At 44.4% G+C, this 72,089-nt stretch overlaps 4 protein-coding genes across 4 annotated transcripts; all 4 read right to left on the bottom strand.

The window, feature by feature from the left end:
- Positions 1 to 4,733: 4,733 nt before the first annotated feature.
- On the bottom strand, positions 4,734 to 6,732 carry LOC127334726 (3-ketoacyl-CoA synthase 1). The gene has a single exon (XM_051361256.2). The coding sequence runs from the start codon at positions 6,596 to 6,598 to the stop codon at positions 4,958 to 4,960; it is 1,641 nt and encodes a 546-aa protein (XP_051217216.1). The 5' UTR covers positions 6,599 to 6,732; the 3' UTR covers positions 4,734 to 4,957.
- Positions 6,733 to 33,415: 26,683 nt separating this feature from the next.
- On the bottom strand, positions 33,416 to 37,797 carry LOC127334725 (cell division protein FtsZ homolog 2-1, chloroplastic). Its single transcript, XM_051361255.2, has 8 exons — positions 37,583 to 37,797; positions 36,716 to 37,502; positions 36,290 to 36,589; positions 36,076 to 36,166; positions 35,293 to 35,417; positions 34,074 to 34,166; positions 33,839 to 33,904; positions 33,416 to 33,761 (listed from the first exon to the last, which is right to left on the bottom strand). The coding sequence occupies exons 2-8, from the start codon at positions 37,316 to 37,318 to the stop codon at positions 33,645 to 33,647; spliced, it is 1,395 nt and encodes a 464-aa protein (XP_051217215.1). The 5' UTR covers positions 37,319 to 37,502; positions 37,583 to 37,797; the 3' UTR covers positions 33,416 to 33,644.
- Positions 37,798 to 45,247: 7,450 nt separating this feature from the next.
- On the bottom strand, positions 45,248 to 49,703 carry LOC127334723 (uncharacterized). The gene is made up of 5 exons (XM_051361253.2): positions 49,415 to 49,703; positions 48,345 to 48,598; positions 47,886 to 48,097; positions 45,944 to 46,205; positions 45,248 to 45,860 (listed from the first exon to the last, which is right to left on the bottom strand). The coding sequence occupies exons 1-5, from the start codon at positions 49,677 to 49,679 to the stop codon at positions 45,564 to 45,566; spliced, it is 1,290 nt and encodes a 429-aa protein (XP_051217213.1). The 5' UTR covers positions 49,680 to 49,703; the 3' UTR covers positions 45,248 to 45,563.
- A 12,273-nt stretch (positions 49,704 to 61,976) lies between these two features.
- On the bottom strand, positions 61,977 to 65,888 carry LOC127334724 (uncharacterized). Its single transcript, XM_051361254.2, has 5 exons — positions 65,665 to 65,888; positions 63,292 to 63,545; positions 62,981 to 63,192; positions 62,628 to 62,889; positions 61,977 to 62,492 (listed from the first exon to the last, which is right to left on the bottom strand). Exons 1-5 carry the CDS (start codon positions 65,714 to 65,716, stop codon positions 62,196 to 62,198), a joined length of 1,077 nt encoding a protein of 358 aa, XP_051217214.1. The 5' UTR covers positions 65,717 to 65,888; the 3' UTR covers positions 61,977 to 62,195.
- Between the last annotated feature and the right edge of the window lie 6,201 nt (positions 65,889 to 72,089).

Raw genomic sequence — 72,089 nt, 5'->3', positions numbered from 1 at the left:
CCGTATAGGTCTCTGAAAGTGAAAAATACGCGAAACAGGGTTTTCCTGTTCGGGAGGGTTATAAACCAAATAAAGGGGATCATTGGTAAATCCCCATAAATCCATGTAAAACATGGTATTATCATCATATATGTTGCAAATATGTGGGAATTAAATATGATAAAGGAAAAAAGTTCATGTATGCATTTTACATGCATCAGCGTGTGACCATCCAGGTTTATGACCACTTAATAAGAGAAAACTATAGTTACTCCTTCAAGTATCCCGTCATGGATCTGAATCTCATTGCTTCCATGAATACTTGGTCTCAATTCGATAAGTGGTAGCTGCTCCTAGCAAAACGTGCCAGCTCCCAAGTGACGTAAATTCATAGTGAATAAAATTTCAATGTGACTTATGTATAAGTACCTTCTTTCCACGATATACCTTGTCAAGTTATAGACGAGTTATCATCATTCCTTTAATAGCTCAACTCTCTTCTCGATCCATGATATGTGATTCACCCGACTAACTCTTAGTCAATCACCTCGGTTAGCACTTAACCGAGTTGCACATGGCCATGCATTTCGAATCATATCATCCGAGAGGTCCCAGAGAATATCTCTCCAAGTGGAGGGTCAAAATATCATCTTGGTTATCCACGTCACACAGTTTGTTTCTCAGTCGACCCGAACTCTGCCTTTATAATGGCCTTCTTATAGAAGAACGTTTGACAGAACCTAAGTCGGTTGATCCATAACTCGGATCATGCAATAACTTCAGGTCTAAGGATTACATTGATTGAGACATGCAAATGATTACTTGCTCGTTGCATCTCATTGTGGGTCATTCTGAATCGCTGAACAATTTAGCTGAGTATGTGTAAGTGGGATTAGCATCACCATGCTCATGACAAGTGGAACCGAGTCATCAGCCGACTTGCACGTTAGTATAAGTCGTGTGTCCAACACAACCTCAATGACTAAGGATAATTTAGTATGAAAAACATAAATATGCAGTTCCACAGCCAAATCATGTATTTGATGATACATAGAAGATTTCATACATCGACAACTTTACTTCATTAATACATTAGAAAATGTATCATCCATGATTGCCTCTAGGGCATATTTCCAACAAACTTCCATTGAGATTATTTCGTAATCCACCTAAACCCAAAGTCCGGAAAGGTCAACTCAAGAAGTAGGTCTTACCATTAGAGGAGGTCTTACCATGGGGTGCCTTTATAGGCCTAGAGCCTTTGCATAAAGGGCCATCGATAACATTGATGGGGAGGAAAATGTGAGGGCAAAAAGTTCTACTCTATAAAAGCCCAAAATAGTCCTAAGGGAAAAAAGAGAGCAAGGGTAGTCTTATCTAATTTTATCCATTGGCATTGTGAGCTTCGTATGCTTCTTCTCATTTTCTCCTTTTGACCTTTTATTTTATGATTTCATCTTCTCATTATCTTCTTTACCCTTTGTGTTCCGCGTCAAGTACTGCTGAAGGGAGGCTCTAGCACGAAGAGACGACTCCCTTGCAACAAGTGTACAAATTTAGGTTTGGTAAAAAAATGAGGCCAAAATTTTAATTTGCATTTTTACTTATATTCTTTAGAAGAGACTAACCCAATTTATATTGAACTAAACTTTGTAGTTGTTGATTAGGGTGCACAACTTTGGTCAATTGTCAATTTATTGTGAATCCAAATTTGATATCCCTTTTTCACTTCAAAAAAATTATATGAACTACTCTCGAATTGTACCATATCACCATAGTGGATAGTCATAGTACCGAAAACCACATGTTAAAACCCCCAAGTAATAATAAAAATAAAAATATGTATAGAAATCCTACAAAGATTTATGCATTGCTAAAAAGAAAGACCAAATAGTTATATTTGGCATTTTATTATTTCTACTCTGTGTAGGTTTGGATTCATAATAAGTTGGTTAATTATGAGCATCTTATACACAAATGATGGTAAAAGATCTACACAATACTAAAAATTACGAAAAAACACTCATTTACACAAAACTATATAATTTGTGTTGGTAATAATTTGGAAGCATATTATTAGTTCCATTAAGTAAGAATTTTTTCTTTTAAATTGCCGAGGATGTCTGTTTTGAATTTATTAGACCATCCCATTCCTACGCATACGATGTCACAAAAGAAATAACACTACTCCGTTTCAGTGTACACTTGCACATATTGAATATACATGGATGTGAATCAAATCAAAATGTTCTATTGTTTTTTTCCTTTCAGGTCTCGTTTAATATTATCTCAAGGAAGAGAAGACTAGGATATGAACCCCGGGATTTAAGTTCTCTCTGGATTGAAAAAATTAGAAACATTGGAATGCGAAAAACGCACGACTAAGGTGCTAAATATTGTGAATACTTATACGCTTTAGAACACAAATTTTTGTAAGAGCTGCATTTAGGTGGTTCATAGAAAAATAACAAAAATTTAGAGAACGGAGAGAATGCCTAGAGAGATAGAGTGCAAATACGCTGAACTTGCCAAAAAAAAAAAATTTCAAAATGGGATATAACATGACGTTGAGATTCATGTGGAATGGATGCATCAATCACTACGGGAGAAAAGTACCACAAACTGTTTGTGATAATATACAAAAGTCTAGAAGTTTAAATCCTTTCATTTTTACACACAAGGCAAACCCCATTGACCCCAACCCATCTGGGGCAGAACGTTGCGTGAGCCTGCGATGGTTTTGCTTCGTGGGCGAACTCTGGGCGGCGTGTCGTGTGCAACATGATCGAGCTGAGCTGGGTATGTATATGCACCAGATTGCTAGCGCTCCCTTGATAGGCCGGTGCCGGGGCGATCGATGATCCATGGTGGGCGAGCTAACGAATACTAAGACGAGTAGGGTTGGTTATTCGGTTGGCAGCGGCCGGCTCACACTTCTTCACGGCCACCATGCATACGCGTCTTCTTGGACGCTCAACGACCTTGGAACCTAAAGCGGGCTACCAACGTAATCGCTGCCTACAACGCGGAACACAATCTTCTGTGTATCACGTTTTCATGTGGACGTGCGTATTACTCTAGAAAGTGCTGGCCTGGTCTACACGTGCTTAATTAAACCAGCAATTTAGGGCACCTTAAATGTCTCCCGTGATCATTCATCTAGGTGCACAAGTTTGCAAGAGCCGCTTCGACCCTCGCCTCGTCCTCTAAGGCTGGTCATAGTGGGGAGTAACTTAGACTAGTAACATATGTCATGTTACTAGTCTAGATTACTACCTTCATAGTGGGTAGTAACTTATATGTGGTGTCATGCATTATGTTATTTATTATGTTGTAGAGTCATTTTGCCTTGGGGTGTGTGATGTTATGGTAACATAGCTAGTTACCACCTCACTCTTTTTCTTCATTTATTGGCATGCCATGTCACCAAACTGCCTTGAGATGTGTGATGTTACTAGCTATGTTACTCCCACTATGAGCAGTCTAAGATTTCCGTGCTGCAACCCCTCACCAACCTTCCCCCTCCCCCTTACCGAAGCCCAAGGTGACCACCACATTTCCTCGCATATGATCGATGGTGAAGGTGGTGGCGACATCCGGCAAGGATCTTATCGTTGTGGCTCACTCCAAGGACTCTAGACAACGGGGCGGCGACCTTGGACGGAGAGGCAGAGTCGACCTGTGGCATGTGACACCCGAGGGTAATGGCCATGAGTCATGGACACAAACAGCGAGAGGCACCCCTGCTGGATGTAGTTGTTAGTTTTAAATTAGTACATTTCTAGCGTATGAACATCTACAGTACCAAATCAATATCTATAGATCCTCTATAATATATATTTTATAATATAGTTAATATTATAAATATTGATATAATCATGTACATTTGTCCCATCCTATTAAAATTTGACTTTTGACAAAATTTATGTCTATTTTTTTTGTAACGGAGATGAGGTAGTGCTCTTGGTTGGTTTTTTCTCGGAGAACAACATAAGGGTGTTCAAAGTTGATACTTTATATGCGCCGGAAAAGACTGTTGTGAACTTATTGGTTACTTTAAAGTTGGCAGGAGCATCATCTAACAATCCTTACACTTGATGAGTCGAGTGAGGAGGCTAGGAACTCAAGCCTACTTAGCGCCAACCACAAACCAATTGTTGTTTTCCCTAAAACCCAACAATCATTTGTGGATAAGTAACCAATTAACATGGAAAGAAGAACTATTAGAAGTTCAATCGGTATAAAATTATATATGGGGAATCATACAGATTTGACATCCAATATACACTCGAGGTAAGCATATGGGCGTACCTAGATTCAGCCAAGAGGGGTAGTGTGACTACAATATAGAGTGGACGTTTATTTTTTTCGAACCTTGGCAATGCCTTTGATTGATAAAGTTGAAATGATTTTGGACAGTTTCTAATAAAAAAAACAGCCGAAAACCATTCAACACAATGCACCACATGGCCCGAGGCCGCGCCCCCACACGAGTAAATGACCAAGTCACCCTAACGACCAAAGCCGACACAAAAAAAACACCTTAACGCAACACGGCGGAGGCCAACATCTGGATGGGGCATTAAGCACATTGAGCAGACGTTTAGTGGAGCGAAAGAATCCGGGAGTTGCTCATTAGCTCAATGTGCTAAAATCTGAAATTCTCTCAATATAAATTTCACTCTTTATGTACACGGGTTCATTTTTGCATTAAGTCCACCATAGGAGATAAGCAAATCATATACACATGTACATGTACCAACGTTCACAGCTTAATATTTTATTTTTAAATAACGCGGTTCCATTTACATCACGCCTGACTAATGTTACAAGTAGAAGTATTTACAAAGGCTAGAAAAAAAAACTTATCAAATGAAGAAGCGAGAAAAAGACAAGTAATATGTATTTTTTGTAATGTACAGTACAATCATACAATTCTCGTGCACGAAGCTGAACAACTTATCCGGTACCACAAAGATCATGAAATGTATGCCTTGGGAGGGTAGCTGTTCAGGCTATCCACCCAGGGGTTGCAGCCACGCCGGTCACCACGGGCGCCGGCGGCGAGGGACACGGCTGGCACGTCGCGGAGCGCGCGCCAGACGGCGCTGTTGCACTTGAAGCCGGAGCCGAATCCGATCTGCCACACGCGGTGGCCGCGGCGGACGCGGCCTTTGGCCTCCGCGTAGGCCAGCTCGTACCACAGCGAGCTGCTGCTGGTGTTGCCGAACCGGTGCAGCGTGCACTTGCTGGGCTCCATGTCGACGTCGTCTAGGCCGAGGCTCCGCTGCACCTCCTCCAACACGGCGCGGCCGCCGGCGTGCACGCAGAAGTGCTCGAACGCGCGGCGGAAGTCAGGCATGTAGGGCCGCACGCCGCGTGCGCGCAGGACGCGGTGGAGCACGAGGGACCGGAGGAACTTGAGCTGCTCGGCGAGCGGGAGGACGAGCGGGCCAAGGGTGGTGATGTTCGTCTTGAGCGCGTCCCCGGCGACGGCCATGAGCTCGCGCGCCAGCGACACGCCGACATTCCCGCCGGCGTCCTCGCGCTGGTACACGCAGTTGAAGCGCTCGTCCGCGGCGCCCTTGTGCGTTCGCACCGTGTGGAGGAGCCGGTACTTGGCTCGCCGGACGTCCGCGCGGCGGTTGGACAGCAGCGCCGCCGCGCCGCCCATGCGGAAGATGCAGTTGGACAGGAGCATGGAGCGGTCGTTCCCGAAGTACCAGTTGAGGGTGATGTTCTCGGTGCTGATGACGACCGCGTAGGAGTCCGGGTTCGCCTGGAGGAGGTCCCGCGCGAGGTCGACGGCGATCAGCCCGGCGCTGCAGCCCATGCCGCCGAGGTTGAAGGACTTGATGTCCTCGCGCATCTTGTAGTGATTGACGACCATGGACGCAAGCGACGGCGTCGGGTTGAAGAGGCTGCAGTTGACGATGAGGACCCGCACGTCCCGGCGCGGGTCGATCCCCGTGGCGGCGAACAGCTCGTCCAGGCAGCCGAACATGACGGCCTGGGCCTCGGCCCGCGCCTGCGCCATGGACAGCTGCGGGGGGCGCGACTTAATCCCCGACGGCAGGTAAGTCCGGTCGCCCAGGCCGGAACGCTTGGTGATCTTTCTCTGGAAGTCGAGCGCGTCGGCATTGAACAAGCCGGTGCTCTCGGTCATGTCCAAGAAACCGTCCTTGGAGATCTCGTGCTCGTCGCCGGGCTTGTAGCAGGCGAACTCCACGAGGTACACTGGCCGGGGACGCTTGAGGAAGCAGACGGCGAGCAGGAGGAGCATGGCCGTGCCAAGCCAAGCGACGGAATCAAAGGAGCGGAGCACACCCACGTCGAGATCGAGACGGCGGAGCGAGCACGCTGCCGCGGCGACGAGCGGAGGCGCAAGCGCGAGCAGGGTCCAGGACGCTGGCACTGGGAAGATCCCGGAGCAGATGCCGAGCTTCACGTACTTGAGGTTGACCGACCGTGCGAAGTCTGGGAGCCGCCGCCGGATTTTGATCACGATGCTACGCGCCCGAGGCTTATCGTCCGCCACCTCGTCGCCATCGATCGGTGGCGTGAAGGCCATCTCGGCCGTCAACCGCTCGCGTTCCATGACCGCCGCCGTGGACGCCATGGTGCTCGATCGTGTCGGTGGCTTGGGGCTAGACTTCTTTGTGTGTTGGGTTGGAATTGGGCAATGGGAAGGACGTAGGGAAGAAGTCAATTTATAAGCACAGAAATGGAGTGGAGTGGGACACAGCCATTGATGGGAAAGTAAGTAACGGCTTGCGGATAGACCTGACAATTATAAGGGCGGCTTTGGTAGGCTAGAGGCCTTTCGGCCCTTCTCGCACGGACCGGTTTTTAAACCACCCGGCGAGGTACGGCTGAATCGACCATTTCAGATCGGTTTTTAAACCACCCGCAGGACTGCCTCGCGAGGTACGGCGGTACGGCTGAATCGACCATTTCAAGCATGATTTGTTGTGGTGGAAAAATGCATGGCCTCATCTGGAGAAGTGCGGAAGATGCCTCATTTACTCATGTGCATTGGCTTGACTTTTATCACCGCCCTTGCACTCTCTCCCCTTGTCTGACACCGACTCTCACATTCCATCAACTGCCACCTCCATGGCTTTCTCGTCGCCTTTTACGTCGACGGATTCGGGTGCCAAGCTCACTCCCCGGCGGTCGGACATGCGTGCGCTCATGATCTGCGGGTACGAAGCTAGTGGAATCCGTGATGCGGCGCAGATTGACCCATCAGTTATGCTGGTGTTCAATCGGTTGTCCCCCTTTGCATCGACACCGAGGGCGATCACGAGGGAGGACGCGTTGGCCTTGGCCGCGGCCGGGAATCAACCAGCCACACCTACGATGGGGCATTTAACCCCCAACTAGGGTACATGATGGGCTAAGCGACGGCCATGCCGGTGGGTGTAGCCGGATCCAGTCGGGAAATGGAGGTGCCACCAGGATTCATCCATCATCTGTGGCACGCTCTGCCACGAACGGGGGACCGGCCCACTTTTCCCCATCCTCTAGCACCCATGGTGCCGCCGCCCGTGGCTCCTCAAGCGTCACCGCCTCATGCATGTGGGGGAGGAGCTTCAGACCGACGTGTAGCAAAGGCAAGATCGGTGAGGCCTCCACCACCTTCATCGGGGTCGCTCTGAATCCACCCAATGGTGAGTTCTATTCAATCCTCCTTTCGGTTTCGACAAGGGCTTTTCGATCCGGTCATAGTTCATATGATTTGGGTTAGGGTCATTTGATTTTGGTTAGAATCGTGATATAGTAGTAATTTTGGGTGTTCCATTACATCTTGGGCTCGTCGGCCGTGATCAACAGTACGGTGCCATGTTAACAGGGTCGTGACCACGCTATGGAGTGGTGATCACCTCGCCAGCAACGACATACATGTCCATGACAATGACACTTACCATTGACATGCTAGTCACTGCCTCTATAATATCGACCCACACTCACATTGGCAATGTAGAACTGGAAGTACATTAGGAACTTTCCGGAGGGGCCGATGCAGGGCCTCGAAGATACACGCCTAGGATGCAGCTCATGCCTGATAATGCTGCACTCATGCCCACTGATACGTCTCCGACGTATCGATAATTTCTTGTGTTCCATGCCACATTATTGATGATATCTACATGTTTTATGCACACTTTATGTCATATTCGTGCATTTTCTGGAACTAACCTATTAACAAGATGCCGAAGTGCCAGTTGCTGTTTTCTGCTGTTTTTGGTTTCAGAAATCCTAGTAAAGAAATATTCTCGGAATTGGACGAAATCAACGCCCAGGGTCCTATTTTGCCACGAAGCTTCCAGAAGACCGAAGAGGAGACGAAGTGGGGCCACGAGGTGGCCAAACCATAGGGCGGCGCGGCCCAGGCCTTGGTCGCGCCGACCTATAGTGTGGGCCCCTCGTGTGGCCCCCTGACCTGCCCTTCCGCCTACAAATAGCCTCCGTCGCGAAACCCCCAGTACCGAGAGCCACGATACGGAAAACCTTACTGAGACGCCGCCGCCGCCAATCCCATCTCGGGGGATTCTGGAGATCTCCTCCGGCACCCTGCCGGAGAGGGGATTCATCTCCCGGAGGACTCTTCACCGCCATGGTCGCCTCCGGAGTGATGAGTGAGTAGTTCACCCCTGGACTATGGGTCCATAGCAGTAGCTAGATGGTTGTCTTCTCCTCATTGTGCTTCATTGTTGGATCTTGTGAGCTGCCTAACATGATCAAGATCATCTATCTGTAATACTATATGTTGTGTTTGTCGGGATCCGATGGATAGAGAATACTATGTTATGTTAATTATCAAGTTATTACCTATGTGTTGTTTATGATCTTGCATGCTCTCCGTTATTAGTAGAGGCTCTGGCCAAGTTTTTGCTCTTAACTCGAAGAGGGAGTATTTATGCTCGATAGTGGGTTCATGCCTCCATTGAATCTGGGACAGTGACAGAAAGTTCTAAGGTTGTGGATGTGCTGTTGCTACTAGGGATAAAACATTGATGCTATGTCCAAGGATGTAGTTATTGATTACATTACGCACCATACTTAATGCAATTGTCCGTTGTTTTGCAACTTAATACTGGAAGGGGTTCAGATGATAACCTGAAGGTGGACTTTTTAGGCATAGATGCATGCTTTGGATAGCGGTCTATGTACTTTGTCGTAATGCCCAATTAAATCTCACTATATTTATCATGACATGTATGTGCATTGTTATGCCCTCTCTATTTGTCAATTGCCCGACTGTAATTTGTTCACCCAACATGCTTTTATCTTATGGGAGAGACACCTCTAGTGAACTGTGGACCCCGGTCCTATTCTTTACATCGCATACAATCTACTGCAATACTTGTTTTTCTGTTTTCTGCAAACAATCATCTTCCACACAATACGGTTAATCCTTTGTTACAGCAAGCCGGTGAGATTGACAACCTCACTGTTTCGTTGGGGCAAAGTACTTTGGTTGTGTTGTGCAGGTTCCACGTTGGCGCCGGAATCTCTGGTGTTGCGCCGCACTACATCCCGCCGCCATCAACCTTCAACGTGCTTCTTGACTCCTACTGGTTCGATTAAACCTTGGTTTCTTACTGAGGGAAACTTGCCGCTGTGCGCATCACACCTTCCTCTTGGGGTTCCCAACGGACGTGTCAACTACACGCATCAAGCAAATTTCTGGCGCCGTTGCCGGGGAGATCAAGACACGCTGCAAGGGGAGTCTCCACATCCCAATCTCTTTACTTTGTTTTTGTCTTGCTTTGTTTTATTTACTACTTTGTTTGCTGCACTAAATCAAAACACAAAAAAATTAATTGCTAGTTTTATTTACTGTCTTGTTTGCAATCTCCATATTAAAAACACAAAAAAATTAGTTACTTGTTTTACTTTACTTAATATCATGCATGTTTTTATTTCACTAGTTAAGCATAATGGAAAACAACAAAAATATGAGAGATCTTTATGAACTTTATCTTGAATTAGGACATGATGTGTTTGAAGAGAGAATTAAAAAACCCATGGAACTTTATATGCATGCTAATGGGAATGTTATTACTATGAATGCTTTGAACACCATTGTTGCTAATGCTATGGAAAATTCTAAGCTTGGGGAAGCTGGCTTTGATGAGCCTGATCTTTTTAGTCCCCCAAGCATTGAGGAGAAAATTTTCTTTTATGATTACAATATGCCTCCTATATATGATGATAGCCACTTTGTTGAATTTGCTCCCACTACAACTAATAAAATTGATTATGCTTATGTGGAGAGTAATAATTTTATGCATGAGACTCATGATAAGAATGCTTTATGTGATAGTTATATTGTTGAGTTTGCTCATGATACTACTGAAAGTTATTATGAGAGAGGAAAATATGGTTGTAGAAATTTTCATGTTACTAAAATGCCTCTCTATATGCTGAAATTTTTGAAGCTACACTTGTTTTATCTTCCTATGCTTGTTACTTTGCTCTTCATGAACTTGTTTATTTACAAGATTCCTTTTCATAGGAAGCATGTTAGGCTTAAATGTGTTTTGGATTTGCCTCTTGATGCTCTCTTTTGCTTCAAATACTATTTCTTGCGAGTGCATCATTAAAACTGCTGAGCCCATCTTAATGGCTATAAAGAAAGAACTTCTTGGGAGATAACCCATGTTTTTACTACAGTATTTTATTTTTATTTTGAGTCTTGGAAGTTGTTTACTACTGTAGCAACCTCTCCTTATCTTAGTTTAGTGTTTTATTGTGCCAAGTAAAGTCGTTGATAGTAAAGTTCATACTAGATTTGGATTACTGCGCAGAAACAGATTTCTTTGCTATCACGAATCTGGGCTGTTTTCTCTGTAGGTAACTCAGAAAATTATGCCAATTTACGTGAGTGATCCTCAGATATGTACGCAACTTTCATTCAATTTGGGCATTTTCATTTGAGCAAGTCTGGTGCCATTTTAAAATTCATCTTTACGGACTGTTCTGTTTTGACAGATTCTGCCTTTTATTTCGCATTGCCTCTTTTGCTATGTTGGATGAATTTCTTTGATCCATTAATGTCCAGTAGCTTTATGCAATGTCCAGAAGTGTTAAGAATGATTGTGTCACCTCTGAACATGTTAATTTTTATTGTCCACTAACCCTCTAATGAGTTGTTTCGAGTTTGGTGTGGAGGAAGTTTTCAAGGATCAAGAGAGGAGTATGATGCAATATGATCAAGGAGAGTGAAAGCTCTAAGCTTGGGGATGCCCCGGTGGTTCACCCCTGCATATTCTAAGAAGACTCAAGCGTCTAAGCTTGGGGATGCCCAAGGCATCCCCTTCTTCATCGACAACATTATCAGGTTCCTCCCCTGAAACTATATTTTTATTCCGTCACATCTTATGTGCTTTGCTTGGAGCGTCGGTTTGTTTTTGTTTTTTGTTTTGTTTGAATAAATGGATCCTAGCATTCACTGTATGGGAGAGAGACACGCTCCGCTGTTGCATATGGACAAGTATGTCCTTAGGCTTTACTCATAGTATTCATGGCGAAGTTTCTTCTTCGTTAAATTGTTATATGGTTGGAATTGGAAAATGATACATGTAGTAATTGCTATAAATGTCTTGGGTAATGTGATACTTGGCAATTGTTGTGCTCATGTTTAGGCTCTTGCATCATATACTTTGCACCCATTAATGAAGAAACACCTAGAGCTTGCTAATTTGGTTTGCATATTTGGTTTCTCTAAAGTCTAGATAATTTCTAGTATTGAGTTTTGAACAACAAGGAAGACGTTGTAGATTCTTATAATGTTTACAATATGTCTTTTATGTGAGTTTTGCTGCACCGCTTCATCCTTGTGTTTGTTTCAAATAACCTTGCTAGCCTAAACCTTGTATCGAGAGGGAATACTTCTCATGCATCCAAAATCCTTGAGCCAACCACTATGCCATTTGTGTCCACCATATCTACCTACTACATGGTATTTCTCCGCCATTCCAAAGTAAATTGCTTGAGTGCTACCTTTAAGATTCCATCATTCACCTTTGCAATATATAGCTCATGGGACAAATAGCTTAAAAACTATTGTGGTATTGAATATGTACTTATGCACTTTATCTCTTATTAAGTTGCTTGTTGTGCGATAACCATGTTTTTGGGGACGCCATCAACTATTCTTTGTTGAATATCATGTGAGTTGCTATGCATGTCCGTCTTGTCTGAAGTAAGAGAGATCTACCACCTTAATGGTTGGAGCATACATATTGTTAGAGAAGAACATTGGGCCGCTAACTAAAGCCATGATTCATGGTGGAAGTTTCAGTTTTAGACATATATCCTCAATCTCATATGAGAATAATAATTGTTGCCACATGCTTATGCATTAAAGAGGAGTCCATTATCTGTTGTCCATGTTGTCCCGGTATGGATGTCTAAGTTGAGAATAATCAAAAGCGAGAAATCCAAAATGCGAGCTTTCTCCTTAGACCTTTGTACAAAGTGCATGGAGGTACCCCATTGTGACACTTGGTTAAAACATGTGTATTGCGATGATCCGGTAGTCCAAGCTAATTAGGACAAGGTGCGGGCACTATTAGTATACTATGCATGAGGCTTGCAACTTGTAAGATATAATTTACATAACTCATATGTTTTATTACTACTGTTGACAAAATTGTTTCATGTTTTCAAAATAAAAGCTCTAGCACAAATATAGCAATCGATGCTTTCCTCTTTGAAGGACCATTCTTTTTACTTTTATGTTGAGTCAGTTCACCTATCTCTCTCTACCTCAAGAAGCAAACACTTGTGTGAACTGTGCATTGATTCCTACATACTTGCATATTGCACTTATTATATTACTCTATGTTGACAATTATCCATGAGATATACATGTTACAAGTTGAAAGCAACCGCTGAAACTTAATCTTCCTTTGTGTTGCTTCAACGCCTTTACTTTGAATTATTGCTTTATGAGTTAACTCTTATGCAAGACTTATTGATGCTTGTCTTGAAGTACTATTCATGAAAAGTCTTTGCTTTATGATTCACTTGTTTACTCATGTCATTACCATTGTTTTGATCGCTGCATTCATTACATATGTTTACAAATAGTATGATCAAGGTTATGATGGCATGTCACTCCAGAAATTATCTTTGTTATCGTTTTACCTGCTCGGGACGAGCAGAACTAAGCTTGGGGATGCTGATACGTCTCCGACGTATCGATAATTTCTTGTGTTCCATGCCACATTATTGATGATATCTACATGTTTTATGCACACTTTATGTCATATTCGTGCATTTTCTGGAACTAACCTATTAACAAGATCTTTGAAGTGCCGCTTCGTTTTCTGCTGTTTTTGGTTTCAGAAATCCTAGTAAAGAAATATTCTCGAATTGGACGAAATCAACGCCCAGGGTCCTATTTTGCCACGAAGCTTCCAGAAGACCGAAGAGGAGACGAAGTGGGGCCACGAGGTGGCCAAACCATAGGGCGGCGCGGCCCAGGCCTTGGTCGCGCCGACCTATAGTGTGGGCCCCTCGTGTGGCCCCCTGACCTGCCCTTCCGCCTACAAATAGCCTCCGTCGCGAAACCCCCAGTACCGAGAGCCACGATACGGAAAACCTTACTGAGATGCCGCCGCCGCCAATCCCATCTCGGGGGAGTCTGGAGATCTCCTCCGGCACCCTGCCGGAGAGGGGATTCATCTCCTGAGGACTCTTCACCGCCATGGTCGCCTCCGGAGTGATGAGTGAGTAGTTCACCCCTGGACTATGGGTCCATAGCAGTAGCTAGATGGTTGTCTTCTCCTCATTGTGCTTCATTGTTGGATCTTGTGAGCTGCCTAACATGATCAAGATCATCTATCTGTAATACTATATGTTGTGTTTGTCGGGATCCGATGGATAGAGAATACTATGTTATGTTAATTATCAAGTTATTACCTATGTGTTGTTTATGATCTTGCATGCTCTCCGTTATTAGTAGAGGCTCTGGCCAAGTTTTTGCTCTTAACTCGAAGAGGGAGTATTTATGCTCGATAGTGGGTTCATGCCTCCATTGAATCTGGGACAGTGACAGAAAGTTCTAAGGTTGTGGATGTGCTGTTGCTACTAGGGATAAAACATTGATGCTATGTCTAAGGATGTAGTTATTGATTACATTACGCACCATACTTAATGCAATTGTCTGTTGTTTTGCAACTTAATACTGGAAGGGGTTCGGATGATAACCTGAAGGTGGACTTTTTAGGCATAGATGCATGCTGGATAGCGGTCTATGTACTTTGTCGTAATGCCCAATTAAATCTCACTATATTTATCATGACATGTATGTGCATTGTTATGCCCTCTCTATTTGTCAATTGCCCGACTGTAATTTGTTCACCCAACATGCTTTTATCTTATGGGAGAGACACCTCTAGTGAACTGTGGACCCCGGTCCTATTCTTTACATCGCATACAATCTACTGCAATACTTGTTTTTCTGTTTTCTGCAAACAATCATCTTCCACACAATACGGTTAATCCTTTGTTACAGCAAGCCGGTGAGATTGACAACCTCACTGTTTCGTTGGGGCAAAGTACTTTGGTTGTGTTGTGCAGGTTCCACGTTGGCGCCGGAATCTCTGGTGTTGCGCCGCACTACATCCCGCCGCCATCAACCTTCAACGTGCTTCTTGACTCCTACTGGTTCGATTAAACCTTGGTTTCTTACTGAGGGAAACTTGCCGCTGTGCGCATCACACCTTCCTCTTGGGGTTCCCAACGGACGTGTCAACTACACGCATCACCCACCGTCAACGAGCTGCACTCGCCCAAGGTGCATCAAGAGCGCACTTTCACAGTGTCGAGCCGAAGGTTCCGGCCTTCTTCGTGCACCTCACGGTCACAGACCTTAGGGCCTTGAGCGTGCTGCCGGCCATGGAGCAGGTGCTGGTAGATAGTTTCAAGGTGGAGGAGGGAGGGCAACCGATGAAGACGCCAATCTACTTGGGAAAGTGGTGCCAGAACACATCCATTTTCCGTGGAAGGGCGAAAGGCCCACCTTCTTCAAAGGCTGGAGCGAGTTCACCATCAAGTCTCCATGACTCGACGACACACTTGTGTTCACCTACAAGATCGCCGACTTCAATCTCCAGATGTATAGGCAAGTTACCTCCATTGTTGTAACATGGGCATGCAAGAAGCATCACCGAGGCCCGTACGGAAGACCTGAACATGATGATAGCCATTAGAGACCATGTTGAAGCTTGCCTGACTTGATTTTGATGTTCTGCTTGCAATATTGGCATCACGAGCTAGGCTATTGAAGATTTCTTTTGTTGACGATGTGTGCTAGGGATGTATGCCCCTAGTGTGAGTATGGTACTAATTAGGGGTGAAGCTACGTTGGGGCTAAACTGGGCTGTAGCCTACCCAGAATTTTGGTATTTCTTCGTTTCTTTTGCTGGGCCCACCAAGGCTCCCTATTCTGGAAAAAATCTTGCGCTTCTGCATCTTGGCCCGCCTAGAAAAAATCGTTGAAGCTCCGTCACTAGTACTAATGATGCCTTGTACAGGTTTAGAACATCCTACTTTTGATGATGTGATATAAATAGTAGGGTCTAAGACTAGTATTGTTAGATGTCTGATGCATGTAATTAAGTACTGAGTACTTCGTTAGATGTCCATATATTATGTAGTACACTTCTAAGTCTTTATCGAAAAAAGTACACTTCTAAGTACCTATTTTTTGTGTGTAGCATGGTAACCTCACCATATTTAAATGGGATTTCTATTTTCGTGCCCCTGGTTCGTTAGTTGTACTCAGTTTTCCCCAGCCTCTTAACTTTTCCTCAGTTTTCCCCTCCCTCTAGTTTGAAACCCCTCTCAGAGGCTCGGACGGGAGGGTTGCCGTCTGGTCAAAGGCCTTCCGTTACCGGTGACGGCTAGGGAGCCGCGGTGGTTTTGACTTGACCGTTGCTTTCAAAATGTGTTGACTATTGACTGGAAGAGCTGACCCAAAGCTTTCCCCTCCGCCCGAGACTGGAGGAGCTCACACACCGCCCCTCCGCCTCCACGCCATCCTGCCCACCTACCTTATGGCGTCGTCCGCCGCCGAGCCGGCCCCGCCCCCACCACCACCCCCGGGCTCCGCCTCCACCAGATCTGGATCTACCCCTGTCCTCTTTGTAATTCCGTCTGGTGTGCCGACTATTCCCACCAGCCGTGGAGAAGATTGGGAATCGGAGGGATCTAACGCATGGATTCCATCTGGGTAAGCATCGTCTGCCTATGTGAATTAACAGTAGGCAGTTTTTTAGCGCCAATCGTTGTTGCTCAACTAACTGCGTTGCTTTTCGAATAGAATGGATCCAGCGCTGGCTTTTCGGCTGGTGGTTAGGCTGGATTCTAGCTTTACGCGTGATTCTAAACGCTGTAAGACTGGGTTTTACTTCCCTGCGGTGGTTGCAACCACCATCTCGTTAATGTAGGATAACGTTGCATAGAAAACAAAAAATTTCCTACCGCGAACACGCAATCCAAGCCAAGATGCAATCTAGAAGACGATAGCAACGAGGGGTTTATCGAGTCTCACCCTTGAAGAGATTCCAAAGCCTACAAGAGGAGGCTCTTGTTGCTGCGGTAGACGTTCACTTGCCGCTTGCAAAAGCGCGAAGAAGATCTTGATCACAATCCCTCCGGCGCCACGAACGGGCAGCACCTCCGTACTCGGTCATACGTTCGGTTGTTGATGAAGACGATGTCCACCTCCCGTTCCAGCGGGCAGCGGAAGTAGTAGCTCCTCTTGAATCTGACAGCACGACGGCGCGGTGTCGGTGGTGGTGGAGAACTCCGTCGGAGCTTCACTAAAGCACGCGGGAGCTATGGAGGAGAGGGGGCGGCTAGGGTTTGGGAGGGGGTGGCCGGCCACTCAAGGGGGGCGGCCAGGTTGTGGTCTTGGGGTGGCCAGGGTTTGGGAGGGGGTGGCCGGCCACTCAAGGGGGGCGGCCAGGTTGTGGTCTTGGGGTGGCCGGCCCCCTCCCCTTGGCCCCTCATTATATAGGTGGAAGCCCCAAGGGTTGGACTACAAGTCTCCGAATAAGACCCGAACCCAAAACCTTCCATAAGATAGGGAAACCTACCCAAGCTAGGACTCCCACTAGAGGTGGGAGTTCCACCTTCCATGGAGGGGGTGGCCGGCCCCCCTTGGGGGAGTCCACTTGGGACTCCTCCCCACTAGGGTTGGCCGGCCATGGAGGTGGAGTCCCTCCGGGAGGGACTCCACCTTCCTTGGTGGTTTCTTCCGGACTTTTCTAGAACCTTCTAGAACCTTCCATAGAACCTTCCGCATCATTTTAATTCACATAAAATGACATCCTATATATGAATCTTATTCTCCGGACCATTCCGGAACTCCTCGTGATGTCCGGGATCTCATCCGGGACTCCGAACAAATATTCGAACTCCATTCCATATTCAAGTTCTACCATTTCAACATCCAACTTTAAGTGTGTCACCCTACGGTTCGTGAACTATGCGGACATGGTTGAGTACTCACTCCGACCAATAACCAATAGCGGGATCTGGAGATCCATAATGGCTCCCACATATTCAACGATGACTTTAGTGATCGAATGAACCATTCACATACGATACCAATTCCCTTTGTCACGCGATATTTTACTTGTCCGAGGTTTGATCTTCGGTATCACTCTATACCTTGTTCAACCTCGTCTCCTGACAAGTACTCTTTACTCGTACCATGGTATGTGGTCTCTTATGAACTTATTCATATGCTTGCAAGACATTAGACGACATTCCACCGAGAGGGCCCAGAGTATATCTATCCGTCATCGGGATGGACAAATCCCACTGTTGATCCATATGCCTCAACTCATACTTTCCGGATACTTAATCCCACCTTTATAACCACCCATTTACGCAGTGGCGTTTGGTGTAATCAAAGTACCTTTCCGGTATAAGTGATTTACATGATCTCATGGTCATAAGGATTAGGTAACAATGTATCGAAAGCTTATAGCAAATAACTTAATGATGAGATCTTATGGTACGCTTAATTGGGTGTGTCCATTACATCATTCATACAATGACATAACCTTGTTATTAATAACATCCAATGTTCATGATTATGAAACCAATCATCCATTAATCAACAAGCTAGTTAAGATGCATACTAGGGACTTATTTGTTTGTCTACATATCACACATGTACTAATGTTTCGGTTAATACAATTATAGCATGATATATAAACATTTATCATAAACATAAAGATATAAATAATAACCACTTTATTATTGCCTCTAGGGCATATCTCCTTCAGTCTCCCACTTGTACTAGAGTCAATAATCTAGATTACATTGTAATATACCTAACACCCATGGCATTCTGGTGTTGGTCATGCTTTTCCCTAGGGAGAGCTTTAGTCAACGGATCTGCTACATTCAGATCAGTGTGTACTTTGCAAATCTTTACTTCTCCATCTTCGATGTACTCGCGAATCGAGTGGTAACGCAGCTTGATATGCTTCAGCCTCTTGTGTGACCTTGGCTCTTGTGCATTGGCGATGGCACCCATGTTATCATAGTAAATGATTAATGGGTCCAATGCACTAGGAACCACACCGAGCTCTACAATGAACCTCTTCATCCATACCGCTTCTGATGAAGCCTCTGAAGCCGCTATGTACTCTGATTCTGTTGAAGACTTCGCCACCGTGCACTGCTTCGAGCTTGCCCAGCTTACTGCAGCACCATTCAATATAAACACGTACCCAGATTGTGACTTAGAGTCATCAGGATCAGTGTTCCAGCTTGCATCGGTGTAACCACTTACAACGAGCTCTTGGTCACCTCCATAACAAAGAAACATATCCTTAGTTCTTTTCAAGTACTTCAGGATATTCTTGACCGATGTCCAGTGTTCCATTCCTGGATCACTTTGATATCTGCTAGTCAAACTAACAGCATGTGCTATATCCGGTCTAGTACATAGCATGGCATACATGATAGATCCTACTGCCGAGGCATAGGGGATATTACTCATCCTTTCTCTTTCTTCTGCCGTAGCCGGTCCTTGAGTCTTACTCAAAACCTTGCACAGTAACATAGGTAAGAACCCTTTCTTACTTTCGTCCATTCTAAACTTCTTTAGAATCTTGTCCAGATATGTACTCTGTGATAGCCCTATTAGGCGTCTTGATCTATCTCTATAAATCTTGATGCCTAATATATACGATGCTTCACCAAGGTCTTTCATTGAAAAACTATTATTCAAATAACCTTTTACACTGCTTAATAGTTCTATATCATTCCCGATCAATAATATGTCATCTACATATAATATCAGGAATGCTACAGAGCTCCCACTCACTTTCTTGTAAATACAGGCCTCTCCATGACACTGTATAAACCCGAAGTCTTTGATCACCTTATCAAAGCGTCGGTTCCAACTTCTTGATGCTTGCTTCAGTCCATAGATTGAACGCTGAAGTTTGCATACTTTCTCAGCATTTTTAGGATCGACAAAACCTTTGGGTTGTACCATATACAACTCTTCCTCAATGTCTCCATTAAGGAACGCCGTTTTGACATCCATCTGCCAAATCTCATAATCGAAAAATGCAGCTATTGCTAACAAAATCCTCACAGATTTTAGCTTCGCTACAGGTGAGAAAGTCTCATCGTAGTCAACTCCTTGAATTTGTCGGAAACCCTTTGCGACAAGTCGAGCTTTATAGACAGTAATATTACCATCAGCATCTGTTTTTCTCTTGAAGATCCATTTATTTTCGACAGCCTTTCGGCTATCAGGTAAGTCTACCAAAGTCCATACTTTGTTATCATACATGGATCCCATTTCGGATTTCATGGCTTCTTGCCATTTGTTGGAATCTGGGCTCATCATCGCTTCTTCATACGTCGCAGGGTCCTCATCATTGTTATCCACAATCATGACATTTAGACAAGGATCATACCAATCAGGAGTGGCACGTTCTCTTGTCGATCTGCGAGGTTCAGTAGTTTCCTCGTTCGAAGTTTCATGATCATTATCATTAGCTTCCTCTGTTGCCGGTGTAGGCGGTACAGGTACAACTTCCGATCGCGCTACTCTGATCAACGAGTATAGATTCATCAATCTCATCGAGTTCTACTTTTCTTCCAGTCACTTCTTTAGTGAGAAATTCTTTCTCAAGAAAGGTTCCATTCTTAGCAACAAAAATTTTGCCTTCGGATCTGTGATAGAAAGTGTACCCTATAGTTTCCTTAGGGTATCCTATGAAGACGCATTTCTCCGCTTTGGGTTCTAGCTTGTCCGGTTGTAACTTCTTTACATAGGCTTCGTAACCCCAAACTTTAAGGAACGACAGCTTAGGTTTCTTATTAAACCATAATTCATACGGTGTCGTTTCTACGGATTTTGATGGTGCTCTATTTAAAGTGAATGCGGCTGTCTCTAATGCATAACTCCAAAAAGATAACGGCAAATCAGTAAGAGACATCATAGAACGAACCATATCTAAGAGAGTTCGATTACGACGTTCGGACACACCGTTTCGTTGTGGTGTTCCCGGCGGTGTCAATTGTGAAAGTATTCCGTATTTCTTTAAATGCATGCCAAACTCATAACTCAGATATTCACCTCCACGATCAGATCGTAAAAATTTAATCTTCTTGTTACGTTGATTTTCTACTTCACTTTGAAATTCCTTAAACTTCTCGAAAGTTTCGGATTTATGTTTCATGAAATAGATATACCCATATCTACTCAGATCATCTGTGAAGGTTAGAACATAACGATAACCACCGCGCGATGCTACGCTCATTGGTCCGCACACATCGGTATGTATGATTTCCAATAAGTCAGTAGCTCGCTCCATCATACCAGAAAATGGAGTCTTAGTCATTTTACCCATTAGACATGCTTCGCATCTATCAAGTGACTCAAAGTCAAGTGATTCAAGTAATCCATCAGTATGGAGTTTCTTCATGCGTTTCACTCCAATATGACCAAGACGACAGTGCCACATATAAGTAGAATTATCATTCAATTTAATTCGCTTAGCATCAACGTTATGTATATGCGTATCACTACTATCGAGATCTAACAGAAATAAGCCATTCTTTTGTGGTGCTCGACCATAAAAGATATTATTCATAAAAATAGAACAACCATTATTCTCAGACTTGAATGAATAACCGTCTTGCATTACACAAGATCCAGATATAATGTTCATGCTCAACGCAGGTACATAATAACAATTATTTAGGCTTAAAACTGATCCCGAAGGTAGATGTAGAGGAAGTGTGCCGACAGCGATCACATTGACCTTGGATCCATTTCCAACGCGCATCGTCACTTCATCTTTCAGTAGTTGTCGTTTATTCTTTAGTTCCTGTTTCGAGTTACAAATATGAGCAACCGAACCAGTATCATATACCCAGGTACTAGAACGAGAACCAGTGAGATAAACTTCTATAACATGTATATCAGATATACCTTCTTTCTTCTTCTTGACAAGGCCGCTCTTCAGATCAGCCAGATACTTGGAGCAATTACGCTTCCAGTGTCTCTTCTCCTTGCAGTAATAGCACTCAGCATCAGGCTTAGGGCCGTTCTTAGGTTTCACAGGAGGCGTGGCAGCTTTCTTGCCACCCTTCTTGAATTTTCCCTTAGACTTGCCCTGTTTCTTGAAACTGGTGGTCTTGTTGACCATTAACACTTGGTGCTCTTTCTTGATCTCAATCTCAGCAGCTTTTAGCATGCCAAAGAGTTCAGGTAACTCCTTGTTCATGTTCTGCATATTGTAGTTCATCACAAAGTTCTTGTAACTTGGTGGCAGTGATTGAAGGACACGATTAATCCCCAGTCTGTTAGGAATCACTATTCCCAAGTCACTGAGTTTCTTCGCATGCCTGGTCATGGCGAGCATGTGCTCACTAACGGAGCTGCCTTCTTCCATCATGCAGCTGAAGAATTATTTCGATGCTTCATAGCATTCCACGGCCGCATGAGTCTCAAAAATAGCTTTCAGCTCTTTCATCAACTCATGAGGATCGTGGTGCTCAAAATGTTTTTGAAGATCGGATTCCAGACTGCACATGATGGCACACTGAACTTGAGAGTACCGAATTTTCCGAGTCTCGTAAACAGCTTTTACTTCATCGGTTTCAGTTTCTGCAGGAGGGTCACCTAGCGGTGCATCAAGCACATAATGCAGATTTCCGCCAGAGAGGAAGATCCTCACATGACGGAACCAGTCGGTGAAGTTGCTACCGTTGCTCTTAAGTTTTTCTTTCTCTAGGAACTGGTTAAAATTGATTGGGGACGCCATCTCTACAACATATATTTGCAAAAGTTTAGACTACGTTTATGACAAATTGAGTTCAAATTTTAATTCAACATAATTAAAAATCTAGATGAACTCCCACTCAAAACAATATCCCTCGCATTGTCTTAGTGATCACACGAACCAAATCCACCGCACCTAAGTCCGATCATCACGAGACAAGGTGTGATTTCAATGGCGAACACTCAAAGTGTTCATCATATCAACCATATGATTCATGCTCTACCTTTCGGTATCACGTGTTCCGAGACCATGTCTGTACATGCTAGGTTCGTCAAGGCCACCTTAGTATCCGCATGTGCAAAACTGTCTTGCACCCGTTGTATGTACTTGTTGATTCTATCACACCCGATCATCACGAGATGCTTCGAACCGACAAGACTTGGTAACGGTGCTACTAAGGATGAACACTTTATTATCTTGAGATTTTAGTGAGGGATCATCTTATAATGCTACCGTCGCGATCTAAGCAAAATAAGATGCATAAAAGGATTAACATCACATGCAGTTCATATGTGATATGATATGGCCCTTTTGTCTTTGCGCCTTTGATCTTCATCTCCAAAGCACGGACATGATCTCCATCATCTTCGGGCATGATCTCCATCATCGTCGGCGTAGCGTCAAGGTCAATGGCGCCGTCTTCATGATTGTTCTCCATGTAGCAACTATTACAACTACTTTGAAATACTACTCAACATGAAATTTAAAGACAACCATAAGGCTCCTGCCGGTTGCCACAATACAATAATGATCATCTCATACATATTCATCATCACATTATGGCCATATCACATCACCAAACCCTGCAAAAACAAGTTAGACGTCTCTAATTTGGTTTGCATATTGTACGTGGTTTAGGGTTTTCGAGAGAGATCTAATCTACCTACGAACATGAACCACAACGTTGATACTAATGTTTTCAATAGAAGAGTAAATTGAATCTTCACTATAGTAGGAGAGACAGACACCCGCAAAGCCTCTTATGCAATACAAGTTGCATGTCGAACGAGGAACAAGTCTCATGAACGCGGTCATGTAAAGTTAGTCCGAGCCGCTTCATCCCACTATGCCACAAAGATGCAAAGTACTCAAACTAAAGATAACAAGAGCATCAACGCCCACAAAACCATTGTGTTCTACTCGTGCAACCATCTATGCATAGACATGGCTCTGATACCACTGTAGGATAACGTTGCATAGAAAACAAAAATTTTCCTACCGCGAACACGCAATCCAAGCCAAGATGCAATCTAGAAGACGATAGCAACGAGGGGTTTATCGAGTCTCACCCTTGAAGAGATTCCAAAGCCTACAAGAGGAGGCTCTTGTTGCTGCGGTAGACGTTCACTTGCCGCTTGCAAAAGTGCGTAGAAGATCTTGATCACGATCCCTCCGGCGCCACGAACGGGCAGCACCTCCGTACTCGGTCACACGTTCGGTTGTTGATGAAGACGACGTCCACCTCCCGTTCCAGCGGGCAGCGGAAGTAGTAGCTCCTCTTGAATCTGACAGCACGACGGCGTGGTGTCGGTGGTGGTGGAGAACTCCGTCGGAGCTTCGCTAAAGCACGCGGGAGCTATGGAGGAGAGGGGGCGGCTAGGGTTTGGGAGGGGGTGGCCGGCCACTCAAGGGGGGCGGCCAGGTTGTGGTCTTGGGGTGGCCAGGGTTTGGGAGGGGGTGGCCGGCCACTCAAGGGGCGCGGCCAGATTGTGGTCTTGGGGTGGTCGGCCCCCTCCCCTTGGCCCCTCATTATATAGGTGGAAGCCCCAAGGGTTGGACTACAAGTCTCCGAATAAGACCCGAACCCAAAACCTTCCATAAGATAGGGAAACCTACCCAAGCTAGGACTCCCACTAGAGGTGAGAGTTCCACCTTCCATGGAGGGGGTGGCCGGCCCCCCATGGGGGAGTCCACTTGGGACTCCTCCCCACTAGGGTTGGCCGGCCATGGAGGTGGAGTCCCTCCGGGACTCCACCTTCCTTGGTGGTTTCTTCCGGACTTTTCTAGAACCTTCTAGAACCTTCCATATAACCTTCCACATCATTTTAATTCACATAAAATGACATCCTATATATGAATCTTATTCTCCGGACCATTCCGGAACTCCTCGTGATGTCCGGGATCTCATCCGGGACTCCGAACAAATATTCGAACTCCATTCCATATTCAAGTTCTACCATTTCAACATCCAACTTTAAGTGTGTCACCCTACGGTTCGTGAACTATGCGGACATGGTTGAGTACTCACTCCGACCAATAACCAATAGCGGGATCTGGAGATCCATAATGGCTCCCACATATTCAACGATGACTTTAGTGATCGAATGAACCATTCACATACGATACCAACTCCCTTTGTCACGCGATATTTTACTTGTCCGAGGTTTGATCTTCGGTATCACTCTATACCTTGTTCAACCTCGTCTCCTGACAAGTACTCTTTACTCGTACCATGGTATGTGGTCTCTTATGAACTTATTCATATGCTTGCAAGACATTAGACGACATTCCACCGAGAGGGCCCAGAGTATATCTATCCGTCATCGGGATGGACAAATCCCACTGTTGATCCATATGCCTCAACTCATACTTTCCGGATATTAAATCCCACCTTTATAACCACCCATTTACGTAGTGGCGTTTGGTGTAATCAAAGTACCTTTCCGGTATAAGTGATTTACATGATCTCATGGTCATAAGGATTAGGTAACAATGTATCGAAAGCTTATAGCAAATAACTTAATGACGAGATCTTATGCTATGCTTAATTGGGTGTGTCCATTACATCATTCATACAATGACATAACCTTGTTATTAATAACATCCAATGTTCATGATTATGAAACTAATCATCCATTAATCAACAAGCTAGTTAAGAGGCATACTAGGGACTTCTTTGTTTGTCTACATATCACACATGTACTAATGTTTCGGTTAATACAATTATAGCATGATATATAAACATTTATCATAAACATAAAGATATAAATAATAACCACTTTATTATTGCCTCTAGGGCATATCTCCTTCAGTTAAGGGATTTCAAAGCTAACATCTACGATAAGTACACCTGGAGCTCTTTCGATGCAGTTCATTTCGAATATTTCAACAGCCCGGAGGGAAGATTTGTTCCACTAATTTCCAAAGACGATCTGGGAATTCTTTTTGCTTTGAATGCTTCTTGCCGGTTCGGTAAAATTCATATCCATGTGGACAGGGGCCAGGCATCATCTGGTGCTGGGGCATCATCAGGTGGTCGGGCATCATGTCTCTCTACTGCTGCTGCCTCTGCTAATAGTGTGCGCCGTGGCGCTCCTTGTAGGTCCACAGCAGCACCATCTGTCCCCAGTGCTAGTGGTAGCCAGATCGTTCGTACGGTCGATGTGGAGGACGATGCAGACATTGAGGATCAGTCTCCTCAAGATGATGAGGATGAGTTGATGTTTCCTGAATTGGTAGATCGATGCAGTAAGCAGACAATGGAGGATCAATACATGGAAGATATTGCTTTTGGTGCCAGATTTGATGACACTGATGATGAAGAGAAGAATGAGAATGATGACAGCCTCGTTTTAGCCGATTACGAAGGTGAAGACTTGCCAACAATTGAGTGGAACAGGGAGGATCACCAGCTTGCAGAAGGCACCATGTTTCAAACGATGATGGACTGCCGTAATGCAATTACTACATATCACATTCTCACTAAGAATAATCATGAGGTTATTAAAAGTGAGCCAGGTAGGTTCACAATTAAATGCCCATACCTAAGGTGTAGGTTTAGGCTGCATGCATCCACAATGCGCAGAAGCAGCTTGGTTCAGGTACTACGCCAACCAGCTGTGTATTTAGATCACGGTGTAAAATTTGTTATCTATTACTGACATCCCTTATCATTATGTTTCAGATAAAGAAGAATAAGGAGATCCATAGGTGTCCACCTCTAGGGGGAGAGCCAGAGCTGAAAACAAAGCTAGCGAAGACTAGGTGGTTGGCAGATATAATCCTAGATTGGCTGAGAGAAAATCCTTCACTTGGTCCAACAGCACTCGTAAAAAAGGTGGTTGAGAAGTATAAAATGGAAGTACCTTACATGAGGATGTTCTATGCAAAGGAAATGGCTCTTGACAAGATCAATGGTCCATGGAATGAAAGCTTTCAGTTGCTTTACACTTTCAAAGCTGAAGTGGAGATGGCTAGTCCAGGCAGTGTTGTAGCGATAGACAAGCATACAGTTCCCTACAAATTGAAAAGCGGGAAGGTAATGCACAAGGAATGTTTTAGAAGGGCTTTTGTTTGTTTCAAAGCTTGCTGGAAAGGCTTTTTGGACGGTTGCAGGCCTTATTTGGCCGTGGATGCATCAGCTCTTCATGGCAGGTTTAAAGGACAGCTAGTTGCTGCTACTGCAGTTGATGGACATAATTGGATGTTCCCTGTTGCTTATGGGGTTTTGGAGGTTGAGTAACAGGAAAGTTGGACTTGGTTTCTGCAGAATTTGCGCGACCTTATAGGTCATCCACCAGGACTTGTTATCCACACAGACGCTTGCAAAGGTTTGGAGACTGCGGTAGAAGCAGTATTCCCTGGAGTGGAGCATAGGGAATGTATGCGACACTTGGTACAGAATTTTACAAAGAAATTCAAGGGTAAAGTTTTTACTGACAACCTATGGCCAGCTTCATACACATGCAGCTCTAGGAAGCATCTGTTTCATTTGGATGTGTTGTATAAACAAAAACCTGGGGTGAAGGAGTACCTGGATGAACATCATGGTAGGGTGTGGTCAAGAAGCCAATTCAATGAAATTTGCAAGGTAGACTATGTAACAAGTAACCTTGCGGAGAGTTTCAATTCAAAGGTCAAGTCATTTAAAGGGCTTATGCTGTGGCAAATATTTGATAAGATTAGGCAGATGATCATGATAAAGATCGATCTGCGTCAAAGAATTGGATCCACAAATTATGTTGGCCATCTCATGATCCCATCTTTGATTAAGTCTTTGCATGATAGGGCAAAACAATTGAGGATGCAATGTGTCAGAAAAGGAATGGAGGCTGAGGTAACCTACACTGACAAACAAAACAGGCAGTGGAGGTATCCAGTGAGTTTGGTTGATAGGACACGCCATTGTAGGGGATGGCAGATCCATGGGATACCCTGCATACACGCATTGTTTTTCATGAGTGTTATAGGGGGTGAAGATGGTGAAGTTGATCAGTATGTGTCAGAGTATTTCTCTGTTGCCAAATTTAGGGATGCATATGCTATGAATGTTCCTACCTTGTTGGGAAAAGACCAATGGATGAAAGTCGATCCAGGCTTCAAACTGTACTCTCTAGTATTGACTAGACCGGCAGGTAGACCGAGGAAGAATAGGATCAGAGCTAGTGCAGAGGGTGGTGCACCGATTCGAAAACGTAAGTGCAAACGTTGTGGAATCCCTGGACACATTGCTAGGCTTTGTAAAAATGCAGTTGACCCAGCTTTTGAAATGGAAGATCAAAGTGAGCAAAGAAATGCAGAGAGGAGAATGAAGCAGCAATTCAACTTGAGATTGAAGCAGCAGTTCAACATGAGGAGATTGAAGCAGCAAATGCAGAGGATATTGAAGCAGCAATTGAACATGAGGAGATTGAACCGATGGATCGAGAGCAGAGGGAACAGATGGATGTAGAATGGCTTCAACCGATGAGTCCAGAGGAGAGGGAACAGTATAATCGAGAGTGCCTCGAAAGTAGTAAGGCCCTGATAGATGCTAACTTCGCAGAGTACATGGCAGAAGAAAAAGCACAAGCTTCGCAGAACAAGAAGAACAAGAAAGAGGGCAAAAGGAAGGTAGACACCGGTAATATCCCTGGTAGGGTTACCCGGAGTAAGGTGGTGGCCCCGGCGAGTCACACCAGGAGCAAGAGAAAGATTTTATTCTGAACAACTAATTTGAATTTGTATGAACAATTTGTATTGGGGTTCCCTTTGTATTGGGGATCCCTTTGTGTTGAACAATTTGTATTGGGGTTTCCTTTGTATTGGGGATGCCTTTGTGTTGAACAATTAGAATTTCTATGAACAATTTGAATTTGTATGAACAATTTGTATTGGGGTTCCCTTTGTATTGGGGATCCCTTTGTGTTGAACAATTTGTATTGGGGTTCCCTTTGTATTGGGGATGCCTTTGTGTTGAACAATTTGAATTTCTATGAACAATTTGAATTTGTATGAACAATTTGTATTGGGTATGCCTTTGTGTTCAACAATTTGAATTTGTATGAACAATTTGTATGCCACATTTAAGCCACATTTATCATTTTCTCTAGGGTTTAGGGTTTTAGGGTTTTAGGGTTTTAGGGTTCAATTCAAAATAATTCAAAACATGGTGGAACCTTCCCATGGAGCCTTGTTATGTTACCTACAACCTAGAGAAATAATAATGGAAAATGAAATATAGAGATATGAAGTTTTTATGCCAAAAGCTTCAAAACCACTTCCTAGTCCATGAGCTACTAGATATGAAGATGCATGGCTTTGTGCTCAATACACCTCCCAAATACCCACTATGCTTACAAACTTTGTCCAAATGAGTCCAAATTCGTCACACTTGTGTATCTTTGAACTGCAAACAATATCTAGTCGGCCAAAATGTAATATATTGTTCAAATAACACAATTTTACAATTTTTATGCCAAAAGCTTCAATTTCCCTTAGTCCCTTTATTATTTGGGTGCCCCTGTTTTACTTAGTGTTACTCAGTTTCCCCCTCCGGGCCCACTTGTTTTACTCAGTCATACTCAGTTTTGCCCTTCCGATAAACATTTCCTCACTTTTCCCCCTCTTAGTTGTACTCAGTTTTCCTAACTTGTACTCACTGGCTGATCTCTGATTGGTCGAGATGTATGTCACACGGATCTTGGTTGGTTGAAAGCTCAACGAACGCTTGCACCGTTCGATCATTTATGATCGGACGGCCTGTATATCTCTCTCTACCACGATGGACGCATACGGAGACAAGAGCAGAGCACATACCTACCAACTCTGGCAGTCGCATATTCCAGTCGCATCTTCCTCTCTCGTATTTCCTCTCTTACTCCGGCGGTCGCGGCGGCGCGGATCTAACCATGCGTGCGGCGGCGTGCGGTGGCGCGGATCTAACCGTGCGTGTGGCGGCGCGGATCTAACCGTGCGTGCGGTGGCGTGCGGCGGCGCGGATCTAACCGTGCGTGCGGTGGCGTGCGGCGGCGCGGATCTAACCGTGCGTGCGGCGGCGCGGATCTAACCGTGCGTGCGGCGGCGCGGATCTAACCGTGCGTGCGGCGGCGTGGATCTAAGAGTGCCGGTGAGGATCTAACCGTCAGAAATAGTTGAAATGTCTCTCTCTGTCTCACTTTCGTTTCTCTTCTCAGATCTGTTGAATGATGAAGAACACCAAGACGGCGGCCGTGCCGACAGTGGTCATCGATGCCACGAACATTGAAGCCATCGCCTACAACATCGCTTCGACGGCGCAGACCCAGCCTTCAATGTCGGAGCCTGTTGATGTCTCACTTCCGGTGCCGAGAGTGCGAATCGATGCCAAGACGATTGAAGCCATCGTCTACAACCCTTTGCAGATCCGTCGCTGATGAAGTACACCAAGACAGCGGCGGTTCCGACACTGGTCATCGATGCCACGAACATTGAAGCCATCGCCGATAACATCGCTTCAACGGCGGATGGCGCAGATGACCACCCCCCAGCCGCCCGTCGTCCCGGCCTTTCTTGCCCATCGCTGCGCGGCCGTGTTCGACGCCGCAAATTGGGATAAATTATGATAAATTTGTATTTTTCAATTTCCAATTGAGATAAAATTGTTCGAACTACTACCTCCATCTCAAAAAAAGCTTCTCCACGTTCTTGATGTGTCCATGTACATCCGTATGTATGATTTGAATTCTCCAAAAGTGGCTCTATTTCATTCTATTTCACTTCCTAGCACTTCCTATCATTTAATACTTGATTGGGAAGATATTGATATGTATTTGATCCGGAGGCTGGTACATGCATTCACTTTTGGGATCCCTTCACTTTTATAAAATGTTCATGCATGCTAAAATTATCGTGCGCATTACTTAGCACAAGTAGGAAATTGTACGCCAAAATACAGTGCTTGGAGCCACAACAAAATACAGTGGTTAGAGTCATCTACTGAATAACAATTCTATACTAAATCGTCTACCAGAACCACATAACTGCTAGGACAGGGATGACACCTAATAAAACTGCACAGATGAATCTACTTTTCTCCTCTCCCATCACTTTAAGTTCATGTTCTAGATTTTCTACCACTTGATCAAATACGGCAAGATCTGTCTCAACTCTCAACTTCTCCTTGCGAATAAGCTCTGAATTCTTCTTTTCTTCCTCCACAATACGCTTCAGCTCGAATATCATCAGGTTTTTACGGGCCAATTCATCACCTAAATTGGCCACCTTCTCCTCCAAATCCATCCTCTGGCTACACCACTGGGTTGATTCATCTTGGTATGCAATGTACCATGGATCATCGGCTTGCACAGCTAATCGTAACAATAATGGAAAAAAGAACAACTGAAATCACTCCAACAGGCCATGGCGGAACTTTCAACGGTAGTACAGAGAGCTGAAGCTAGATACCTGCACTTCCGACGAGGTAGGAGAAGTAGAACGTGGCCACGACATGATCGAATCCCCACCCTCGCCGGTGTACCCACTACGACCAGACATTGAGGACTATTTCGTACCTACAAACTCCAATAAATTACGGGAACCGAATCGATTAGGGGGCGGGGGAGGCAGAAACGGAGGTCTTACCAAGCTATACTACTAATTGGTGCGCGGAACAAATCCCGGTCGTCGTGAGCAGTGGATCTGCTTGCGGCAGACTTTCCTGCGGTGGGTACAATGTGTGCGAACGAAACAAGTGCTGGAGCCGTGGTTGACGTGCAGCGCCGCAGTCCGTCTGACGCCGCCGGGGGACAGAGCCGGCGGCGCGACGAGGCGCCAGCGATGGCTGCTCCGTCCGACGGTGGGGAATGAGCTGCCAGCGGTTCTCCGGTCTAGCTTAAGAATAATTAATTAGCGAACTTGTTGCTTCTCTCTATGATATTCTCTAAAGACATATATCAGAGCGGCAATATGTGTCTTTTCCTGAAAAATAGACGACCCCACTGGTCATTGGCTGCGGAGGCCCCACAGAGCGGCAATATATGATTTTCTCTAAATAAATAGACGACCCCACTGGTCATTGACTGCGGCAGCCCCACAGAGCGGCAATATGTCTTTTCCTGAAAAATATACGACCCCACTGGTCATTGGCTGCGGCGGCTCCACAGAGCGGCAATATATGATTTTCTCTAAATAAATAGACGACCCCACTGGTCATTGGCTGCGACAGCCCCACAGAGCGGCAATATATGTCTTTTCCTGAAAAATATACGACCCCACTGGTCATTGGCTGCGGAGGCTCCACCGAGCGACAATATATGATTTTCTCTAAATAAATAGACGACCCCACTGGTTATTGGCTGCGGCAGCCCCACAGAGCGGCAATATATGTTTTTTCCTGAAAAATATACGACCCCACTGGTCATTGACTGCGGCAGCCCTATAGAGCGGCCCCATATGTCATTGGCAGCAACGCGTAAAAAATCATGACATAAAACGGCCCACACATCAGCGATAGATGGATGGCTGCTCCGACGTGTCCCCTGACCCTACCCGTCAGCACGAGACGGTCAGGGAGGAGCTGCTCATGTGTGGCCCCACCCGGTCAGACTAACGGTCAAGGCCTCTGACCTAACGGCTACCGGCCGTTCCAGCACTTGTGCGTGTTTCAAACTAGAGGAGGAAAAAACTGAGGAAAAACTAAGGGACTGGAGAAAACTGAGTACAACTAACGAACCAGGGCCACGAAAATAGAAATTCCTATTTAAATGCAGCAAGCACATATCAAAGTTGTGTGCCGAAAACAGCAATCAATGACATGTGTTGTGACTCGGCAAAGATGAAAATGTCTTTGCTATTTGGGTACCATTTGCTGCAACTAATTTCGCCGGATAAAATATCAATTATGGCCGGTGGCCCATCTGCAACGGACTGACAGTCACCCTGCCAAACGCGTCCACAGTAGGCGTATACGTGCCTGAACAAGCCAGAGCTTTGATCCACGCAGATGAAAGTGGTTCACGCGCTCGGCGCGAGCTCCGGGCGGCAGTTGCGTATCGTCTAGCTATGGCATCCTGATACTAAATTCCTGCTGTTAGCTTACCCATTTCGTCCGATGCCGACGCGGCGGCCTCCATCCAGCCCGGCATGGCGACGTACCAGATGCGCTGCTTCTCAGCAAATCGTCGGGGAGTCCTGTGATCGCCACTCAGCGCGCAGCAGGGAATTTATCCCGACACTAAATGGTACCTAGATTCATTTAAATTTTGATAAAAGCTCTGGCTAACTTTTGGAATACTAAACACACACGTACTAACTTCAAACTCTGTCTCTATCCAAACTAGCTCTGAATCTAACATCATGTCTTTGTACTGCTATGCTTGCTTCAGCCAGCAGCAGCCGTAGACTTCCTTGCATAACACAGAGGGAGTATAATTTTTGTAACATGTGAAACACATATTTATTTTCCGCTCAAATTAATGGTCAAAATTTAAACACGAGAGGCGGGGACTCCGCATGCATTGAGACAGAGGAAGTATAGTGATTGTTTTACAAACCTCTCTGGTTATAATACTATTTCAGACTCCTATCTCTTAGAAAGAATCAAGATAATTGGCAACTATAGCAAACACATAATCCTTAAAGAAGGAAGACTCATGCATATTTCGTGAGTTGCAAGTTGCAAGCAAACAACACAAACAGTTTCTTATTGATTCTGGAAGGATATAGCACAATACAACATCTGATTCATATGTTTTCCGCATTCCCATGTTTCCATGTGTTCCAACTTCCGACGATGTTGTGGTGTATACGGTTTTCTAAAAGGACAGAGGACCTTGTATCGCAGATCAAGTTTATTGAACGGCACCCAAGTAGCCAAAAAACCATCACAGGGACAGCGCAACGAGCAGGCATGAGGCAGGCAGTACATTTTCTACAGCACTGGCAAAGCTCACTGCTACACATTATTGGCAGTAACATTCCCAATGAAAGAACAGAAAGACCACACAAAACTGAAAAAAGAAAAAACCTCTACCGAAAACAACTACACTCTACAGGTCTGGTATCTTACAAGTTGGCAGCTAATCTAAGAGGGACGGGTGTCATCAGGCATATCTCTGGAAAGGGGAGTAGGGAGAAGAGTCAAATTCGCGGGAAGCGAGAAGGTCCTCTCCTCCGAAGGAACTCAGGAATCTCCACCTTGCTGCCACCTGTGGAAGATGGATGTCGACCATTGTCTCCTTGCATTTGTTGGCCCCCCTGGTTGAAAACGTGAGATCCCGTAAGAAAATTCCTCACAGAATTTGGACCAATAGTTATTATCACGCTATATTTACCTTTGAGGTGCGACCTTCTGGTTCATCCTGCCGTTTAAAGCCTGTAGCGATCAAGGTTATGCTCACCTGCATTAACAATTTACGTGCATAAGCATTTCCAAGCAAATAATGAACTAATTAATCATATTCCACCTGTTGCTAAGCTTGTGAGAATTTTTTTTGTGCAAGTGTTGAAGTGCAATAGATCATACTGAATAAGATGAACTATACTGAAATAAACACATATGTGACTTACCTGGCCACTGAGTGATGGGTCTATGACAGAACCGAATATCAGATTAGCATTTGGATCAACAAGATCGTAGATTATTTCAGCAGCAGCATTTACCTAAATAATAAGAAAACCAGGTACCCGTAAGTGCTTAACCTGGACACAAGATCAAATAGTGACTACATAGACCGATTTCGAAATTATATCACCGCCATGGAAACATGAAAGCAACATCCACACAAAAGGTAAACTTTGATGCCAGGCCCATTGCTTTCAGGAGAAGTTACTTCTTGTGAGCAAATTATCAACTCCAGTAAAACTTTCAGCGATGTAAGAGTTTATATTGGTGCCAGAAACTTAATATTTGCAGTTTTGAAATACAGAGTTTTCTTATTGGCATAAACTATTGGACAAATGGAAAACATGCTGAGTGTTGAATCTGTCTCATGATGAAGTGTATGCTATCAGCCTATAGCATTCAAAACATGCTGGGAAACTGATAGTATAGTTTTGCAGGAAGAATTTGTCTAATTAACGGAATCGGCCTAGTATATTAATATGGTTAAGTCAGAAAACATTGTGTACAGGTTGGAAAAGGCAGCTCAATATATCAAAGGTACAGGCTCAGAATTTGTTTCCACTGTTCAATAAATAAAAGGTAAGGCTTATTTGAAGTGTTTGCCACTTTGCTGTATTTTGTTTGGAAATGCAGGTTGATATTGAGAAGACAATTTGATATCCTGAAGTCCATGGTATAGAGGCATATATGGTAGCAACTTCAGATAAAAGCAATACCAGATTTTTAACATTAGAACACAATCTAATTGGATATCAAACTCCTCCAAAACCTTTTTTCTATATGTAGTGGTGTTATTGTATAGATCTTCTGTGGGATCACTCAAAATCAATCAACAGGAGCCTGAGAGAAACTCCCAGAAGAAACAAAGAAATTAAAATATGGCCCCGTGGTCGATTTCGAACGAAAACTAGCCGCTAAACCATAAATACCAGATGTCTGTTTCCTAGTCATTATCATACCCACTTGTATTAATATTGTCGTGTATGAATCAACAAAAATAGTATGTATCCTAGTAGAAACTGTTCTGTTTAATGTTACTCCAATAATATTAGATATATGACAACTTTATAATCACATAATAGGCCATCACAGAAACCTATTAAAAAATAAGTTCATCAAACAAAGCATGATGTGAGCAAAATAGTGGGAAAAAAGGGAGCTAACCTCAAACAAAGTCAAATCAGTTCCCCCAGTGATATTCCACACGATGCCTGTAGCTCTCTCAATTCCAATATCTAGCAGCGGTGATTGTATGGCATTAAGAGCAGCATCTCTTGCTCTTGACTTGCCTGAAATTTTAAGCCAACACAATAAAATAAACAGAGGAATGTGAATTTCATTACAGTTGGCTATGGTCGTATGTCATGTGTGCAGAAGCTGCAAACTGCAGTGCAACGCCAAGGAAACTGAACTCAATTCGTCAATTTCGACCTATCTTGTGTATTATTATGTTTATGTATAATCAATAAATCGGTTCTCGACTTCTCGTATAGATAGAAATTATGTTTCAATAATTAATAATTCATTTGGTTGTTAGTCAAGTAGTTAACAGTAACAATATGTTAGTGTTAGTGGGACGAAATGGTGGTTGACGTTATTAACTTGATGCCATCAGGTGAGAGAAAAACAATTCTGAAGCAACAAAATATCCACAGATTCAAGTTTTGGTAGCATGCATGGGAACTAATATCCTCATTTATGGCAAGCAATCAGTTTTCTCTGTCTAACAGTATTTGCACCTAGCTGCACCATGTAAGGAAGTTTTCTCAATGCACGGGGTGCAAACTATAATTCAACTTGCAAGGAAGGTAGTTGGGTGCGTGCAGCAGTTATATAAATTTCAACAAGTTAATGTAAGACGTTTTAGCAAAATAATTTAGTTTGCCAAGACATCTTATATTAGTGAACGGAGGGAGTACATGAAAATCCTCATTTCAAATGTAATACCTGTAGCAGTCCCTATACCCATCAAAGATGACCCTGCATTTTGCATGATGGCTCGCACATCAGCAAAATCCACATTAACCAACCCAGGAACCTGCAAAGGAGAAGAGGAAAACAGGACATTAAATATCTGTAGGTTATGTGTATCTCTGATATGCTCAAACTAATTCTACTGCCTTGTCGCGATATGAGTTAATGCAGACATCATTTTACTTACCGTAATGATATCAGAGATACCACGGATTCCTTGCCAAAGAATATCATCAGCCAAGTTGAATGCTTCGGTGACAGGAGTGTTTGGGGAAACAGCAGACAACAACTTGTCATTTGGGATAACAATGAGAGTGTCCACGCTATTTCTCAAGGCTGCTATTCCTTCTTGAGCCTGAACTGCCCGCCTCCTCCCCTCAAATGAAAAGGGTGTCGTGACGATACCGACGGTCAGTATACCCATGGACTTGGCAATTCCAGCAATTACAGGGGCACCTCCAGTTCCAGTTCCCCCACCCATTCCAGCCTGCAATTTAGCACCCAAACAGTATTATATACTTCTCTCTTTTTTGCGCGGGAGTATTATCATACCTCCACATATAAAAATATCATAGTCCCATATGTCAAGCCATCAAGAGGGGGCGGCATTTACCGTCACGAAAACCATGTCAGCACCGTGCAGTGCTTCTTCGATGGACTCACAGCTCTCCTTGGCAGCATTCATCCCAATATCAGGGTTTCCACCCGCACCCAGACCCCGAGTCAGCTCCTGCCCAATCTGCAGCCTGTTCTGCGAATGCACCGGGGACATCCTTATCGCCTGCACATCAGTGTTGACAATCCAAAACTCGACACCATTCATGGAGCACTCAATCATCCTGTTGACGGCATTCGAACCCCCACCGCCGACTCCAATGACCTTGATCTTGGCAGCGTTGTAATCGTCACGGTCAGACGGCACCCCCAACCCCTCCAGCGTGCTCCCATTGTGGGAATCGTTCCTTGGGTTAACGACCTCGTCGTTCTGCTCACCACGGAGCAGGGACACCTCTGGGTGGAGGTCCAAGAAGGAGTCTTTCTTCTGAAACGAGCTCGCGCTGCGTGGGCTCGCGCAGCACCTGAAGTGAGAGTGACCCGAAAAGGGAGTGCTTTTGACCAGCGCCCTCCCAGATGTAGCCCCGAGGCTCCCGGCTTCGCCTCTCCATCCAGGTGACGGCGGGGCGAGCTGCGTGAAGCACGGCAGCTGCGTCGCCATCCCAGCAAGCTTAATAGCACGCAGGGGACGGATCCAGATGCTGTACCGGGTGTGCGCCGGCACGCCCAAAATATGTGGAGGTTGGTTGGTAGAACGGGAACGGCGATGGCGGCGTCGGCGGCGCGAGTGAGAGGCGGAGACGGCACGGCGGCGGCTCTAGGGCACGGAAATGTCTGGGCTTTGACTGTATTAAAAAGAAACAAACGATTATTAGATGAAATGTAGCAGAATTTAGGGCGGAGAAGACGAGGCCGGAAACCTTACCGCAGGCGATTCAGGCCAGCCCACGGCGTGGAAACCCCAAGAAACCACCGCCGGCGTGCTTCACGGCAGGATCAGCAAGAGGTTGAGATTTGGGGAACGAGGTGGAGAATTTGCGGTGGTCGGCCGCCTTGTCGTCAGAGGGGAGGGTGAGAGGGGTTCAGTTTAGGATTTTGTTCGGAGGTGGTGGAATCTGGTATCTGTTGTTGTTGGGTTTCCGGCTTTCCCCTAAACCCCTACAGCCAAGACCTGGCTGAGTGAGACGGAACATGTGGTTCAGTTGCTTCCAAAGCTGGCTGATTATTCTTTTTTGCCAGTATGAAGATCATTATTACTGTACTGTCAAAGTGAAAATCTTTAGTGTTGGAAATATGTGTTGGAAATGTGATGGCATTATGTGGTTGTGGCCTCATTTCCGTCTTCTCGTGCTTGCTATTGTGAGCTGTATTGCAGATGTCTGAAATGTGGTTATGTGCTACCAAAGTTGGGTAACCTAATTTGTTTGTTTCATTGTAGCACAATGTTGGATAGTCTAATTGTTCACTACCAGTACTATTATGAAGATGACAAGTAGTATTGACGACATTCTGTTCAATTTTTTGTCTGTGGCCCTGAGGCCAAATGCCATATGTACGATATTGATGCTTCAATAAAATGCTTTTTGTAGAGGGAAAATGTGATGTTAGATTTACTGCAAACGCTTCTCTAGCCCTGAGGCCAAGTGTCATGTATGATTTTGATGCTTTATAATAAATGTGTTTTTATAGATGTTGGATTTTTTGAAAACGTTAAAGACGGTGGTTCTATTTGGTACCAAATTTGGGTAGCCTGATTTATTTTATCGGAATGTATAGTTGGGTAGTCTAATTGTTATATTTAGATCAATGAGCATATGTTTCAGTCTATAAAAGAAAGAACATATACTTTCCCAAAATATGATTCCACAAGCTAACAAATTACTAAAATCTAGAGGAATATAAAGTTGGAAACCCTATGATTCGTTGTGGAGATAGCGGGTTTCGCCGTTTAGATCAAACGGTGGTGGTATATGGTACACAATTACTTCTTTCCATGGTCAAAACCATCGATATAGTCATCCCACTTGTTGGAACCATGACATTGACATAGCATTATTCTTAAACATGTTGTCTAGGATGTGATGAATGCCTTTGATGTTATGCTTCATGGTAGCTTTATAGACATTTTGAATTCCAAGTTACTTACTATGTATGGCTGGCGTCGCTAAAGCTGCTCACAATTTGAAAGGTTGTTTGATGTACAAGTTGACACTAATGTTCTTTTTTTTTTTTGAAAGAAGTTGACACTAATGTTCTTGCCATTTGGCAGTCATTGATTTGTTGTAGAGGCCATGTGCATCGATAGATGGCGGCAAAGATATGTTCCTCCCTTTTCTGACATAACTAATACTACATTTACAATGAATAAGGCATATAAATTATTTCTTAAAGGAAAACCACGTAAAGTTTGATTGTTTTTTGCAAAAAAAATAACATGCAAAATGCAAAATCAATATCATTAGATACATCCTAAAATATATTTGCATATGATATCTATAGAATACCATATTTTCTGAGAGATTTTTCTAAAAGTGTGGCCAATCTTTACTTGGCTTGATTTTTCAGAAAAATGTAAGCCTTATTTATGAAAAAGGAGGGAGGAGCGTTAAACAAGCATGACTTTGTTTAGACATGTTGTTTACCTCTAGGGAACATATGCTCCCCGATGAGAAGTAAATTCGTAAAAAAAATGAATTATTTTTATGTTGCATATGTCTACGTATTTTACATGTACGAAAAGCTTCCTTATAGAAGAATACATATATTGTGTCCTAGGAAAATATCAAAAAGGAAGCGGTGTAAAAAGATGTTATTGTAGCATCAATTTTTTCTTTTTTTACACAAGTCATAAAAGAAGTTGTTTTCCTTGAAATTTTATAAGTAAGCATGGGATATGGAATGTGCATTTATTATTTTCTTTTATTTTTCTAACATTTAAAATGCCCATTTTGAGTAGGCAGGAGCATGGGATCCTGGGACCAATTTTGATCTCGGGACTTGGCTTCCAACAAAACTATTAGGAAGCCATCATTTGTAGGAAGATGGAAATTTATTGTTGTTTATTCATAAGTTATCTTTCTTTTATAAAAAATGAAATTTATTGTTGTTTATTCATAAGTTATCTATCTTTTATAAAAAAAAACCATTTGCATGTTTACATTTTTTTTATCAGCAAGCATATCACTCTCACGTGCCTCGCTATCGATGGAAAACGTCGCCTCCCATTGAAAGAAAAAAATATTCCGTCTCTTATGAAACATCAAAGTGTCAATCCACGTGGGTTTAAACTCTGATGGGCTAGAGGTTGCACTAGCCTCCTAACCATTCAACCACATAGTGGTTCTTTGTCGCATATTTAGGAAAACGTACGTGAACTTTTAGGTGACTGAAATATATTTTAAGCTCTAAGCAAAGTCATCACTATCATTAAACAAAATCCACAGCACCGCACGGTGTTTTGCAAAGGTAAGTTGAAAACAACAAAGATTGCCTAGCAAATAAAGCCCCTAGACAATTGTTTACTTTGCGTATCTCTTGTAGATTTGAGAATTAATTTGTGGTTGGATGGTTAGAAGGGTAGTGACATATCTAGTTCATCATCACTTTCGTGTCTCATAAAGATAGATTCAGTGGGAGACAACGTTCCCGTGACGCTTTTGGTCGTCACATCCGTGTATGTGTATATTTATAACCTATGCATCTGTACTTATTTCGTAAAAAAACAATCTCCTGCAGATTCTTGAAAGAATTTGTTCATTTTCCATCTAAATCGGGCGGCAGTTTCTCGATCTCAATCCGGACTCCACGTACTGTGCCACAGAACCCTGGACACGGCACAAGCAGGAGAGAATGGAGAAGTGCAAAGAGCAAGGCCAGCCGAGCGTACGTGCCAGTGCCAGCCTGCCAGGCTAGTGTGGACCACGGACAGCGAAAGCGCTGGGCGTCTTGTGTTGTGCCATCTCCCGGCGATGCAGATGCCCTTCTCGGCTGGTTCTTTCATTGGTTCTCCGGAATGAGCAAGCCTCCAAAACCGCATGCTCCAAGTCGCCGGCAGATCGACAGGTTGCCGGCTCAGGTACGTCACGGACACCATCCCGCCGGGAACTCCAAAGCCCCCAAACTGGTTTTATGGTTCGGCACTACCGTGTCGGCTCCATAGCCACCGGGTTCAACACAGGCGCTGGCAACGCTCGAGACGTTAGATTAGGCATGCGGGACCGCCGTGCCAGCGACACAAAGGAATTTTATGCCTTTCCCACCAAAAAAAAAAAATCCTCCTCCATTTTCACTCTCGGCGGTAGACACGTTCTCTTCCGCCGCTCTACCTCTCCCGCACGAATCCCTGCCATCACAAGCTAGCGTGTGACGAAGAAGGCAAAGAAGATGTCAAATGAGGCTTGGGTGGAGGAGCTTTTGAGGAAGTCAATCGTGATCGACGACCGCAACGGCCGTCACAAGAAGGCCTTCGCCAAGAAGATTGCGGAGGACGAGGTAGCGTATGAGGCGGCTTACGTGGAGACGGCATCGACATCCAATATACCATCGAGGGAACACAATAAAGCACCACCATGGGGCGGAGCACCTCGCCTTCGTCGCAGGCCTTCTTCAGTGAGGGTTTCGTGGCAACGCCCTCGGAGGCCCACTTCTTCTCTCTCGAGATCGGCGAAAGCGAGCCCATGTACGGTGAGGACGTCGTGTTCTCATCGATGACAACCAAACATGCGCCTCGTGTCAATTGGCCTCAGCCTCAAGCACCCCTACGCCTCGACGTCAACGACGATGCGACAGACACGTGTTGTATTCTTCAGCGATGACCCGGCGTGGGCAACATCTTTGACGGGCGTAGCTTGTTCGGTGGTAGTTGATGGTATGGTGACTAAGGCATCGATGCTCGACGCTTGTTCAAGCATATGCCCGGCATTTAGTACAACACCGATGAGGTATGAATTCACCACCGACGGCGGAGCAGCCAACGCAAACACCGGTTGTCACCGACTGCCCGTCAACCTCCTCCATTTGATTTCTATCTCACAATCCCCCGATTTGATAATATGAGCCAGACTTTATTGGCGTTTTGGTAGCCAGCTGCATGGCCCATGAATTTGAGCTTGCATGAGACTTTGATTTGAATGTGGATGCTTTCATGGCCGCCTTTAAAGCTGTCATTTAAATTTCTCTTTTTTTTGTAAAATTATTTTTGGGAGGTCAATTTGGGAGTCGTTGGTGTGGGCATGAGGCCCCGAACACGCGTAGTTTGTGCTGCGCTGCCGGCGACCCCTAAAGCCACTGTTTGGCCATAGTCCCGGCCTCCATTTGGGAGGCCCGGCCGTGAGGACGCTCACAAATTGCGACAAGGCTAGCTGCCAAAAGGGGAACTGCTATACGTCGATCTGGTCGGGGTGTGCGGGGTGCCGAACACCCCCAGCGACCAGGTCGGGTAGTTTGGGCCGCGGCCCATTAGCTCAGGTATGATTTTTTTCTTTTTTTCTTCTTCTCTTTCTGATGTTTTTATCTGTTATTAATATTTTTCTTTTTCAAAATCTAACATTTTTTATGAAATTATTTTCAAGATTTTTTTTCAAAATATGAATATTTTAAATTCAACAGTTTTGAAGTTGAACGATTTATATTTTGAATATTTTTCGAAAATTATATTTTTCAAAATTTGAACATTTTACACGTTTGAACGGATTTTTAATTTGAACGTTTTTAAATTTAAACATTTTTCAAGTTTGAACAATTTTTAAATTTGAACGGTTATTTAATTTGAACATTTTTCATGTTTGAACGATTTTTAAATTTGAACGGTTTTTTATATTTGAACTTTTTTATATTTGAATTTTTAAAAATATTTCTATTTTCCGAATCTGAAAAATAAAAGTAAAAAAAGGAAACAGAAAAAACAAAAGAAAAACGAAAACAAAAAACAGAAAATAGGAAACAGGAAAAAAAAAGAAACAAAAAAAAGAAAAAAAAGAAAAGAAAATTCGAAAAAGGAGGCAGCCCACACCTAACTGGGCCGGCCCGTACCGCGCGCGAGCTGTGCGGCGCGCGGTAAGCGCCGACCTGATCGGTGGATAGGTTTGCCGCCAAAAGGGGCGCGCCTATAAGCCGCTTCAGTGCGTGGGGATTAACTGCCGCATGCACTGCTCCCCACGCTCACTTCCTGATGGGCTGGCCCATTAGTTTATTCGCTCACGAAAAAAATAAATAGTAGCTTTCTCTAATGTGTGCTACAACATACGAGCAACAATCCAATTCAGTGGATGCAGTTCCGCTTGACCGGTCCAAAGTCCAGAGTTCGAACCTCCTTCTGTATAAGAGTTGCACCTTTTTTTTCCGAATTTGAACAAATTCCGAAAAATGAGCAAATTTCAAAATAGAACAAAATTTAAATTCGAGCAAATTTTGAAACTGAGAAAATTTCAAAATAGATTTTTTTGAATTCGAGCAAATATCAAAACTGAGCAAATTTCAAAATAAAACAAAATTTGAATTCGAGCAAATTTCCAAACTGAGCAAATTTCAAAATAGAACAAAATTTGAATTCGAGCAAATTTCCAGACTAAGCAAATTTCAAAATAGAACAAAATTTGAATTTGAGCAAATTTCAAAACTGAACAGAATTTAAAAACTAAGCAAATTTCAAAATAGAACAAAATTTGAAGTCAAACAAATTTCGAAATTGAACATAATTTCAAAACTGAACGAATTTCAAAACAGGACAAGATTTGAATTACTCCCTCTGATCCTAAAAAAATGTCAGATTGTTCTTTTTATACAAAAACCCTTATCTTTTACTTCTACTCAACCCGCACTCCAACTTTCACTCGCATGCATATCTCTGGAAGAAAAAAAAAGCGTGTGACATCACATGATGGGGCGTGTGTGATGGCAGCGAGCTCCCCGCATGCATGTGCACTTGATCTGAATTGTAAGGTTTTAAATGCAAAACGAATTTGTATGAGGCTTCCGACAGATTTTTCGGATCGGAGGGAGTAAAAAATTACGACTTAAACGAAAAATCAAACTAAGAAAAATGTTTAAACTTGAAATTGTTCGAATTAAAAAAATGTTCAGAAAAAAATGTTCGTATTTAAAAAATATTCGAATTTCAAAAAATGTTTAGATTTTTGGGTAAAAAAAGGAAAATAAAATGAAAGAAAAACAAAAGAACCAAATAAAACCGAATAAGAACAATCATGACTGGAACCTGAAAAAAGCGAAGAAAACCCGACTGGAACCTTCTAGAAAGTTCCCAAAACCAGATAAAACCATTTGTAAAACACTGGCTGCCTGTTGACTCTATACTGGGCCGTGGCCCAAGATATCCGTCCTGCGTGCGTACCCTGTTAAATGAGCGATGTATAGGAATTTCCGCCAAAAGGCAAGCTTTGCCTAAAGGCAATGGAATACGCTCATGCCTCAAATGGGAGAATTTCATACTACTCCGTATGATTTATGGAAAACGCTGATGTTCCCCCGGGGGAACATCGTTCTGATCCCCCGCCTCCTATGCACGTCACGCGTCCCTGTGGAGCAGAATAAAACGGACAGCACATGGTGGGGCCCACCTCATCTTCCACCACTACCTTATCCTTTCGTGCAGCCCAATCTCTTCTCCCACGAGCCGGCGTCCATGGCTGGCGATGGAACACCGCGCGCCCCAGGCTGCCGTGCCCCCACGCTGCTGCACCACCACCTCCCCTACCCCACCATGGCTACCATCCCTCCTCCCTGCTCCGCGCCGCCCGGCCGTGATTCACTCTGGCCGCCATAGCCGGATGCGAGACCCAGGGGAGGTCGCCGGCCGGCACCGTCGCTGGCAACCACGAGCCCGCGTCCATGGCTGGAGATGGAGCACCGCGCGCGCCCCATGCTGCTGCACCACTACCTCACCTACCCCCGCCATGGCTACCATCCCTCCTGCTTGCTCGGCGCTGCTACAAGCCTCCGACGGAGCTGCTACAATAGCACGGCGACGCTGCTACATTCGCGTCGCTGCTACATGCCCGACGGCGCTGCTACAGTAGCCTGGCGATGCTGCTACATTCGGCATGCGTCACTGCTACAATAGCCCGGCAGCGCTGCTACAATCAACCTCTGCGGCGCTGCTACAATAGCCCTGTGCTACAATCGGCAGTCGGCGTTGCTACAATAGTTTGGCGGGGCTGCTACAAGCTACAACCGGCGAGCGGAGGTGCGGCGGTGACTGCTACAATGGATGGCGGCGGCTGCTACAAGAGGCGTCGATGGATGGATGGCGGCGGCGATTTGCTACAATCGGCGTCTTGCTGCAAAGTGGCGGCGGCTGCTACAAATCGGGCGCCGCCGTGCTGCGAGGAGGCCGACGAGGTCAGCGGCGATGCTACCACACCGGCGGCGGTGCTACAAACCCAGAACGACGGTGCTGCATGCGAGGCGCAGTGGTACTACCGGCGCCGGCGGTGGTGCTGCATGCGAGCGTAGTGCTACTGCTGATTCCGGCGGGGGTGTTTCCGGCGCCGGCGGTAGTGCTACGGCGCGGGCAACTGTGCTAGAAGCCGAAGTCGACATGCGCTCCCGCAGAGGCAAGGTCGTGCGTAAAGGTTGGGAGGAGGGAAATTTTATCGGTTGGTTTTTTTTTTTCCACCCAAGGAGCGCTGACCAGATCTAATTAGCACCGCATCGTACGGTTGGGGACCCGGGGGATCGGGGATTTGATCCCCCGGGGGACGCTCAGCGCTTCCCATGATTTATTCCACGCCATTTCCTGCGCGATCTATACGAGGTTCTTGTGGTCCAAACTGAAAGAACCCATACTATTTGTTGCCTGCGAGCAGCTAGCTAACTACACGGTGCAGGAGCTGTGCCACGATTACAAGATCTTTAACAAAAAAACATATGTAGAGATGGAGAGTTCAATGTCACTGATCTCCGAGTAGCAGAGACTTGACGATGGCGTCCGCCTTCTCGCTGTCGAGAGGGAAGAGGTGGCCGGACTTGGGAAGCTCGTGGTAGATGATCCACGGGAGCCTCTGGCTGATGTACCTCGACAAACCGACTGGCACAATACGATCCTCGGCACCGTGCCACAGGTGCACCTTCCCTTTGCCGCCGGCGAAGGGGTCCTCCAGGTCCAGCGGGCTCCAGTCCCACTTCCCGAATCCGACCATCATGTCACGATGCAGGCTATTGTAATCCCCTTGCTGCCTTATCGTCGGCTGCGAGACAATTGACGATGCACAAACAGAGCAGAGAAATGAGCAGCCAGGTGTGCTGTGTGAGTGATCCAAGCAATTCTTACGGTATACGTTCGCAGGCCAAGCTTCTTCCTGACCATCACGTCTTCTTCAGACAAGAGTAAAGGGCTGCGTGCGATGACGCTGGAGGGAGGGAAAAGCTTCTGGGTGTTCCACCAGTAGGTCAGCCACGGCAGATGATGGGCGACCCAGACCGCCCACTGGTCCTGCGGTGGCTGCTGGTACCAGGCGTCCCGCCACACGTTCGACGGCAAGCCGGACCACCAGTAGTTGCCCACCGGCCCGAGAATGGCCACACCGGAGAGCCTGTTCCACCACGGAGAAACACACAGTCAGACTTGAAAGCCGCTGATGTTCGCAGTTAAGAAATACAGCACGGTGACCAGCTTGTGCAACCAAGTCAAAGAATCAGCAGCACACCTCCTATACAAGTGTCTTCACCTTTTACATTTGGAATGCCATTTTTTTTCGAAGCTGAACAGTGGGTTTTCCCACTGCATATTTTTCATTTTCTATTAAACAAAAGGACAAAGTCTTTACAAGGTGGAGCCAGAGAATAGCACCAGAAAAGGGGAAAAAAACTGCTAAAAGGGAAAATGCTAAGTAACTAAACAAAATTCTGAACCCACGACTGAAAACCAGAATAAGGTTTCCTTTTGGCTACGTGCACATGCAATGCCATTTCATCCTTAAAGATCCTTCTGCTCTTATAGAGATTAGGAACGATGTCCTTGAAGATGAAATCATTCTGAGAAGTCCAAATAGCCCAACAAGCCAAGACAATAATCTCCAAAGAAAAAGCTGACCATTTTAGTCTTGAGACTAACAATGAAGTCCATGACTGGAAACTGTTGGTCACTAGCAATTGGAGGAGTCCACCCGGACAAATATATTGCCAACACATAACAGCAAAAGGGCAAAGTGAAGAAAAACATGATTGCGGGACTCCACTGGTGCAGAATTACACATTGCATGAGGACAATCAGCCAAGAAACAATTCTTTCTTTGCAGTACCTGCCTGTAGTAGTAACCAAAAGAACACTTTATGCTTAGGTTGACCGCAGGATTTCCATATCCATTTTAGGACAGGCAGGTAATGTGCACTGATCTACAACTATTTTATATGCAACTGATACCTTGAAGGAGACATCACTCCCGAAGGCCAACCATTTATCTAAGTCAACAGACACTGGGAGATCCACCAAAGGATCTTATAAAATGTGTAACTCTGAGAAGGCTTCATTGGACACAGGCAAATAAAAGTGATAAGAAAGTTGATCCAGGGACCTGACTTGAAACACTGACACATTCTCATCCTCAGAGAAAGATAAGGGATGTGGGAGCTGCCTACAAAGGAGATCAGTAGACCACCTGTCTTGCCACAAAAGAACTGAAGAAAACCAATTGATCACTGGGAAATATCCTTGAAAGAACCCAAGCATTTGAGACAATCTCTCCACCAAAAAGAAATTTCTCTAGACTTTGATGGTGGCAAAGCATTGAAGCAATAATTTCCCAAACCAACTTGACTGAAGGCAGATTAGTTCGATTATAGAACTTGTGAAGGTGCTTCATCAGCAAACATGAAATAAATACGTCTCTTGAGGCTAATGAATCTTCCATGGCCTCGTTGCTTATCCTCGTGTCATGACATGTTGGTAGATGAAGATTATGTTGGGGAAAGGAAAGGCCTGGAATGTCATGGCTTCCTTGCTTATCCTCATGTCCTAAGAAGTTTGGAAAGAGCAGAATGCTAGGGTGTTCGGCAACCACCTCTATCATTATTTCAAAGATCAAAGATGGGGCTAGGATGTGGAGCACCGCCATGGTGAAATTCTTGAGTTAGTTAATTTTGAGAGAGTGGACCTTTATGTGAAGTTCTAGGACTTGTCCTAGGCATTTATTCTAAAACTAAAATCAACGAAATGGCAAATCTTTGCCTTTTCCAAAAAAAAATATCTTGATAAATTCAGTATTCTGTGTTACCTGTGTGGGATGTACTTGAGGCAGCTCCACATGATCTCGCCGCCCATGGAGAAGCCAATGAGGTGAAACTTATGACCAAGCTTCAGGTTGTCGGCAAGCTCCTCAATGTCGAGGGCAATGCTCTTCTCACTCGGAGCAGGGTCTGGGTCACTCTCAGCGTATCCAGGCCGGTCAAAGGACAGGAGGTAGATGCCCAGCTCTTGTGCCACCTCCTGCACCAGATTTCAGTCCATGACATGGCAATCACTTCGTATCAGCTTGAACTAGATTGTTCATTCGGTAAAATGATTCTTGAGATAGTACTCCCTCCGTTCAATTTTATAAGATGTTTTAGATATTTTAATATATACTAGATACAGACCGAAATGAGTGAACCTAATAAAGTGAATCTACACAATAAGAAAATCTAAAATGTCTTATAATAGTAAATGGAGGGAGGAGTCAGTTAACAATATGTACCGGGGAAATCGGAAGCGCGTCGTATCGGCAGGAGTAGAACCCATGAACAAAGATGACCTTGTACTTGGCCTTCATCTTTTGGACGCCGGATTCTAGGTATGCCAGATGCCTACCGTCTTTGAGCTTTGTTCGTGGTGCTGTAACTGGGGGGCCATTCAGCGAGCCACAGATTTTCGGAGGTGGAGGCTGAAACTGCTGGTAGAACAGAGCCGACAGGGTCACAAGCAGAATTATGGAGAGCTTCGTCGCCATACCTGCAAAATAAAAAATAAACACCTGAAATTGGTTTTGTGTCATTTTCAACTAGGACTTTCAAGTTTCAATCCAATATTTCATCACTTCGTCAATAATCCACTCAGTCCGTACACAAGAGCTTTAAATAACAAGACAACAGGGCTTGATGTGTAAAGAGTACCAGTACATAACTAGCGATATTGCTTAGGCATTCTGACGAAAAATACAAAATCCTATTTCAGCAGTTTTGCGCTTCTGAAACCGAGCAACTATATTTTACTCCTCTGGGAAGCAACTAGCTACAGCCTACAGTATATATTATGGAGGCTATAAAGAATCAACCGACACACTGGCGTACGCTTCTGAAACCGAGCAATATTTTACACCGGAAGCAGCTAATAAATAGTTTGCACGGAATCCAGGATTTATGTATGCGAATAATTTTCTAGTGGTGCTGAAAAATGCAAAGGACGGGGAAACTACGATGCTATGAATTTGTAGCAGGAATCGGATTAAGTTTTGCGACTGCTTGAGACGATTATCAGATCAAATTTGCATACAGAGCAGAAAGCACAATGAAGCGCTACGCAGCCGGAGGCAACGAACACAAGCAAAGCATTCTTCTGCGGGGAAGAGATGCGGACTTCACTTGTGGCCGAACAATGTCGCGAATCAAGTCATCATTCGCAGTTACAGTACCCGCGCAGGAACATGAGCAAATCCAGCAATACTCGCGTAAGAACAAAAGAAACAAGGAACAATAATACGACAGCAACAACCGCGCAGGCACGAGCGTAAAGAAACAAGGCACAATAGAGCACGGAGAGGGTGCATACCAGCGGAGGCCGGCGGTGATGCCGGAGGCCGCTTTCCGGCCGACTCGGCCATCGAGCGGCTGCGTAGGTGGCCGGGGCCGGCGGCGGGGAGGAGAGCAAGCAAGTTCCACGAGTAAACGGCCGTCGCCCCTTCCCGTCCGTCTGTCCCGCTGCCCTGAACTGCTTGCGCCGCTTCCCTACCAGTCAGCCTGCTTTTGGCCTCCCAAGTCCCAACGGGATTGCAGACTTGCAGTAAACCTGCACAGGACAGTGGGTTCCACAGCATCCTGTTGGCCCCATGTCAGGAAACGCGCAGACCAGTCCGGACCACTCGGTAAAAAAATGGGCTTAGAGCATCTGCATCTGCAGTAACGTTCTCCAAACCCAAACCATGGCGAATCGAGTGTTTGGAGGACGTGTTTCCTTCGTGTTGTGTTTAGGGGACGTCGCTTCTCAGCCACGTCCCCCCAAACGCCACCCCAATCAGAAGTTTAAAATGTTCACATTTAAAAGAGATCGTTCTCGCACAAGTCGTCGTGATCGAAGTAGCCACGATCATATTACTGACCGTAGATCGGTGGTGCAAGCTAAGACTTAAATTAGAAGAAGGGGTTCGATGACGCCGACGGCGCATCCTGAGTCGACGTAGGCCCATCAATCACGACGCCGATGCAGATTCCAATTCCACTGACGCAGCGTCTGCTGGTGCCGGCTCTTGCTCCGGGGGTGGGGTTGATGTCGCTGCCTCGGCCGCCACCATTTTTGAAAGGACACATATGTCACCTAGAAGAGGGGGAGGGGTGAATAGACGGTTTAAAACTTTTACGAGATGGACTTAACAAAAACGGAATAAAACTAGAGTTTACTTTGTCAAGCCCAAAGCCTATATACTATGGTTCATTTATGTGCACCAACAGTTTATGCTAAGCAAAACAAGCAACTATGTGATAACAAGATATACCACTTCAAACACGATGACTATCATAAAGTAAAATACATAAGTAAAGAGCTCGGGTATATAGATAACCGAGGCACGCAGGAGACGATGATTTATCCCGAAGTTCACACTCTTGCGAGTGCTAATCTTCGTTGGAGAGGTGCGGTGGCTTAATGCTCCCGAACGCCACAAGAGGCCTCACCTTGAGGTGTGGTTGCTCGATGCACACCAACGTCACAAAGGTCTCATCCCAAGATGTGGTAGTCACACCACACACTGAGCGCCACAAAAGCGTCTCACCTTATTCTCCGGTGACCCTTGCCACAAAGGCCTAGGTCACGGTTCCACTAAGGGATTTCCTTCGAGGCGGAAACCGGGTCTTACACAAAATTTGGGGTACACATCCACAACTTAATTGGAGGCTCCCAAGAAATCGCCACAAATGCCTCAAAACCGTCTAGGGTTCCAAGAACCCAAGAGTAACAACTTTATTGCTTTCACTTCCACGAATCACCGTGGAGAACTCAAACGATGCACCAAATGCAGTGGCAAGAACACCACAAAGATGCTGAAATTCTTCTCTCTCAAATTCCAATAAAATTATAAAAGCTATTGGGGAAATAAGAGAGGAAGAACAAATAAGAGGAAGAACACCAAATTTCTCCAAGATCTAGATCTAGTGGATTTCCCTCACAAAGAGAGAGATTTGATTGGTTAAGATGTAGATCTAGATCTCCTCTCTCTTTTCCCTCAAATAGGTGCAATAATCATGGAGGGATTAGAGGAAGAGGAAGCTTCTCAAGGTTAACAATGGAGTAGAGAGAGTAGAAGAAGCAACCAGCCTAAGGAGGAAGAAGAGGGTCTTATATACCCCCTCCCAATGAAATATGACCGTTTGGGACCTCCCGGACAGGATTATCCGCCCCCCGGGGTTCGAAAAACAGTTAAGGACTTAAGAGAACTACTCGCAGTAACGGGGCAGATATTTGGCCGGATATTTTGGATCCGGTCCGGATTATCCCCCCCCCCCCCCCTAAAACTGTAGAAACACCAAAACGAGAATGAACATAACTTGAGCATCCAGACTCTGATTTTGATGATCTTGGGCTCGTTTAGAAGCTAGTACGAGCTCTACAAGATCATGCAGGTAACCATCATAGTCCGGCAAGGTAGGATATAAAAAATGATGAAATATTTGACCTATCTAAAAAAGATATACCGGTAAAATCTCCAACCTCGAAAATGTAACAAGTTGCCCGTGCAAAAATCATTCTCGATGAACTAGAGCTTGTAATGAGAATACGCACAAGATCTAAAACATCACATGGATAAGATCCAAATAAAAACCAAAAAAGATGATGCAAGGATGCAAAGGTTTGAGCTCTCCGAAGGATACGATCGAGTTACTCAGTCAAGAGCCCTCTTGATAGTACGACAACTTATCTATAAACCGGTCTCCAACTACACCTTGAGACCTATAAGAAAGACACCATATCAAGAGAAAACCTTAAACTTGTGTGTTCCTCTTGAACTCGATGATGACGATCCTGATCGCATAAAGATGGAACACCTTTCTTGATAGTGCTTGCTTGACGAAGTCTTGTGGATTTCTCCCGTATAATCCACCATGAGAGAGCTTCTTCGTCGGATCAACTTCACATATCCATGATCACCATATGGATGACAAGCTTCAAGAATATGATCTCTTCGAGTTGACTCATCTTGAACTTACACTTCCTTTCTACATTCTTCATCATGTTGATGTCTCGAAGTTAACTTTGAGTACTCACTTCATCTTCATCTTCAAGACATACTTGATCCTTGATATTCTTCATCAATTTCTTCTTATTGCAACCTTAAAGCTAACATATGGTTCAAGCATTGCCTATGGACCACTCCTACAAATATAACACAATGCAAACATTAGTCCATATGGATTATCATCAATTACCAAAAGCACACATGGTGGCTCCATGCACTTTCAATCTCCCCCATTTTGGTAATTGATGACAATCTCTTTGAGAGAGTTTATATAAGAAATTTAAGTAACAAACAAGTTTAATAGATTGAGAAAACTCCCCCATAATATATGCACATGTGAATGAACTTGAATTTCATTGCATACATTGGCATTGAAAATCCAGTGGAGTTTCCTCTAAATATTCAACTATACAAAGCAACAAGATGCAATGCAAGAAAGGCACATGCTTAAGCACAAAGCAAATCAGAATACCGTAGCGGGACTTTCTATTTCTTCGTTTTCTTTTTTTGGATGTGTGCATCTATACTACCATTTGCATAGTGTGTTATTGCAGAGGCTGGGTCTAATTGGTATCTCTTAATATTAATATATTCCCTTTATCGAAAATAGATAAAACAAAGAAAAATCTCCAGCCGTCAAAATATCCCCACGAGGCCGACGACGAGCACCTTTGCCCGGTCTTGGCCCTTGCCGATGGCTCCACTGCTTGATGCCACGCATCGGGGGCGCAGCCGTGCTGAAGTTCGCCATGGGAGAGGGGTGTGGACCCCGTCGATGTCTTCCTTGTCTCCCTTGCGTTCATCCGCTCCCACGCCCTTGGTGAAGTGGACGATGGCGGGGATGATGGGGGCAAGCTCAGCCGAAGGAGTACCTCTGCCATGTCTCTGCCACGCTCGTTGCACCACAGTTGTACCAGAAGCTCCTCCTAGCTCCGCGGGATGCCGCGCTGCCAGGGGTGCAAGCCGACACTGCCGCGAGCACCCACACGTGCTCTTATTGGCCGCCGTGGGGCATGAGCACACGTGAACGTCGTTGCCTCGGGCCAGGGATACTTGCGCATCCTATTCGTTCTCACATATTTAAAAGTCTAGCACGGTTTGGATTATTTCAGGGTTGCACATGGGTGTACACATTGTTGGAAGGACCTTAAAGAATGTGCCAAGTTTTAAGAGGACCGGGAGGCCTACAAGAAGAGATTGCGTGGAAGCAAGCATGCCAAGGAATCAACAGTCAACCGTGTAGGTCCGCCAAGATGGCACACATAAACCAAGCTAAGACATGAATCGTGATGTGTCAACACTTCGATTGCATACCGAAAAGGATGTGTCAAATGAGAAGAGTGAAGAGAGTGAACGCCGAAACAAGGAGAAACTAATGAAGAACTACTATAACGTTCAAAAAAACAAAGCTTAAAATTGATGCGACCAATTCCCAATCAAGAACCAAGGAGGTAAAGCTCAAGGAACAAGAAGTAGAGCTCAATGTATTGACAAGGTTCAAAAAAGTTGATCTCAAGATATGCTCCGAGGAGAACTTGATCACATTGGACGACTTGATGGACGTTAACCAAGAAAATAGGCTCGGTTCAAGAAGAGACAAAAGATAATCCAAGACCGATCATAATCGAGTTGACGATCGATTTTTGTCTCGTTGTTTGTCCAATTATTTATGAATTATATATCCCATATTGTGGCTCTTTTGGTACTTTGGTTAAATGACAAAGAGGCGTGAATTTATTTACTATTATTTTCTATCTATTTTCTGTCATTTGTTGTGATGAAATGATCAAAAAGATAAAATTTCGCAAAAAAATACTCTGCCAGGGACTGACCAAATGAGTGGCCACGTTGGGACCAACTGCCAGCCAGAAAGGACATGATTATCGAACCCCTCCCTGACAATCGATCGCTCAAGCAATCACTTTTCATGGCGTGGAAGCGCTCGCAGAGCGAGTCAATTCCCTTTTTATCACGTAGTGTTTTAATTGCGTTTACACATGTTCACACTAACAGCTTGTATTACTATTTTGCAAGTTGCATGCAGCCAAGAGCGTTCACACTGCATGCATGCACATGCACAGAGCATCTCATGGATTTGCATTTAATGAGCTAACTTTTCAGCACGCTTTCATAAGTTGTTGCATGCATACACATAGCATCTCACTGTTTTTCTTTCAGCACGAGGCAGACTATCTATTCTCCTTTTGCAATTCCCTTTTGGGTTTTATTTTCATACGATAATTCATATTTAATGGGGTCCTTTTGCAATTTCCTTTTTTGGGACAGTGGTTTTTATGGGGAAAATAACGGGTGGGAAGATCCACTTGCAACTCAAATGACCTACCACTTGCTACTCAAATTACGTACTGTTTTAAGTTGTAAGCTAACAAAAGTTGCTAAAATATTCTAAATGAAATTTACTTTTTAGGGTTGCTAGGTATTTATATTTACCGTTGATAAATAACGGGGCGCCGGGTTGATAACTTGTAAACAAAAAAGAGTCGCTACATATTTTAAATTAAATTAAATTTTTAGGGTTGATATTTATTTATATTTACCATTGATAAATATCGGGTCATGATGCTGTCCAGGACTGGCGCGTGGTTGACGAGGGAGGAAATCTCTGTTGTGTAGCTTTTTGTTCCCCGGCAACGGCGCCAGAAAATAGCTTGATATCTACGCACGGCTCTTTTCCTGTAGACAGTGTTGGGCCTCCAAGAGCAGAGGTTTGTAGAACAGCAGCAAGTTTTCCCTTAAGTGGATCACCCAAGGTTTATCGAACTCATGGAGGAAGAGGTCAAAGATATCCCTCTCAAGCAACCCTGCAACCACAATACAAGAAGTCTCTTGTGTCCCCAACACACCTAATACACTTGTCAGATGTATAGGTGCACTAGTTCGGCGAAGAGATAGTGAAATACAGGTGGTATGAATGAATATGAGCAGTAGTAACGGCACCAGAAAATAGCTTGCTGCTACAACTGGCGTGTGGTTGATGTTGGTAATATTGCAGGAAGTACAGATGCAGTAGAGCAGTAAACAAGCGATGATTGCAGTATTTGGGAACAAGGCCTAGGGATCATACTTTCACTAGTGGACACTCTCAACATTGATCACATAATAAAACCACTCTACACTCTATTGTTGGATGATGAACACCACTAATTGTGTAGGGCTACAAGAGCATCTCAATGCCGGAGTTAACAAGCTCCACAACATTCGATATTCATATTTAAATAACCTTAGAGTGCATGATAGATCAACACAACTATACCAAGTACTAACATAGCATGCACACTGTTACCATCACACTATGAAAGGAGGAATAGATCACATCAATACCATCATACTAATAGTTAACTTCATAATCTACAAGAGATCACAATTATAGCATATACCAAGTACTTCATGATGCACACACTGTCAACATTACATCATGGAGGAGGAATAGACTACTTTAATAACATCACTAGAGTAGCACATAGATGAATAGTGATACAAAACTCATATGAATCTCAATCATGTAAGGCAGCTCATGAGATCATTGTATTGAAGTACATAGAAGAGAGATTAACCACATAGCTACCGGTACAGCCCCTTAGCCTCGATGGAGAACTACTCCCTCCTCATGGGAGACAGCAACGATGATGAAGATGGCGGTGGTGTCGATGGAGATGCCTTCCGGGGGCACTTCCCCGTCCCGGCGGCGTGCCGGAACAGAGACTCCTGTCCCCCAGATCTTGGCTCCGCGATGGCGGTGGCTCTGGAAGGTTTCTCGTACCGTGGCTTATTCGTATCGAAGATTTAGGTCAGGGGGCTTCTTATAGGCGAAGAGGCGGAGTCGGAAGGGTTACGGAGGCGCCACACAACAGGGCGGCGCGCCCCCCTCCTGGGCCGCACCAGCCACCTGTGTGGTGGCCCTGTGGCCCTCCTCTGGCCCCTCTCGGGTGTTCTGGAAGCTTCGTGGAATTTCAAGATTCTGGGCGTTGATTTCGTCCAATTCCGAGAATATTTCCTTACTAGGATTTCTGAAACCAAAAACAGCAGAAAACAGGAACTGGCACTTCGGCATCTCGTCAATAGGTTAGTTCCGGAAAACGCATAAAATCATCATAAAGTGTGAACAAAACATGTAGGTATTGTCATAAAACAAGCATGGAATATCAGAAATTATAGATACGTTGGAGACGTATCAGCATCCCCAAGCTTAGTTCCTACTTGTCCTCGAGTAGGTAAACGATAAAAGATAATTTCTGAAGTGACATGCTACCAACATAATCTTGATCATACTATTGTAAATCATATGAGATGAATGAAGTGATTCAAAGCAATGGTAAAGACAATGATTAAACAACTGAATCATATAGCAAAGACTTTTCATGAATAGTACTTTCAAGACAAGCATCAATAAGTCTTGCATAAGAGTTAACTCATAAAGCAATATTTTCAAAGTAAAGGCATTGAAGCAACACAAAGGAAGATTAAGTTTCAGCGGTTGCTTTCAACTTGTGACATGTATATCTCATGGATATTGTCAACATAAAGTAATATAACAAGTGCAATATGCAAGTATGTAGGAATCAATGCACAGTTAACACAAGTGTTTGCTTCTTAAGATGGAGAGAAATGGGTAAACTGACTCAACATAAAAAGTAGAAGAATGGCCCTTCGCAGAGGGAAGCATTGATTGCTATATTTGTGCTAGAGCTTTTATTTTGAAAACATAAAGAGAGCATAAAAGTAACATTTTGAGAGGTGTTTGTTGTTGCCAACGAATGGTAGTGGGCACTCTAACCCCCTTGCCAGACAGACTTTCAAAGAGCGGCTCCCATGAAATTTTATTTTTGGGTGGCACTCCTTCCAACCTTGCTTTCACAAACCATGGCTAACCGAATCCTCGGGTGCCTGCCAACAATCTCATACCATGAAGGAGTGCCTTTTTTATTTTAGTTTTATTTAGATGACACTCCTCCCCACCTTTGCTTTCTCAAGCCATGGCTAACCGAATCCTCGGGTGCCGTCCAACAATCACATACCATGGAGGAGTGTCTATTTGTAAAATTATGATGGTTAATTAATTTGGGACTGGGAATCCCATTGCCAGCTCTTTTTGCAAAATTATTGGATAAGCGGATGAAGCCACTAGTCCGTTGGTGAAAGTTGCCCAACAAGATTGAAAGATAAACACCACATACTTCCTCATGAGCTATAAAACATTGACACAAATAAGAGGTAATAACTTTTGAATTGTTTAAAGATAGCACTCAAGCAATTTAATTTGGAATGGCAGAAAATACCATGTAGTAGGTAGGTATGGTGGACACAAATGGCATAGTTTTTGGCTCAAGGATTTGGATGCATGAGAAGTAATCCCTCTCAATACAAGGATTAGGCTAGCAAGGTTATTTAAAACAAACACGAGTATGAACCGGTACAACAAAACTTACATAAGAACATATTGCAATCATTATAAGACTATACATTGTCTTCCTTGTTGTTCAAACACCTCAGCAGAAAATATCTAGACTCTAGAGAGACCAATCATGCAAACCAAATTTTAGCAAGCTCTATGTAGTTCTTCATTTAATAGGTGCAAAGTATATGATGCAAGAGCTTAAACATGAGCACAACAATTGCCAAGTATCAAATTATTCAAGACATTATACCGATTACCACATGTAGCATTTTCCGTTTCAAACCATATAACAATTAACGAAGCAGTTTCAACCTTCGCCATGAACATTAAAAGCTAAGAACACATGTGTTCATATGAACCAGCGGAGCGTGTCTCTCTCCCACACAAGCATTTATTCAGAGAATGAAAATAACAAAACGAAAATAAAAGCACACAGACGCTCCAAGTAAAGTACATAAGATGTGACGGAATAAAAATATAGTTTCACTAGAGGAACCTGATAATGTTATCGATGAAGAAGGGGATGCCTTGGGCATCCCCAAGCTTAGATGCTTGAGTCTTCTTGAAATATGCAGGGATGAACCACCGGGGCATCCCCAAGCTTAGAGCTTCCACTCTTCTTGATCATATTGTATCATCCTCCTCTATCGACCCTTGAAAACTTCCTCCACACCAAACTCGAAACAAACTCATTAGAGGGTTAGTGCATAATCAAAATTCACATGTTCAGAGGTGACATAATCATTCTTAACACTTCTGGGCATTGCACAAAGCTATTGGAAGTTAATGGAACAAAGAAATCCATCCAACACAGCAAAAGAGGCAATGCGAAATAAAAGACAGAATCTGTCAAAACAGAACAGTCCGTAAAGACGAATTTTTTAGAGGCACCAGACTTGCTCAGATGAAAATGCTTAAATTGAATGAAAGTTGCGTACATATCTGAGGATCACACACAAAAATTTGCAGATTTTTCTGAGTTACCTACAGAGAACCCTGCCCAAATTCGTGACAGACAGAAATCTGTTTCTGCGTAGTAATCCGAATCTAGTATCAACCTTACTATCAAAGACTTTACTTGGCACAACAATGCAATAAAATAAAGATAAGGAGAGGTTGCTACAGTAGTAACAACTTCCAAGACTCAAATATAAAACAAAATTACTGCAGTAAAATAAACACATGGGTTATCTCCCAAGAAGTTCTTTCTTTATAGCCATTAAGATGGGCTCAGCAGTTTTAATGATGCACTCGCGAGAAATAAGAGTTGAAGCAAAAGAGAGCATCAAGAGGCAAATTCAAAACAAATTTAAGCCTAACATGCTTCCTATGAAAAGGAATCTTGTAAACAAACAAGTCATGTAGGCATAATGCAATAAGCATAGGAAAACTAGACAAGCGCAACTTCAAGATTTTTAGCATATAGAGAGGTGTTTTAGTAACATGAAAATTTCTACAACCATATTTTCCTCTCTCATAAACATTTCCAGTAGCATCATGAACAAACTCAACAATATAACTATCACATAAAGCATTCTTATCATGAGTCTCATGCATAAAATTATTACTCTCCACATAAGCATAATCAATTTTATTAGTAATAGCGGGAGCAAATTCAACAAAGTATCTATCATTATTATTCTCATCATCAAATATAGGAGGCATATTGTAATCATAATCAAATTTATCCTCCATAACAGGCGGCACCAAAAGACTACTATCATTATAATCATCATAAATAGGAGGCAAAGTATCATCAAAGAAAATTTTCTCCTCAATGCTTGGGGGACTAAAAATATCATGCTCATCAAAACCAGCTTCCCCAAGCTTAGAATTTTCCATATCATTAGCAACTATGGTGTTCAAAGCATTCATACTAATAACATTGCCATTAGCATGCAAATAAGGTTCCATAGGTTTTTCAATTTTTGCAACACACCATTTATGTCTTAACTCAGGAAATAGATTAAAAAGCTCATAGTTGCTTTCCATTATGCCAAACTAGTGATAAACAAGAAACAAAAAGATGCAATTGCAGGATCTAAAGGAAATAGCTTCGAGCACTCACCCAGAAAATAGCTTAGTTGCCAGGATCCGGAGTGTGAGTACCTTTTACCTTTCCTCCCCGGCAACGGCGCTAGAAAATACTTGATGCTGTCCAGGACTGGCGCGTGGTTGACGAGGGAGGAAATCTCTGTTGTGTAGCTTTTCGTTCCCCGGCAACGGCGCCAGAAAATAGCTTGATGTCTACGCACGGCTCTTTTCCTGTAGACAGTGTTGGGCCTCCAAGAGCAGAGGTTTGTAGAACAGCAGCAAGTTTTCCCTTAAGTGGATCACCCAAGGTTTATCGAACTCAGGGAGGAAGAGGTCAAAGATATCCCTCTCAAGCAACCCTGCAACCACAATACAAGAAGTCTCCTGTGTCCCCAACACACCTAATACACTTGTCAGATTTATAGGTGCACTAGTTCGGCGAAGAGATAGTGAAATACAGGTGGTATGAATGAATATGAGCAGTAGTAACGGCACCAGAAAATAGCTTGCTGCTACAACTGGCGTGTGGTTGATGGTGGTAATATTGCAGGAAGTACAGATGCAGTAGAACAGTAAACAAGCGATGATTGTAGTATTTGGGAACAAGGCCTAGGGATCATACTTTCACTAGTGAACACTCTCAACATTGATCACATAATAAAACCACTCTACACTCTATTGTTGGATGATGAACACCACTAATTGTGTAGGGCTACAAGAGCACCTCAATGCCGGAGTTAACAAGCTCCACAACATTCGATATTCATATTTAAATAACCTTAGAGTGCATGATAGATCAACACAACTATACCAAGTACTAACATAGCATGCACACTGTTACCATCACACTATGAAAGGAGGAATAGATCACATCAATACCATCATAGTAATAGTTAACTTCATAATCTACAAGAGATCACAATCATAGCATATACCAAGTACTTCATGATGCACACACTGTCAACATTACATCATGGAGGAGGAATAGACTACTTTAATAACATCACTAGAGTAGCACATAGATGAATAGTGATACAAAACTCATATGAATCTCAATCATGTAAGGCAGCTCATGAGATCATTGTATTGAAGTACATAGAAGAGAGATTAACCACATAGCTACCGGTACAGCCCCTTAGCCTCGATGGAGAACTACTCCCTCCTCATGGGAGACAGCAGCGGTGATGAAGATGGCGGTGGTGTCGATGGAGATGCCTTCCGGGGGCACTTCCCTGTCCCGGCGGCGTGCCGGAACAGAGACTCCTGTCCCCCAGATCTTGGCTTCGTGATGGCGGCGGCTCTGGAAGGTTTCTCGTACCGTGGCTTATTCGCATCGAGATTTAGGTCAGGGGGCTTCTTATAGGCGAAGAGGCGGAGTCGGAAGGGTTACGGAGGCGCCACACAACAGGGCGGCGCGCCCCCCTCCTGGGCCGCGCCAGCCACCTGTGTGGTGGCCCTGTGGCCCTCCTCTGGCCCCTCTCGGGTGTTCTGGAAGCTTCGTGGAATTTCAAGATTCTGGGCGTTGATTTCGTCCAATTCCGAGAATATTTCCTTACTAGGATTTCTGAAACCAAAAACAGCAGAAAACAGGAACTGGCACTTCGACATCTCGTCAATAGGTTAGTTCCGGAAAACGCATAAAATCATCATAAAGTGTGAACAAAACATGTAGGTATTGTCATAAAACAAGCATGGAACATCAGAAATTATAGATACGTTAGAGACGTATCAGCATCCCAAGCTTAGTTCCTACTCGTCCCCGAGTAGGTAAACGATAAAAGATAATTTCTGAAATGACATGCTACCAACATAATCTTGATCATACTATTGTAAAGCATATGAGATGAATGAAGTGATTCAAAGCAATGGTAAAGATAATGATTAAACAACTGAATCATATAGCAAATACTTTTAGCCAGAAAAAAGTTTGTCAAAATATATTAACATGGGTGCTAGTTTTGAAGATCTTGTCGAGACGGATTCGATTGTGAAAACGGATCTTAAATCGGAGTTACTGTTTGAGAGATAAAACATTTTAAAATTTCAAATTTGAAAAGTTTTAATGCGGACGTGAGTGAGAGAAATGAGAAGAAAGAGGTTTACTCACGTATGGATCATCTAGTATTTATTATTTTGCTAGAAAGAGGAAGCGAACTCGCGCACGATTAAACCAAGAAAAGCTGTCGGAAAGTGATCCCTGAACAGGCTTTCAGCGAACGACCGCCAGCTAGGGTGGCCCCATGATTATACACCTGCGTGACTCTTTATTCCCCGTCTTCCGCGGTCCAAATGAAATGGAATACACACATGCTCCAAATACGATAATTTCATACTTTCCCTGCCTCTTAAAAAGTGACTCAACTTTATCTAGATATGGACATAAAATAGATATATTTTAAATATAGATACATTCGTATCTATAAATAACTAAGCAGTTTATTTTGGAACGGGCAGAGTATGATTTATTCCACGCCATTTTCTGCACGATCTATACGAGGTTCTTGTGTTCAAACTGAAAGAAACCATATTATTCAGTGTCTGCGAGCAGCTAGCGATACGGTGCAGTGCCTGTGCCACGAATACACCTCTTTACAAATTACAAGAACCATACTGTACGACGATGATCCAAGATCGGGAGACTGGGGAGTTGAAGGTCACTGATCTCCGAGTAGCAGGGACTTGACGATGGCGTCGGCGTTCCCGCTGTCGACAGGGAAGAGGTGGCCGGATTTTGGGAGCTCGTGGTAGATGACCCAGGGGAGCCTTTCGCTGATGTACCTCGACAAACTGGCCGGCACCATGAGATCCTCCGCGCCATGCCACAGGTGCACCATCCCTTCGCCGCCGGCGAACGGGTCCTTCAGGTCAAGGGGGCTCCAGTCCCACTTCCCGAACCCGACCATCATGTCCCGATGCAGGCTGTTGTACTCCCCCTGCTGCCTTATCATCGGCTGCGAGACGATGGATCGATGATGAACAAACATAACAGAGAAATGAGCAGTCAGTTGCATCGAGGTTCTTTTTAGTCAGCTTAGTTATGCCAGGTGTGACTGTGTGGGTGATTTAAGCGAGGTTCTAAATCTTACGAAGTAGGGTCGCATGCCGAACTTCTTCATGAACATCGCGTCTTCTTCAGACAGGATCGCAGGGTTGTAGGTGATGACGCTGGAAGGAGGGAAGAGCTTCTGGGTGTTCCACCAGTAGGTCAACCATGGCAGGTGATGGGAGATCCATACCGCCCATTGGTCCTGCGGGAGCTGCTGGTACCAGGCGTCCCGCGACACGTTCAACGGAATGCCAGACCACCAGTAGTTGCCCACCGGCGCGAGAGTAGCAACACCGTAGAGCCTGTTCTTCCACCACGGTGAAACAAAAGTTCAGACTTGAAAGCCTCTGATGTTTGCAGTCAATAAAGATGGATGACTGATTGCTGCGTTACCTGTGTGGGATGTACTTGAGGCAGCTCCACATGATCTCACCGCCCATGGAGAAGCCAATGAGGTGAAACTTAGGACCAAGCTCCAGGTTGTCGGCAAGCTGCTCGATGTCGAGGGCGATGCTCTTCTCACTCCGGGCAGGGTCCGGATCGCTCTCACCGTACCCAGGCCGGTCGAAAGACAGAAGGTAGATACCTAGCTCTTGTGCCACCTCCTGCACCGGATTTCAGACCATAACATGACAATCACTTCGTGTCAGGGCAGTAGATTGTTCGTCTGGATGATTCTTAAGATAGTAATTAACAATATGTACCGGCGAAATTGGAAGGGCATCGTGTCTGCAGGAGTCAAACCCATGGACAAAGATGATCTTGTACTTGGCCTCCTCCTTTGGGACACCGGATTCCTTGTATGCCAAATGCCTGCCGTCTTTGAGCTTTGTTCTTGGTGCGGTAACCGGGGGGCCATTCAGCGAGCCACAGATTTTCGGGGGCGGAGGCTGAATCTGCTGGTACAGCAGCGCCGACAGGATCACAAACAGAACTATGGATAGCTTCCTCGCCATACCTGCGAAATGAAAATTAAACATTTGGAATTGGTTCTGTGTCATTGCAGTTTAAACTTCTGCACTTCGCTCATTTATAAGGTTGTAAAATGTCTTCTCTTGTAAAAAATGGACGGTTTCAACTTAGCTTTTGACCTATATCAGTGATGGAGGGTTTGAACATGCACCAATTTGCAACGTCATACATTTCTACTAGAAGGTTTGTTATTACAGGTCCAACATGACAACGATGATTTCATAATATTGTCTGTATATGAGATGTTGAATCTCTCTGACTATCTCGAGACATTATCACGACGTAGACATCACTGGCGTTAGAGTTTTGAACACGTCTTGTGGAATATCAACAGAATGGCGCGCATCAGCATTCAGACGTGTGAACTATTATACCAACGGAAAATTTCCCAAACACTACTTAACAGATTATTGAAACCTGAAAGCATAGTCTACTAAACTGCTTCAAATATGAAAGAAAATCATAGCCTGCTCAAGACAAGATCGAGGTCCCAGGAAACAATTAAGTACGTTAGTAGCATCTGTCAGCCAAGAAAGATATAATTATACAAGCAAAAGACAAAGTAACATATCATCTTCCATTGTCGGTTTCAAACATATGTGCATCTACAGTTAGCCCGATCCCTACATGGACCAAAAAATGGAGGTTTAAAGATTCATGGGCCACAAGAAAACAAATCAAGATCTGGACAGAAGAATTCAATGCCAACTTTTGAAACTGACGAGTGCAAACATTAGCACGTGGTCGCTCCTTAACTTAAAAATAGCATTTCACTCTAGAAGCTCGACCAACAGGGACTAAGGCAACACACCCAGTGTCAGCGTCTCAGGGAACACTTCTGTGACTTTCTTGTAAACGAAGTAATTATTTTAAATCCGAGAAAACAATACAGTATTTTCCAGGAAAACTACAGCAGGATATAAAAAGTTGTAATGTGGTCAAGGGAATTTCTACAACCAACATGCCGTGGTATGAAATTTTGCGACAAACATAAACATGGAAAGCAGGAAAGGTATGTAACTTTGAATATCCTAGCAAGGGAGAATATTCTGGCAAGAGAAAAGTATTCTGAGCAGATTAGTAAAAGATTTGAAAGCGATAACCGCAGGTGAAGAGGTCATAAACAACATTTTAATTATACCAGATGCCTCTGTTAACCAAGAGGAAGTTGAAAGCAAAAGATATAAAACAAATATGTTAGGCTGAACTGCCACTTTCAATCCTATGTTCATCAGTTCATGAATAATGCACTCATTCACTACACATGAGGACCAAGTAACATGACAACAGGGGCTTTGATGTGCAAAGAGTACCAACACATAACTAGCAATTTTGCGCCTTGATAGGGCATTCTGATGAACACTACAAAATCTTACTTCAAAATTTTGTGTAGGCTCTACAATTGTAGAGTGGGAGTACTATATTACTGAATCACTCTCTCGAGAAAAGTAATCCTAATTGGGTCATCTAGAAGCAAGCTACAAACTGGCGTACGCTTCTGAAACCAGAGCAGCTATTTGACTATGGTAGGTAGCAACTAGTACTCCTACATATTTTGCAGGGAATCCAGCATGCTTTTCCTTCTAAACTACTGTTTCATAGATACGAATAACTTGATGGTGAAAACTTTCTAGTGCTGAAAAGTGCAAGGACGGAGAATCGGGGATACTACTAGGATGCAAGGAATTTGTAGCAGCGATTAAATTCGCAAGACTGATTAAAACATGTAAATCTCGACCATTCTTGGCTCACACCTGCATACAGGAACAGAAAGCACAATGAACCACTACGCAGCCGGAAGCAACAACGAGAATTGACTTTCTTTTTTGCGGGGAACAGATGTGGACTTCACTGCTGGCCCAAGAATCTCACGAATCACGTCGTTGCTAGCAGCTACAGTGCCCACGTGAAGCACCAACAAGAGCAAATCCAGCAATAGTCGCGCACCAAGAAAAGCAACCAAGAATCGAAAATCTCAAAAAAACAAAAAAACGACCAAGAGGATCAAACGATCCCATAGTAGATAGAACCACAGCAACAACCGTCCAGGCATAAGCGCAAACAGAAGGCACGAGAGAGCACGGGGAGTGTGTGTGCGTGCGTACCACCGGAGGCCGGCGCCGGCGTCGGAGGGCGATTGGCGGCAGGCTCGGCCATCGTTCGGCTGCGGCGGTGGAGGTGGAGGAGGCCGGGCCGCCGGGGTGGGCAAGCAAGGAAGGAAGTGCCACGAGTAAAACGGCGGCGGCCTCCTTTCCGTCCGGCTGTCCCGCTGCCTTGAACTTCTTGCGGCGCTTCCTCGGCTACTAGTATCGGCCTCTCCCCGGCGTTGCATTAAAACCAGCACAGAGCACTGGGGCCCACGGATTTCTGCTGGGCCGGCGTCTGACTTCGAGATAAGCTGGGACCTGGGACAGGGTCACCATCAAGTCCTCCCAAAGCAGATTACTGGTACCATTAGAATTTTATACTCTAAAAAAGAAGTTTTGCTCTCAAGGACTCATTCACCAGTTTGACATGAGAGAAATGTTACTCCCCCCTGCACACAACGTCCCGTGAATGGCAAAAACGCACGATGTATTTGAGACTGGATACCTTCAATCATGTGCTCAATGTTATGTTTTTATTCCGTAAACATGCAAGAATCTCTCTCCACACACCTAGCACTTTCTCACACCGATTTATCCTTAATCTTATATTTGAAATAACCATATATGTTGGAATTAGTAATATGCTTTTTTCCTGATGAAATCAAACAAACTTTTGTGCATACGAATTTCCGTCGAATGGTATGGTTGGGTTGCCTGAGGAGAATGGGAGTGCAGAGCCGCAACAAAACTTAAACCTTGAGAGGTGGTGTACAGAAACTAGAAAGAGGGATTACTCGAAAGAGAGTTGTCGCGGGAAGGATGGCTCCTGCGTCCCGAGGCCCCCGCGACCTCAACGCCGACCTCGACGCCGCCGCCGCCACCCTCGATGGCGATACCCCTCCCTCCGGTGCGCATCCCCATGACTTGCACTCACCCCCCGCAACCCCTCTGTCTTGGTGTGCTTCGTTCACCGTGCTCACGCAGGATGGATTCTTGATTCATCGGAGAGGCTACATTAGCGCAGATCTGGATAGAGTTCTGTTAAAAAGCAACTTGGGAGAGACGGTTAGATCGTGGAGTTTGGATCTGATCGATCAAATCAAGTTTGGCGTGAGTTTTCGTTTCGAGGATCTCAAGATTTGGATTGGGCCGCAGCAAGGTTTGATTCGTGGGCGAGATCTTCAGCCCGCGCCGCCCTCTGTGCGTGCGTGTTCTGTGGTCTGCGTCGGATCACAGGCCAACTCTGTTTCCTCGTTTCGATCCGCGGTGGTTTTGGGCAATGGGCCGCAGCCCAGTACTGTTCATCGATTGAGAGATTTATCGGGGTGTCGTGGGAATATTCCGCAGTTCGATCCGTCTCCGATCCGTCTCAACCCTAGATCGACAGACAGAGCGAGAGTGGTTTTCGTCCCAAACCCTAACCCCCAAATCGACAACCGCCGTTCTCCTCCACCAAATCCTCCAACAGTTTGGCAAGGTGTCAGATCCGGTGACAACAGATCCTACGCCACTGTTGTAGCTTCTCCTCCTGCCATGGATCGTAGGTACGGAGGTCCTCGGAGATCGCCGCCTCGCAAATCTCCACCTCGCGGCCGTTCTCCTCCACGCGGGTACTTCGGCTATCGACCCCGTGTTGGATCTGAAGCGGATCGTCGTGATGAACAACGGCGATGGGAAGAAGAAAGGCGTCGTGAAGACAACTGGCGCCGCGAAGATGATCGACGCCGAGAGGAAGATCGACGCCATGCAGATCAAGAGAGGCTTCGTGAAGAAGAGCGTCGGTGTGTTGAGATTCGTCGTCGTCTGGAGGAAGATCGTCTTCGCGAAGCGACTCGCAACACCGAGCGTCTTGCTCGTGAGCGAGCCCTCGCTGAGAAACAGCGTCTTGAAGATGAAGCTCGTTCCAGAGATAGATGGGCTCATAGATCAGAGATGCAGCCTGGCGTTTCCATCAATCCCTCTTCCCGCAGCAGATCCCCCGATGTAAGTCGCAATACTTCTAACAATCCTCAGATCGATGTTGTAGTTTCTGCAAATACGTCGCAAATGCCACCTGCTCAAGAGAATCAACAGTTGCAGCGCGTTACTGCTAGATCTATCTCTTTGTCCTCTGCTCCTGATCTAGCGGGGTCCTTTGTACCACCTCTGGTGATGGCTACAAATACAACACTTGCAAGACAACAGCGATCTGCTTCCCTCTCCATTGCTTGTAATAGATGTGGTTTGAATCATTTGTTAGAGGTTTGCTAGGAACGAGAACCTTGGGAATATGTGGCTACATACTATGGTAGTGAAGAGTTTGGATCTGGTTTCTATTACATCCCTGCTACAGAACTGGAATCCCCTCCTCTTGATCAGATGAACTATGCACATATTACTGTGGAAAAAGGAGAGGTATCTTGTAGAGATATTGAGCATGAGTTTGATGTCTGGGCTGCCTCCATGAAGATTAACTGGAGGTTCTTTGCAAAGGTGGTGTCTCCCACTGAATTCAGAATAAGATTTCCTTATGCAAAAGCTATTGAAGAGCTGTCTCACTTTAGGAAGCTGTTTATGAGAACTGTACCTGAAGCAATTATCAATATTGAGAAATGGTCTGGGGACATTGAACCAATAAGTGTGATGCAGGAAGCTTGGTTCAGAATTAAAGGGATTCCAATGAGATTCAGAAGCAAATCAACTGCCTATTATGTTGCAAGCTTAGTAGGGAAACCTTTGGGGCTGGACAAGAACTGTCTAAGGAATTTTTTGTATGTGAGGGTAAAGATTGGTTGTCAGGACCTCTCCTTAGTACCCAGTTCCAGGATTGGTGAGATAAAAAAGGATTTCTATGAATTCCAATATACTAGAGAACTTTTTGAACCAACTCCTCCTTCTGGCAACAGAGCTGGTGTCAATGAGATAAATGCAAGTGAAGGTGGTAACCAAGGGACTCCAAAAAGACAGAGAACTACTGCTAATGATTCTGAGACAGGATCCCAATCTGCTCCTCCAGTTGTTGGCACAGGCCCTCCTGCTGGCTCTCAGAGACAGACTCATATTGCTCCTCAGGGTAGACAATTCTCTGAAGCAGAAAAAGGAAAGAGAAAAGCTAGAGATGATTGTTCTTCTGGAGAAAGATATGGTGATCAGAGCAACACTCAGACAGTTCTGACTGAGCTGCAAAATGAAGTGGTGACTGCTCTTGCCAATGAACAACCTCTCACTGATGATTTTTTCCTTGCTCAACAGAAGGATCCTTCTTTCAAAAAGTTTGTTGGTGAACTTGCCTCTTCTAACAGTGATAAATCTTTTCATCTAAGGAAACAGTTTGGTCACTTCTTACCTCCCATAGTGGAAAATGTTGCAGAGAATGAACCTCTTGATGATGAACAGGTGGATTATGGAGATGATACTGAAAGTGATGAATCTAATCAAGCAACTGATATGCCTTTCATTGAACCAGGTAGTGGTATTCTTGCTCTAGCTGCCCCATCTCCCAGGCATGAGCGCCATGCTGTGGTCATTCCTGTTGATGGTTCTCAGCCTGAAGTGGAATGCACTCAAGAAGATCCAGCCTCCCAGGTGGAAACCCCATAGAAGATGAAGAGGAACATCAGGATATGCTCCTTGAGGCACCTACTAGGAGGAGTTCCAGAATGAGCAATCAAGGAGGCACATCTACCAAAGTTGCTGACAAAGCTACAGCAGCTGCTAAGAAGAAAGATTTATCAGGTACTTCTTTAAACACTTCCAATTCCTTTGCTGTCTTAGATGATGATGATATTATTGCTAGAGCCCTTGAAATGGGTGTGAGTCATTGTTCTTTACCTCTTGAAAAAGTACATTATCTCAAAGATTTAGAGGTTGCCAGACATTCCATCAAAGAAATGCAGGAAAAAGAGACAAACAGTAGACAATGAGTCAGATACAATTTTACTGTTGGGCTTCAGTAAAGATATGGAGAATGATATGGATGACTTTGTAGGATAACATTGCATAGAAAACAAAATTTTCCTACCGCGAACACGCAATCCAAGCCAAGATGCAATCTAGAAGACGGTAGCAACGAGGGGGTATCGAGTCTCACCCTTGAAGAGATTCCAAAGCCTACAAGAGGAGGCTCTTGTTGCTGTGGTAGACGTTCACTTGCCGCTTGCAAAAGCGCGTAGAAGATCTTGATCACGATCGGTTCCGGCGCCACGAACGGGCAGCACCTCCGTACTCGGTCACACGTTCGGTTGTTGATGAAGACGACGTCCACCTCCCCGTTCCAGCGGGCAGCGGAAGTAGTAGCTCCTCTTGAATCCGACAGCACAACGGCGTGGTGTCGGTGGCGGTGGAGAACTCCGGCGGAGCTTCGCTAAAGCTACGCGGGAGATATGGAGGAGAGGGGGGCGGCTAGGGTTTGGGAGGGGGTGGCCGGCCTCAAGGGGGTGCGGCCAACTTGTGGCTTTGTGGTGTCCGGCCCCTACCCTATGCCCCTCATTATATAGGTGGATCCCCAAGTGTTGGTGTCCAAGTCTTCGAATAAGACCCGAACAAAAAAACTTTCATATGAGGGGGAAACCTAGCCAAGCTAGGACTCCCACTAGAGGTGGGAGTTCCACCTCCCATATGGGGGGGTGGCCGGCCCTCTAAGGGGGAGTCCACTTGGGACTCCTCCCCCACTAGGGTTGGCCGGCCATGGAGGTGGAGTCCCATGTGGACTCCACCTTCCTTGGTGGTTTCTTCCGGACTTTTCTAGAACCTTCTAGAACCTTCCATAGAACCTTCCGCGACATTTTAATTCACATAAAATGACATCCTATATATGAATCTTATTCTCCGGACCATTCCAGAACTCCTCGTGATGTCCGGGATCTCATCCGGGACTCCGAACAAATATTCGAACTCCATTCCATATTCAAGTTCTACCATTTCAACATCCAACTTTAAGTGTGTCACCCTACGGTTCGTGAACTATGCGGACATGGTTGAGTACTCACTCCGACCAATAACCAATAGCGGGATCTGGAGATCCATAATGGCTCCCACATATTCAACGATGACTTTAGTGATCGAATGAACCATTCACATACGATACCAATTCCCTTTGTCTCGCGATATTTTACTTGTCCGAGGTTTGATCTTCGGTATCACTCTATACCTTGTTCAACCTCGTCTCCTGACAAGTACTCTTTACTCGTACCGTGGTATGTGGTCTCTTATGAACTCATTCATATGCTTGCAAGACTTTAGACGACATTCCACCGAGAGGGCCCAGAGTATATCTATCCGTCATCGGGATGGACAAATCCCACTGTTGATCCATATGCCTCAACTCATACTTTCCGGATACTTAATCCCACCTTTATAGCCACCCATTTACGCAGTGGTGTTTGGTGTAATCAAAGTACCTTTCCGGTATAAGTGATTTACATGATCTCATGGTCATAAGGACTAGGTAACTATGTATCGAAAGCTTATGGCAAAAAACTTAATGACGAGATCTTATGCTACGCTTAATTGGGTGTGTCCATTACATCATTCATATAATGATATAACCTTGTTATTAATAACATCCAATGTTCATGATTATGAAACTAATCATCCATTAATCAACAAGCTAGTTTAAGAGGCATACTAGGGACTTCTTGTTTGTCTACATATCACACATGTACTAATGTTTCGGTTAATACAATTATAGCATGATATATAAACATTTATCATAAACATAAAGATATAAATAATAACCACTTTATTATTGCCTCTAGGGCATATCTCCTTCAGTCTCCCACTTGCACTAGAGTCAATAATCTAGTTTACATTTGTAAAGATATAACACCTTGGCCTTATGGTGCTTTATCATGTATTGCTCACGGGAGAGGTTTTTAGTCAACGGATCTGACACGCTCAGAAACATATGTATTTTGTAATTCATTTGCGTCTCAACGCATCACTCATTTCCAAATGAGTCGGCATTTAAATATGTTTGGTCTTCTGGTGGAACCTTAATTCCGCGGTCTGAAATATGTCACTAATATTGTCACACACAATATAGCTTCAAAGTTCTGACTCTGTCGGAACTACACCAAGTTCTCAAAGAACCTCTTGACTTAACATCCTTTGTCATTGTCAAAACAATGACATGCTCTGCCTTCTTTTGTAGAATCCATCACAATATTTAGAACTCTTCTAAATCTAGCATAGACAACTTCTAGCTCATTGTGCTACCTTTTAAACAACACTTAGTCTATATTGAGATTGAAATTATATTTTATATGTGACAAAAACAATATTGGTGTAACACCTTACAGCGATTTGTTTGTCATTTCTTCATACAAAAATATATATATATCCTTAGTTCTTCTTGATGAGGTCTAAGACCCCGTGTGTGGCCCGATCTTGCGGTTGACCCGAAATCCAAAGGAGGGAGAGAGGGAGAACGCGAAGAACACGATGAACACGAAGAACACGATGAA

Source organism: Lolium perenne, chromosome 2 (assembly GCF_019359855.2).
Source record: "Lolium perenne isolate Kyuss_39 chromosome 2, Kyuss_2.0, whole genome shotgun sequence".
NCBI lineage: Eukaryota > Viridiplantae > Streptophyta > Magnoliopsida > Poales > Poaceae > Lolium > Lolium perenne.
This window is presented reverse-complemented; position numbering and strand designations above follow the sequence as displayed.

Excerpts from the sequence above, each read along its gene's own strand:
- LOC127334726 (XM_051361256.2), bottom strand. The coding sequence starts at position 6,598 with ATGGCGTCCACGGCGGCGGTCATGGAACGCGAGCGGTTGACGGCCGAG.
- LOC127334725 (XM_051361255.2), bottom strand. The coding sequence starts at position 37,318 with ATGGCGACGCAGCTGCCGTGCTTCACGCAGCTCGCCCCGCCGTCACCT. Across the intron at positions 36,590-36,715 it reads CTGACATGGTTTTCGTGACG|GCTGGAATGGGTGGGGGAAC; the intron begins GTAAATGCCGCC and ends GCTAAATTGCAG. Across the intron at positions 33,905-34,073 it reads ACCCATCACTCAGTGGCCAG|GTGAGCATAACCTTGATCGC; the intron begins GTAAGTCACATA and ends TTGTTAATGCAG.
- LOC127334723 (XM_051361253.2), bottom strand. The coding sequence starts at position 49,679 with ATGCTGTGGAACCCACTGTCCTGTGCAGGTTTACTGCAAGTCTGCAAT. Across the intron at positions 48,599-49,414 it reads ATCACCGCCGGCCTCCGCTG|GTATGGCGACGAAGCTCTCC; the intron begins GTATGCACCCTC and ends TTTATTTTGCAG. Across the intron at positions 45,861-45,943 it reads TTGGCCTGCGAACGTATACC|CCGACGATAAGGCAGCAAGG; the intron begins GTAAGAATTGCT and ends ATTGTCTCGCAG.
- LOC127334724 (XM_051361254.2), bottom strand. The coding sequence starts at position 65,716 with ATGGCCGAGCCTGCCGCCAATCGCCCTCCGACGCCGGCGCCGGCCTCC. Across the intron at positions 63,546-65,664 it reads GCCGGCGCCGGCCTCCGGTG|GTATGGCGAGGAAGCTATCC; the intron begins GTACGCACGCAC and ends TTCATTTCGCAG. Across the intron at positions 62,890-62,980 it reads CTCAAGTACATCCCACACAG|GCTCTACGGTGTTGCTACTC; the intron begins GTAACGCAGCAA and ends GTGGAAGAACAG.